This window comes from Sabethes cyaneus, chromosome 2 (assembly GCF_943734655.1).
Source record: "Sabethes cyaneus chromosome 2, idSabCyanKW18_F2, whole genome shotgun sequence".
Taxonomy (NCBI): Eukaryota; Metazoa; Arthropoda; class Insecta; order Diptera; family Culicidae; genus Sabethes; species Sabethes cyaneus.
In genome coordinates, this window is record NC_071354.1 from 212,295,758 (window position 1) to 212,367,846 (window position 72,089).

The window sequence follows — 72,089 nt, forward strand, 5'->3', positions numbered from 1 at the left end:
GGACAATGTATTTTTAATTTCAATAGGGGAAAGTCCGGTATGGCCGGACAGATCTCTATGCCCGGACACTGGCGATTTCTGAAAAACAAAAAATGATAAAAATATGTGGAAAGAATGGAACAATAGTACTTTAAAGGTACTATTGTCCTATTCTTTCCAAATAATTTTATTATTCCTCGTTTTTGAGAAATCGCTAGTGTTCGGGCATAGAGGCCTGTCCGGCCATACAGGATTTCCCCCTAAATCAGATCTTCTTAAAATATCTTTGTCTTTTTTTTTGACAACTTGAGAAATAAATTCAAAAATTTTAGCTGCCACCCGTTCGTCATTTTACTTTTCAAGTTGACGGTTAAATAAGTATTGATTAAGCACAGTTTGCAAACGGTAAGTTGCTGTACAGTACTTTTTCAAGTGACTGGAAAATCCGCCTTCAACGAAAACGAAAGGAGCCGTGAAAATGGGCATCGATTGTGACTTGGTCTGGTGGAGCTTTCGGTGCGATTCGTGCGTAAGTGTTTGGAATTTTGCAAATAAATCACATTTTTTTTGCCATAAGTATCCTTTTTTCTGTTCTTATCGACTCACGGTACGGCAACTGCCGATAGGCGAACGTGGTAAGTGACCTTTGTTTCTTCGAATGTGCGTGCGTGCGTGCGGGCAGATCAATTCCTCCTATAGCTAGCGCGTCCATTTTCTAGGGACTCGTTGGGTTTACGAGAATGGTTGGCTACAGCAATGTGAAGCATAACGAAATGGGAAAGGAAATGTGTGGAAAACTATGATTATTGGCCGTGCAGGAATTGGCAAGCCGGAACGTGCGTTGAATTTTCCACGAATCAGGAAATGTATCTATCGTTAGGTTCTGCGAGAAATGAATCGTTTGATGTTCGACTTTCAGTTCGTTCAGTTCGCTGACGAAATAGTTAAGTTGGCGTAAATAATGATTGCTGTTTCGTTTTCATTTTTTGACACGTAAAATAGACTTCAACCGAGTCTTTTGTTGTTATTTTATTCCAATTAAGGACACCAACGAAAAATCAATTGCTTTTATTTCTGAACCTGCAGAAAGGTGGCCATAGCCGAACACAGACGCCATTTGTTGCGGGTAAATTGGGTCAAAGCTCAGATGGTTGCACTGAAAATGACATTCAATTCGAAACTCGTTACTGCGAGCGGTATTTAATTGCTTCCAAATTGTTCACAATTATTCGCCTGGAATGTGGCCGGGGGGCGTGATTGCGTACAGCACTGTTTGCTCGATGCTAATAGATGCAATTTGCTCGTAATATTGCTGATTACGGCCTGTGAAACGATTTGTTTGGTTTAACCAGCTGCGTCCTATGCAGTTATAAATTATTAAATTTGATTCTGTTTGAATATCATCAAAGCTTTCAAATTTTAACAACTAGTGCTCGTTTCACTAGCAGTTCCGACTCATATGGTTTCAAGATTGGGATTATCAAAGGATAGAACACAAACGGCTAGATGCTGGTAATAGCATGCAAACGTCCGGAGTTGCTCCGTAGCACTAGATTACATAACAAGAGTTTATTCTTTTGTTCCGACTCGTCCCTTTTATGCTAGTAAAAGGTCACACTTTAATGTACATGTAATGCTTTTGAATACACAAACTGAATTATTCATGTGCAAACGGATTCGCATCATGTCCTACCTATGGACTTAACTTTGAATTGTAGCTCTTTAGTAAGCAAGAAATTCAGAACTCGACTGGAAACACACGAATAATTTTACAGATCACATAATCGTCAGCATTTATAATAATAATGCGTGTCTGATGCTTCAAGTCCGACGAATTCATTCACTGAATATTTAGTACGAGCTGTGCGTTCCGAATTTTTCTTACCCTGTCTTCTATGGCTGAAAATTTATTTATTCCCCCGGCTTAGCTCCTAACGAATGGCGCCATTTTTCCGCTCGGTTACCGGTCGCAGTTTTTTTTATCGCTTGCAAGATGACGGGGATGCAGGATGAAACCAGCGGGTCTGTTACAGCGAAGGTGCACAGCGGAAGTACTTTTTTTTCGACCTCCTTCCCTCCCTCCCGAGAGCGGCGAAAGCAAACCACTTTCACTTAGCCGGCGGTTTCCGTGCAGATATTCGTCAGGTATTCCCCAGACCAATTTGAAGAAATGCGTTCGGAATACGTTATGAGCCGTCACCGGTTTGTTGCCACGGTAGGGTGAGTTCGACAGCCCAAAAGTATTTGCACGAATGATTATTATAACGTGAATTAGGAATAATTTAAATTTCCTCTGCGGTTCAGTTACATTTCGTTTTGTTTGTGCGCATCTTCACGGTTCGACTGGCGAAATTTTTACCGGCGAAAGGAAGTTCCTTCTTTGTTTAGCGCACCCCAACCGCGTCTTAAATTGCGGAAAAGGAGCGCGATTTAAATCACAGCGGCGAACGAATTATGCCACGGGAAGATTCATTGTAAAAAATTACTTCCCTAAATCGAGTACTTTTAGAATTGTTCCCTTTCGGATGTGTCAGAAGCATGCGAAATGTGGTTAATTGAAGGAATCGTTTCAATTATCTAAATTTATATTTAACCACACAAATGGGGAAAGCAATCGTCGGGAATATGTAGCTTTAAGCATTCTCGCGACCGCGATATCACCTTTAGTGGGAGAAAAAAGGCTTACTCTTTGCACCTACCCGAAACGTAAGTACAATTTATCATTACCGACTTTCCCAATAATGAACTTTTGTTGCCGTCTCGGCGCATCACCATCACCCCGGCCGGTGGCCGGCGACCGGCGACGCAGAGCGCAAAATATGGGAAAAATGTGTGAATATATTTTCTGAATAATGGCAAAAATTTCACTCGCAACCGGCACGGCGCGCAAGGACAAAAACAGACACGGGAACTTGGGAAGAAGGCTGGTGAAATATTCATTCAAACATTTGCTGGCTGGCGAAACCGTTGTTCCACTGACTGCGATGCTCCCGTCTATGGTTGTTGGTGTGCGGTGATATCAGCAGAGAGAGAAAAGAAATCCTGCATGACCTTTGCTGGCTACAACACTGCCCGTCCGTCCGTCCGCCCGCCCGGCAGGACCGATGAGTGCTTTGCAGGCTTCATCAAATATGAAGCAAACATAATGGTCTTCATAGAATGCAAATCTCTCTGCATGGGCGGATTGGGTTGATTTAGCGTATTACGGGACCGTTCCTTTTGCCAGCGGAACACACAATATTGGATGGGAAATATGGGCGAATTCAATTAGGATTTGAGCGCAGGGCTGAATGATAGACCACTACTGGTACGCTGAAAAATATCAGTCAGAGTTGGTTATGTTTTGCTAGTCCTGTATACTTTGTAAACTAATTGAATGTTTACGGCCGAAGCGGATGGCCGAACAGGTTCTAGCAGAGTAGTAGGTCGTCAGCGATCAGTTCAAGCGATTCTTGCCAGTGCGTAAAATTGAAAACAGGTTCTATTTTTTGCCAGTTAATGTGAGCTTATGAATAAATTCAATAGTACCTCTTTTGATTGATTGATTGATGATTTTTTTTATAAAAAACTATTTCCTATGGCATTTGCTGCGTCATTGAAAAAAATAATGAAAAGGAGAGGGCCAAGCGTGCTACCCAGAGGTACACCTGATGTGTTAGTAAATGTAGGTGATAAATCCGATCCAAGATTAACTTGCAGAACTCTATCACACAAGAATGATAATATTCACGTAACAAATCGCTGTGAGGTTTCCAACTGATAATCCTACGATAGTTTCGTACATATCGACGGACACCACTCTTACAAACCGGGAACATATACAAGTCGGCACCAATTATTCAAAAGGGGCAATATGCAAAACGTAAACAAACCGTGTGAGAGTTATTTTCTGTTGTACTGGCATAGGGAAGGAATCTTCCTACAGATTGTGCTTTTAGAAAAGCTAGTGCCGAAATATTTCCGAACTTCAGCAAATTATCCTTGAGACAATGATTTGTTGAAAATGCAGCAAAGTGGCACAGCCAGAGTTTCCAAGCAATGGCGCAAAAGAAAAGCCGGAATTTCGTCCGGACCAGCAGCATATGGAAAAATCAACATTGCTTTTTTCTATTTTGTTTAGTTAATGAAGGTTTAATATTACGTTTTTGTGGCACCCCCTCCCCCTTCAACAATACTTTGAGACCAGGAAATAAACTTTTTTCAAAGGGTCTAGCCGGTTTTCCACACAAAAAATACCCCCGAACCTAATTAAATTATGCAATGATTCAAACAATGTGCTTGACCTGAAGAGCATTTTGGCAAGTTTTCAGATCATTAGACGCCATCTTGAATCAGTAATGGCGGCTAGAGTGAATTTCATTTTTCGCAGTTTACTCCGAAACCAATTATCATTAAAATTTGAAAAAAATCACAGATGTTATACTCACTGCAGGACACATTTCCATTGTTTTTTTCAATGCGAATACCACAGTAAAAAAATCGAAAAAGTTTTCAAGAGCATTTTTTTCAGTGTTCCAAAGATGGAGCCGCTTATTTTTTTCTACCAAAAAATTGTTCAATCAAATGTATAAATAATAGGTTTTTTTAGATTTTTAGAAAATGTGGATGGCGGTCAAATTTTCTTTTGAAAAGTTCAATATTAAAATTGCTCTTATATGTAGTTCAGGAATGCGTCAATAGGTTACTAAACCAACACACTGCTTACACTACTGGTAATTTATGATGGCTGGCAGTGCTTTTGAAATAAGAATTTTATGTAATTTTTAAAATTTCACAGTAAAAAAATATTGAAAAAATTACAAAAATATTAATAAACATTTCTTTCAGTGTTTTAAACATGGCGCCGCAGATTTTTTCATCAATAGATTACGAAATCGATTGTGAGAATTATATATTTTTCGATTTTTATTGTAAAATAAATAATAACTTGAAAGATTATATATTCTAAGCTTTTAGTGAGCATGCGGGTACTGTAGTATATCAGTGTCCATTTGCAAATTCCAATGTTTCTTAATGCTCAAATAACCATTTGAATGTATAGTGCGAGTGGATTTTTGGTGCAACAGTATTTATGCATTTGATTGAACAATTTTTTGATAGAAAAAAAATAAGCGGCGTCATCTTTGGAACACTGAAAAAAATGCTTTTGAAAACTTTTTCGATTTTTTGACTGTGATATTCGCATCGGAAAATTTCCAAAAACCAATGGAAATGTGTCCTGCAGTGAGTATAACATCTGTGATTTTTTTCAAATTTTTATGATAATTGGTTTGGGAGTAAACTGTGAAAATGAAATTCAATGCGTCTAATGATCTGAAAATTTGCTAAAATGCTCCTCAGGTCAAGTACTTTGTTTGAATCATTGCATAATTTAATTAGGTTCGGGGGCATTTTTTTGTATGGAAAACCGGCTAGACCCTTTGTATAAGCCTAACTGAAGCGTCAAATAGTCGAAAAGCTGGAAAGTAGACCAATCGATGAGTCTACAGCCTACGAAACGAAAATTTAAGAAGTCAAAAAGTCGAACAAACGAAGAGTCGACAAGTCGAAAAGTTAAAAAACCTGAAATGTCAAAAAGTCTAAAAATCAAATGAATCGAAGAAACGAAAAGTCGGAAGTATAAAACTCGAAAAGTCTAAATTCAAAAGTCGTAAAACTGAAAAATCGAAAAGTCGTAAAGTTGAAAATTCAAAACATGGTAGAGTCGAAAATACGGAGTTGAAACGTCAAAAGGTGGAAAAATCTAAAAGTCAAGGAGTCGAAATGTTGAAAAGAGGAAAATTCAAAGAGTTAAAAAATTTAAAGCTTAGCTTAGCTTAAGTGGACTGCCCGTAATTGCACTCTGTGATTGGTCGAACCAGTAAGGTTGCACAAAGAATCAATCGAATGGTGCTTAGGAATAGCATGACATTCACATTGTGTAACTTTTACTGATTCAATACTTTGATAATTGCCCAATAACGACGCCAAGGCTTTACTACATGGGAGAAGGAAGGAATATTAGTCCGATACTTGTTGCTGCTAGAGACCGCGGGTACAACTGCGTTTCCACAAGTATCACGGGATAGGATTTGTGTTAGCAGGGTAAGGTACCGATCAGGGTTCATCTTGGTAGAAGATAAGATCCAATGAAACAATGCACGCGTCAGCGACTACACTTTATCCATTACACAAGCCTTTCGCGATCATTATTACAGATTGTCGTTTAGAAAGCGCGTGCGACATATTTGGGCCTGAATTCGGTTCGAGGTTATGAATATTATGCTTTGGACATTTATTTCCGCAAGTAAAATATAAACCAGTCCCGCGCGAATCCACTGTATGGACGGAAAATATTGCATCTGTCTTGTTAGATAAGTTGACGATTTATCACGAATTTAAAATAAAGATATCGAGAAGGTCATCAATCGTATACGTATCTGGGCGTCCGGCCACCACGACCTGGGACTACTATATTCCGCTCTTCACCTGAGCCAAATATTGTACATTACAATACAAACTACGATTCCATACTCCTGGATTCGAATATAAATCTGCGTCACGGTTTCGGATAAAATTAGTTGTTGCAACGAACGAGACACGAAAGCAAGCGATACTGACCTCTTGCAAAAAATACTCGGAACCGAACATCAGGAACATCAACGAAAACTGAGAAAAATAATGTACTTCATGAATGATTAGAACAAATTTAAAATAAGAACATTGTCCATTGCGAAACAATTTCAAATTCTTGGCGATTTTTAAGAAGCTGTAGATAATCATCACATTGCTAATTGGCTCACAATACCTGACAGCAAAAACCAGGAACAGTGAAACCAATAAAGAATTTCTTAAACCAAATAGTCCTTAGGTTGATAAAAATTTCCTCCTATCAACGCAAATATGTAGAGATATAGCACCCTTTACGCTATTACTTTCAGACATAATCGAAATATCGACAGGTCAAATAGTCGAATGATCGAAGAGTTGAAACGTCGAAAGGTCGAAAAGGCGAAAAGTTGAGTCGTCAGAAAGTCGAAAGGATGAAAAGTCGAAAAGCCGTTAAATTGAAAAATCGAGAAATCGAAAACTCGAAAAGTCGAAAAATAAAAAGTAAAAAGTGAGAAATAAAAAGTGAAAAGCCAAATGTCAAAATCCAAATATTAAAAATCAGAAGTGGAATAATAAAAATCCAAAGTCAAAGATGAACAGCAAGCAAAAAACCATCAACAGTCAAAAGTTAAATGTTCGAAGACCAATAGTCAAAAGTTATAAATCGGGAAATCGTAAATGAAGTGCTGAAAAATTGAAACATCGGAAGGTCGAGAAAGTATAAAAGTCAACAATTAAAATGTCGGAAAAGTACTAAATACTATTTGTGGAAAAATCGAAATCTTTAGTTTAAAAGTAATATTTTCTAAAAGACGAAAAGTAGAAACATATTAAAACCGAATTGATGAAAAATCGAAAAGTAGAAGAGTTGAAAAACCGAAGAGTCGAAAAGTGGGAAAAGTCGAAAACCCTAAAAATTCAAAAGTCATAAAATCAAATGTCAGAAAGATGGAGTGTTTTCCTGTTTTTTTTGGATTTTGCAGTCGTGAACCGAGTCAATTAATGCGCGTCATGCGTGGATTCTTTCTGTTAATTATTAGTTCTGCCTTGCTTATGCTCAGGCACATGCTCTCCCTATGCAATCTATACCTATAAAAATGGATTTCTGTCTGTCTGTCGGTATGTTTCTAATGGAATCGAAAACTACTAAACCCATCGGCGTGAAAATTTGCATGTAGGGGTTTTTGGGGCCGAGGAAGGTTCTCATGATAGTTAGAGACTCCTCACAAATGTCACACAAATGTCTGCAAAACTTGAGAACTAATCAAGCAATTGAACCAAATTTGGCATGTGGGTGTTTTTGGAGGCAAGAATTTTTTCTATGGTAAATTGAGACCCCTCCCCTCTTGAGGAAGGGTATTATGACCCCTCTCCGTTTTAAGAGAGGGGGTTTCCTTACAAATGAAATACAAATTTCCTCTTATCTCGAGAACTAATCAAGCAAATGGAACCAAATTTGGCATGTCGGGGTTTTAGTAGGCAGCAATTATTTCTGTGGTGAACTATGACCCCTCCTCCCTTAAAGAGGGAGGTCTCCCATATAAATGAAATACAAATTTCCTCATTACTCGAGAACTAATCAAACAAAAGGAACAAAATTAAGCATGTGGGGTTTTAGGAGGCAGGTATTTTTCTATAACAAATTATGACAAATCTCCACATCAAGAGGGGCAGGGGACTCCCATACAAATGAAATACAAAGTTCTTCATAACTCGAGAATTAATTAAGCACATGGGAAAAATTTAGTATTTGGGGGATTTTGGAAGCATGAATTTATTTTATGATGGTTTGAGACCCCTCACCCTTGTGGTAGGAGGATAAAAACTCTCACAGAAATAAAACAGAATTTTTTGCGTAACTCAAAAACTAATCGAGCTCGAGAAATTTTGGACTCTTCCTTCTTGGTTTTCCGCAAAATGGTATTCGGCGAAATGTTACACAGTCACGACGAATATTTAAAAGCTTTATTTAATGTGGCTAAGCAATGCACAGTGGGCAAAATCGATCGAAGACGGAACTTTTTGTTGCCACTGCTTTTATGGGGTAAAAAGTGACTTTTCTTATGTAAAATATCATGAGAAATCGATGGGTGATGGTCTTAACGCGCGGAAATGACGAAAAGTAGCACATTTTGCCCCATTTACCCCTATTTTCTAATGGTTTTGAAAGAATCATGCACAAACTCTCTCCAAATTGAGATTCTATGGTAAGGAAAGAAGTAGAACGTTGGGAAATAGGTATATGAACAATTTTATTTTAACTTAACATAATCTAGAAGTCCGTTTTGCCCCATTCCCCTAAAGGTTTTTGTACTACAGGCAAAATATCAATTCGATACTTTCACCAGAGACTTTCAAGAAGACATGCCTGTTGTGCAGATTAAAACAGTCAGAATATCGAATAACGATTGAGTTGTTCACGAAAATGTCGTGTAAGGAAATGTTTTGCCTTGATTTACCCCACAACTTGCAGTGAAATCTGAGAAAGTATTGATCGCAAAACGAGCAACTGTAAAAGTGTTCCGATTTCGTTCAAATTTGGTGTGTTTGTTCCTGGTCGAAAAATTTTAGACTCATATTTTTTATCGGACGCTTAGGGTGCCGCTTTCTGAGTAAGAGTTGTCACAAAAATCGTCTCGCTTTCTGATTTTACTTCATTCAAAACTTCATAACTTTTGAACCACTGAACCGATTTTAATGATTTTTGTTCCAAATAAAAGATATTTCAATCAACTTTTCAGAATATTTGACTGTAGCTCAAAGCGTTCCAGGCAACAAATATATTGAAACTTTGAAAGAAAAAATGACAGACATGATGGTTCAGGAGGCCACCATAATTTAGAAAAGAGCACCCTAAGCGTCCAATAAAAAAATATGAATTTTGATTAAGAACAAGCACACCAAATTTGAACGAAGTCGGAACACTTTTACAGTTGCTCGTTTTCCTATCAATACTTTCTCAGATTTCAGTACAAGTTGTACATTCCCTTACACGACATTTTTGTGAGAAACTTGATCGTCATTCGACTGTTTCAACCTGCGCAACAGGCAGGCCTTCTAGAAAATCTCTGATAAAAGTATCGAATTGTTATTTTGCCTCTAGTTTAAAAACCTTGAGGAAAATGGGGCAAAACGGACTTCTAGATTATGTCATGTTAAAATAAAATTTTTCATATACCTATTTCCCATCGTTCTTCTTCTCTCCTTACCATAGAATCTCAAATTGGAGAGAGTTGGTACATGATTGTTTCAAAACTATTAGAAAATAGGGGTAAATGGGGCAAAATGGGCTACTTTTCGTGACCATCACCGATCGATTTAACGTGATTTTTTATATAAGAAAAGTCACTTTTTACCCCATAAAAACAGCGACAACAAAAAGTTCCGTTTTTTCGGTCGATTCTGCCGGTGGTGCAATGCGGGAGCTGTTTTCTACTTTACTGTGGGAACAAATTAAAAATTTGTATATCAAACTGCCCATGCTTTCATAGTTAAGTACCTGCCAAAATTTATCATCTAAAGTTGAACTCCTCAGAAACCCTCAAAACCCAAGATTGTGACAAAGATCATCCAAGATTCATAATTGATGTACAACACATTTTAATTTGTAGCAAAACGAAATTTGTCAGGTCAACTAGTTTAATTTAAAAATTTCTCATTCCTAATAATGACATTGAGAGGTTTAGTGCTTTTAATTTTAAATTAATTGCACGATATCTGTGCAATTATCTGATTTATTATTTAGTTATGATTTCACACGATAACTGATTTTTCACATGATTTCTAAGTTCTAAGAGTCTAAGTAATTCAGTGAGTATGATTATATGCATAAATTTCTGTTTTCTATTAAATGTAGAACAGATTTACAATCAAAAACCATGTAACAACCCAAAAAAATTGAAAGCAATAAAGTTTTAAACAAATTTAAACAGCTGCAAATTTCAAATATCGTTGTCCAGCTACTGACTCAGTTCGTTGGCATTTATTTTACGACAGCAGACTCACCTTATGCAGCTGGGCAAATTCAATCAAAATGTCACTCAGGTCACCCTGTCTGATCTAGAACAGTAAATTTCCTAAATATAATCAGACTTTTAGACAGATTTCGAACCGTTTTTGTGTGTTATTACGTGCGGAATCGCTCTTTGCCTTTTGCTGTTATCTCCGCTCCTAGCCCCTGCGTAGATGCCACAGCAGGAAAGTGATAATTTTTTGTCCAGTCCCGGTGTCAGTTAAACCTTCTTCTTCGTCTTCTTGTTGTGGCATTCCAGCTTGAGGGCGACAGCCATTGCCGCCCGCTGCTGCTGGTGAAACTGTTGTTGTGACAGCTTCGTAGATTAGTATCAGTGGCAGAGCTGACATCCTCCTTGGTGGTGTTGACCGCACACGGCAGTCTGAGCTGCGCGCGGGGGAAATAATTTCCACCGCTATTTTCTGACGGCTGGAGTTTGTGAATCTTATCGCCCACGAACGAACGGGAAGGGTGTACCCGCTTTCGGTAGATAATACAAGCCAAATAAGGGTTGAAACAGCTCGTTAGTTATATTCTCTATCTAGCATGCACGTTCCATAGAACCAAGACGGATGTGGAAGTGGCAATCGCACACATTATATTTTTTGTTCGATGGAGGCCTTCAAGGGGTTCCACTCGGTTATACAGTGGGTACCGATGGCGGCCGGCAAAAGCCAAAAGGAGACAACTTTGAATGATTTATTGCGTGGTATGTCTGTCTGTCTCGGGAGTCTCTTTTTCCGGTGCGACTTTTCCCGGGCGCAATCCCGTTCCGCTCGAGCGACCATAGGGCCCGAGGAGATCGACGCAGCTGCTTGCTGCTAGCCTGGTGATTGTGTGTGTGTGTGTGTGACTTTCGGGACTATTTTTAACCATCAATCGTACGTACGTAACAGAAAAGCTCTTGACGGTTGCTCTGATTGCAGCTAGTCTTTTGGACGGCCCGCCCGCCCACTTTTCGGTGATCAAAACTAGCGCACTGTTTTGGTTCCGGTCGGTCGCAGTGATCCCACACAGCGGACCCTCGGGCTTCAGGCTGCTATTTGTCACGTTTTCCTACCGGGACCAATTTCGGGTTATATGTCAGGCGGTCAAGCTGGCCCGGCAAGCTGGAATCGCAGCTGGCCGGAAAGGATATTGAAAATAATAAAAAATTGTCGCCACTTTACAAACATGGACGCATTTGTTCGTGGAATTATATTCTTCAATCCGGGGTAGGGATTCGAGGGAGAAAAACCGAAAAGAAATCGCGTTTATTGCTGTGCACATCTTGAAATTTCATCAAGAATGATTTATGGGAATGAATCGAGCTGTTTTGTGATGTTCATAATTCAGAGCCTTCGTTCGTAAAAATGTTTACGATTTTCGAAGTGCTTGCTCCACCATTGTAAATGATTTGAGATTATTAGGATAGCTATTTTTTGTAGTTAAATAAGCATTATTTTCACTTTCAATGAAAGCAATGAAAGTACACTTTAAATCAAAATTAATAACTTCTAAAACCAAGCAACATCAAGTGCCTTTCGAGAAGCTCCGGCAACACAACGGCTCTATTTTCCAGCGAATTTACCTTGAAACGAGATCCTACCACGGACTGAATAGCTCTTGAATAAAACGATGCCGGGTAAACCCCTTGAGAGAGGCAGTTTCTGCATTATAATACAAATTTTCTTGAATAAGAAGATACATCTAATGTCGGATTGGCATTCATTTCTTGTGCCCTAGCTTCTCACTGCCATCAAGCACTATGTACATACACACATACGGTACAGTGCTTCAGTCAGTCAGTCATTCAGTCATTCAGTCATTCAGTCATTCAGTCAATCAGTGATTCCATTTCCCCCTCGAAAGACCAAATATGTTTGTTCAGCACATTTCCGGTTCCTGAACTATTCCTTCCTATCAGAAGCACCTCGTATGTAGGTACATGCAGTGTATGTTTGTTGCAGAAATGAATGTGCATACGGAAAGAGCTGCTTTTACGGCATAGTAAACGGAATGTTGGAAGCGTTTCCAGAACAAGTTTGTGAACTTTTCAAGTAGCTAATCCAGCTGCCAGGAAAATTTGTCGTCACTCACACCCAGCTCCCTGCTACTCTAGGGCGACGATAAATGGCGGCTCACCAGCGCAGCGGTAGGTAATCCGGTCAAATGTTAGGGTCCACTGGCAAGAATCAAGAAACGGGCGTTCTTTCCAGCCTACCGGCCTACTCAAGGAGAGGAAACATTTTTTCAGCGTTTGACGATTCTGACAGTATCCTCGAGCATCGGTCTTCGATGAACGTGACTGATTTGCAAATTGCACTCACTTATAGCGCTCTTTGACGGTGGGGCGAGGCGGAAAAAAGAAAGAAAATGAGTTCTGTTTGATGAGCCGCCTGGGAAAAAAAGAACACTCGATGGTGTACCTATGTCACAAGAGTTTGGTTCAGAATCGGTTGCTACTAGAGTTGAAAGTCGAATTGAATCGCCATAAAACATTATTTTTTAATCAATATCTAACTAAATTGCATTCATGATACAGCAAAAAGCGTGGCCAACGATTATAGTGTGTCTAAGAAAAGACAATCGTAAAATTATGCGAGAATCTGCATAAAAAGTAAGAAATTAAAAATGTTCTAAAGGTTTTCCACTTTTGACTTCTAACTTTTGACATTATGCGTTTTACTTTTCACTTCGATTTTTTATTTCTGAGTTTTTGCTTTCGACTTTTTACTCTTCACGTTTTATTTTCGATTACTGATTGTTAACTTTTAATTCTTCATTTTAGGTTTTTAGGTTTTTTTACTTTCTATCAATAAACTAGCGCTCTACCTTGGATTGTTTGTTTTCGACTTATTACTTTTAACAATTTCTTTCGACTTTCTAATTTTCATTTTCGACCTTTTAGTTTCGATTCTTTATTTTCAACTTTTTTCTTCAGACTATCTACTTTCTAGCTTTTGACTTTTTACTTTGGATAGAAAAAAAAGTGCCAAAATCTCTCCGTCCGAACAGGTCGAAGATTATTTACGACAACCGAAACATATATAAATTTGATATCTGTGCTTGGGAAGTAAGCCAAAACAAGCGACAAAATTTCCTTGTATCAACAAAATTTCTTAACACCACGATTAAATTTAAACCATTTTGATGTCCTTGCTTGGGAAATGCGCCAAAAAGAATGACAAAACCCCTTCGTGCCAACAAATTTCTTACGAACGCGATCAAACCTAGTCCAATTTGATGTCTGTGTTAGGGAAGTGTGCCAGAAAAAATGACAAGTTCGTTGTCCCAACAAATCGCAAATTCTTTACTGCGAGACGATTAAACCTAGGCGAATTTGATATCTGTGTTGGAAAAGTGCGCAACAGCTGTTGTGTTCGGTTATAAAAATACTCTATATATATGGACTAGCTGACCCGACAAACTTCGTATTGCCACAAATTAACCTGTGTTGTACATAAATCATAAATCTCGGATGATCTTTGTCATAATCTCGAGTTTTGCAAGCCCCCCAGTGGGCGGCGCTTCCGACGGCGGGTCACCGGCAACACTCGCGACCGTCTCGTCCTGAATGATCTAGTGTTACTATAGATAGTTTTTGTGGTCTTGTATTGACTAATGTTTTATGGAAGAGTCTCGAATTTCTCGAGTTCGATTAGTTTTTGGGTTTCGCAAAATTTCTGTTTTATTTGTATGAGAGTCCATATCCCCCTACCACAGGGGTGAGAGGTCTCTAACTATCGTAAAATAAATTCAAGACTCCAAAATCTCCCACATGCCAAATTTGGTTCCATTTGCTTGATTAGTTCTCTAGTTATAAGGAAATTTGAATTTCATTTGTATGGGAGCCGCCCCTCTTAAAAGGGGAAGGGGTCGTAATTCACCTTAGAAAAAATTTCTGCCATCTAAAACTCCCACATGCCAAATTTGGTTCCATTTGCTTGATTAGTTCTCGAATTATGATGAAATTTGTATTTCATTTGTGTAGAAGCACCCCCTCTTAAAGTTGGGAGGGGTCCTAATTCACCATAGAAATTTTTTTTGCCTCAAGAAACCTCCACATGCCAAATTTGGTTCTATTTGCTTGATTAGTTCTCGAGTTATGAGGAAATTTGCATCTCATTTGTATAGGAGCCCCCCTTCCTAAAGTGGGGAGGGGTCCCAATTCATCATAGAAAAAAATTTTGTCTCCAAGAACACCCACGTGCCAAATTTTGTTCTATTTGCTTGATTAGTTCTCGAGTTATGAGGAAATTTGTATTTCGTTTGTATAGGAGCCCCCCCTCTTAAAGTGGGGAGGGGTCCTTATTCACCATAGACAATATTCTTGCCCTCGAAAACTTTCACATGCCAAATTTTGTTCCATTTGCTTGATTAGTTCTTCAGTTATGAGGAAATTTGTATTTCATGTGTATAGGATCCCCCCCTCCTAAAACGGGGAGGGGACCTAATTCATCATAGAAAAAATTTTTGTCTCCAAAAACACCCACATGCCAAATTTGGTTCCATTTGCTTAATTACTTCTCGAGTTATGAGGAAAATTGTGTTTCTTCGGTACAGGAGCTCCCCCTCTTAAAGTGGGGAGGGGTCCTAATTTACTATGGAAAATATTCTTGCCCTTGAAAACCTTCACATGCCAAATTTGGTTCCATTTGCTTGATTAGTTCTCGAGTTATGAGGAAATTTGTATGGAAGCCCCCCCTTTTAAAGAGGAGAGAAATTATAATTCCCCTTATAAAGAGGGGAGGGGTCTCAATTTACCATAAATTCTTGTCACCGAAAACACCCACATGCCAAATTTTGTTCTATTTGCTTGATTAGTTGTCGAGTTATGCAGAAATTTGTGTTTCATTTGTATGGGAGCCCCCCCTCTTAGTGGGGGGAGGGGTTTCTAACCATCACTAAAACCTTTCCTGGCCCCAAAAAACCTCTACATGCTTACTTTCATGCCGATTGGTTCAGTTGTTTTCGATTCTATAAGGAACATTCAGACAGACAGACAGACAAACAGAAATCCTTCTTTATAGGTATAGATACGCATGTTTGCCGTTGCATTGGAAGTGTAGTGAAAAGATGTGCTGTTGTAAAATTGGGATTGAATTGGTGAAATCCCTTCAACGTGGGGGAACCACTGGTAATAAACTAATATTTTATTTCTGTAAGATAGCAGGAAAGCAATAGTTTGTGTTCTTGATTTTTGTACCATTTCACAGAAAATCTTTTCGTAGAAAGTACCATTTCTCAAGGGTGACCCAAGTGAAGGAAAGTAATAGAGATCATTAGATCTAGGAAAATAAATAAACCTAGATAGAGGTGATCTCTACGGGGGGCTGCCCTCCGCTGTGGCCGGCGCTTCCGACGGCAGGTTGACGGCAACACTCGCGGCCAGTGGCCGTCTTGCGCTGAATTATCTAATGTTACTATTGATAGTTTTGGGTGGTCTTGTTATTGATTAATGTTTTATGAAAGAGTCTAAAATTTCTCGAGTTCGATTAGTTTTTGAGTTACTCAAAAATTTTTGTTTTATTTGTATGAGAGTCCTTATCCCCTTACCACAGGACATCATTAAAAAATTCCTGCCTGCAAATCCCCCCACATGCCAAATTTGGTTCCATTTGCTTGCTTAGTTCTCGAGTTATGAGGAAATTTGTATTTCATTTGTATGGGAGCCCCCCCCCCTCCTAAAAAGGGAGAGGGGTCCTAAATCATCATAGAAAAAATTCATGCCTCCAAAAACACCCATATGCCAAATATGGTTCCATTTGATTAATTGGTTCTCGAGTTATGCAGAAATATGTGTTTCATTTGTATGGAAGCCCCCCCTCTTAGTGGGGGTAGGGGTTTCTAACCATCATAAGAACCTTCCCTGGCCCCAAAAAGTCCTATAGCAAATTTTCACCTAAAAATAAAAAATAAGAAAACTTATCCAATTTAATTCTACTATGTGTATTTTATTCAATGACAGATACGTATTTCGCCTACGACTTGCAGGCTTCCTCAGTGTCTGTTTTCGAACCACGAAAATTTTCGAAATTTTCACGCCGACGGTTCAGTAGTTTTCGATTCTATAAGGAACATTCGGGCAGACAGACAGAAATCAATTTTCATATGCATAGATTTGTATGGGAGCCCCCCCTCTTAGTGGGGGGAGGAATCTCTAACCATCATAAGAACCTTCCCTGACACCAAAAACCTCTACATGCAAATTTTCACTGCAATCGGTTCAGTAGTTTTCGATTCTATAAGGAACATATGGACAGACAGACAGACAGAAATCCATTTTTATAGGCATAGATATATACATGAAGAATCGAATGATTACATGCATGAATACATGCTACTATCACTATCAAGAGATTTACGTAGTCCTGCGTCACCTATGCGGTCGTGTCTTGTACACAACCCCTCTGATTTTTTAACTTTTTTATTTTTCGTCTTTTCGATTTTTTGGCTTTTTGACTCTTCAACTTCAACTGTTGTCATTTCTACTTTATGTTTTCGATTCTCTGATGTTTCGATTTCACGACTTTTCGCCATTTCAGATTTTCGACGATTTAATTTTCGACTTTTTGACTTTTCGAACTTTTGACTTTTGGTTTTTCCGACTTTTCGACTTTGAAACTTTTCAATGTTCCGATTCTTCGACTTAAGGGATTTTTGACCTTTAGTCGTTTCGATTTATCAATATTTCGAATTTTCGACCTCACGACTTTCAGTTTTTCGACGATTTAGTTTTCGACCTTTTGACGTTTCCACTTTGTGCTTTCGACTGTTCACCATTTTGAACTTTCGACTTTACCTTTTTCTGACATTTAGATTTCTCGACATTTTTAGAATTTTTGACTTTTTCACTTTTCGATCAATTAACGACTCTTCGACGTTTAAAATTAACGATTTTTCGACATTTCGATGTTTCGAATTTTGGACTTTACGATGTACTGAATATTCTATTTTTCGACTTTTTGGCATTTACGATTTTCAATTTTGATTTTTATGAGTTTTGACTGTTGATTGTTGAGTGTTAACTGTTGACTGTTTGACCTTTCGACTTCTGGAGTTTTGGACTTTTTGAATTTGCGTCTTTTCAATTTTTCTACTCCTCGACGTTTTTATTTTTCGATTATTAGAATTTCCGGCTGTTCGACTTTCGACTCTTTGACAACCCATCTTTTTTATCTTTCGACCTGTCGACTTTTCGATCTTTAGACGCTTCAACTCTTCGATCTTTTGATGCTACAACTTTTCGACTTTTCGACTCTTCAACTTTCTGCCCGGTCGATGTTTCGACTCGGTCTTTTCAACTTTGAAATTGTTTAACTTTTCAACTTTTCGAATTTTCGACATTTCAACTTTTTGATGTTGCGATTCTTCGACATTTACACTATTCGCCTTTCAGTTTTTCGGCGATTCAATTTTCGAGTCTTTAACTTTTCGACCTTTTGTCGTTTTTATTTTGTGTTTTCGACTTTTCGATATTTCGAATTATCGATTTTACCTTTTTTACACCTTTCGATTTTTCAACGATTCGACTTTTTCACATTTTGACCTGTTGAGGTTTCGACTCTTCGACTTTTAGAGTCAACGATTTTTCGACTTTACGACTACGGCTTTTCGATATTTTGACTATACAATTTTCCGAATTTTCGACCTTTCGATTTTTTGATTTTTCGAAATTTGGACTTTTTGATTTTTGACTGCAGACTTTTTCCGACATGTTTTGATTTCCGACTTTTAATTTTTCGTTTTTTCGACTTTTTACTATTCTATTTATTTTCTTTCTCGACTTTTTGACTTTTCGATTTTATCATTTTGTGACCTGTCAACTGTTCAAATTTCTGACTCTTCGACATGTAGAGTTTACTATTTTTAAATATTTCTGTTAAACACAATTAACGAGTGTTTACGATTTTCCCACATATAGAAATTTCCACTTTTCCGACATTTTGAAAATTGATTTATTTATTTAGGCCATCTAATATATAAAAATGGATTTCTGTCTGTCTGTCGGGATGTTTCTTATAGAATTAAAAACTACTGAACTGATCGGCGTGAAAATTTGCATGTAGAGGTTTTTGGGGTCAGGGAAGGTTTTAATGACGGTATGAGACCCCTCCCCCCACTAAGTGGGGCGGCTCCCACACAAATTGAACACAAATTTCTGCATAACTTGGGAACGTATCAAGCAAATAGAACAAAATTTGGCATGTGCGTGTTTTTGGTGACAAGAATTTATTCTATGGTAAATTGAGACCCCTCGCAAGAATCGCAAGCGCAAGAATATTTTCTGTTGTGAATTGGGACCCCTCCCCACTTTAAGAGGGGGGCTCGTATACAAACGAAATACAAATTTCCTCATAATTCGAGAACTAATCAAGCAAATGGAACCATATTTGGCATGTGGGTGTTTTTGGAGGCAAGATTATTTTCTATGGTGAATTGAGACCCCTCTCCTCTTTAGAAAGCGAGTTATGGCCCATCTCCCCTTTAAGAGGGTGGGCTTCCATACAAATGAAATGCAAATTTACTCTTATCTCGAGAACTAATCAAGCAAATGGGAGCATGTGGGAGTTTTAGAAGGCAGAAATTTTTTCTATGGTGAATTACGACCCCTCCTTCTTTTAAGAGGAGGGGCTACCATACAAATGAAATATAAATTTCCTTGTAACTTGAAAACTAATCAAGCAAATGGAACCAAATTTGGCGTGTGGGAGATTTTGGAGTCTTGAATTTATTTTATGATAGTTAGAGACCTCTCACCCCTGTGGTAGGGGGATATGGACTCTCATACAAATAAAACAGAAATTTTTGCGAAACTCAAAAACTAATCGAACTCGAGAAATTCGAGACTCTTCCATAAAACATTAGTCAACATTAGCCGCCCACTGGGGCGAGGCAACTCCCCGCAGAAATCACTACTGTCTAGGTTTATTTGTTTTCCTAGGTCTACCTGGGTTTCCTGGAACGAGCGACAGCGAGTAAGGAGAGGATCGCGAAATGGTACTTCCCACGAAAAAGTTTTCCGTGAAATGGTACATTCCGCTTAAGCTTTTTTGCGAAATGATATTCGGCGAAATGTTGTATAATCATGGCGAATATTACTATCCGCTTTCTGGCTATGCAATGAGGGGACAGGGGAGTTGTTTTCTACTTTACGGTGAGGAAAAATTGCAAATTTGTATATTAAACTACCCATTCCTGGTAACTAATAAGCATTAACATAAACAGCAAATCAGCATATCTGGTATTTTATACTGCACGTTGTTGTGTATTAGCTTTTTGACTGCATAGGTGTTGTAAATTGGCAACCGAAATTGTATTCAAATTCTTCGTGTCGGTAATTAGCTGTAAATTAGCATTGTCAGCACTATAAGAAGGTTATCAGTAAAGTAGCTATGTATTTTGCCAAAATAGCATTTAAGTAGCATTTAAGGCGACTTAAATGCTTATTGGCCTGCATTTGAATAGCATTGGTGATGCTTATTGGTTACCTGGGATGCTTTCATAGTTATGTAACTGCCAAAATGAATCATCTAAGGATGAACTCCTCAGAAACTTGCAAAACTCGAGATTGTGACAAAGATCATCCGCGATTCATGATTTATGTACAACACAGTTTAATTTGTGGCAATACGAAGTTTATCGGGTCAGCTAGTTACAAATATTTTATAAAGTTTTTGTCCTTTCGGTGTTGGGCTACTGAAGGCGGGGGCGAAAAAAAACAAAGAGATTTTTTTATGCAAAAAAATATGCATTTTAAGCATTTTTACTTAAGTTTTAATCGTGAAACCCAAATCAATTCATTCTTTTGACATACACATTATTATTTTCCTTGCAAAATTTTACAAAAAGGAAGACAAAAATGATAGAAAAAATTCCTTCCATTGCACAGTGGTTTGATTGCTCTGGAATCGTAAGCTTTTTTAATAACTCTTTTCATAGTATTTTTTGCAATATGGCGTCTTCGGAAGAATTTCTGTATATCAATAGACGCTAGATCAAACGACTGGTGGTTAGTATTAGTTCAGAACTCAAACACAGGTGGCGCTGCAAAATTTAACTTTCTAATTTGATGATATAGAGCTGTAGTATGTTCTAGAAAGTTTTAGATAAGCTTATTATGAAGCTTTTTGCTGAAAACATTATTCCTCTAAGTATCACAGTTTTTGAGATATTAGGCGTCTTTCATGACGGACCCAAAAAATCGGAATTTTCACTGTAGCTTCAAAACCATAAGATTTAGGGAAAAATAATGTTCTGCAAATATTTGCATCTATTAAAATCACACACTTTTGCAGAAGGTAGTGAACACGTGTCTTCTATACAGAGCGAGTTACTGAACGATTTAGGTAAAAATTAGCCATATTTCGTACGGCTATACAATAAAAAGTTGGAAAAACTGGCGACCGAAATATAATTAAAGTACATTCAAAACTGATCTTAAAACATGCCAAGTCATTTGTCTCTTTAAGTATCTTCATCATCTAATTTGCATTTCCAAGAAATGTTACTCAGTCTTTTAGCGACATATATATCATAATGTTTACTATATCCCATCGCCCTGTTAGCAGCAAGGTACGATGCTAATGTAGCAAGCCAGTCATCGTATGTACTAATCTCGGCTGTGTGGTATTGCTAGAGTTTAATTAAAGACGGTTATACCCAAAGCTTTGCAACAAGTATTGGACTAACATTCCTTCCCATCCCACCAGGACCCGCCGGCGTCGGTATTGATCAGCATGCGGGGACTTGATAAGGATGCACAATGATGAATAGCATGCTGTCCCAAGTGTTACTTTTTACTTTTTACATTTTACATTTTACTTTTTACTTTTTACTTTTTACTTTTTACTTTTTACTTTTTACTTTTTACTTTTTACTTTTTACTTTTTACTTTTTACTTTTTACTTTTTACTTTTTACTTTTTACTTTTTACTTTTTACTTTTTACTTTTTACTTTTTACTTTTTACTTTTTACTTTTTACTTTTTACTTTTTACTTTTTACTTTTTACTTTTTACTTTTTACTTTTTACTTTTTACTTTTTACTTTTTACTTTTTACTTTTTACTTTTTACTTTTTACTTTTTACTTTTTACTTTTTACTTTTTACTTTTTACTTTTTACTTTTTACTTTTTACTTTTTACTTTTTACTTTTTACTTTTTACTTTTTACTTTTTACTTTTTACTTTTTACTTTTTACTTTTTACTTTTTACTTTTTACTTTTTACTTTTTACTTTTTACTTTTTACTTTTTACTTTTTACTTTTTACTTTTTACATTTTAACGTTTTACTTTTTACATTTTAACGATTTACTTTTTACTTTATATAATGATACTCAGTTGCTACTGGTTGGTGCTGCAAATTACTTATTCTTAAGAGATTTCGTTGACGTTCTGTGAAATGCAAGGGAACGCTTGATTCTCGACTTTAAAACCCCTCTCTTTCGTATCTTTAATTTTAGTCCGGTAGGGAAAGCCATATTCAACGATGTCATGTAATAAATGTAAACCGTGCTGCACTCCAGTTCGGTCGGGGAGTTCTCTAAGATTAGTACATTATTCACGGTCATAAAGTTTCTTCAGCACAAAACATTTTCAAAGCTTCTCGGCGGAAAATTTTATGATCATATTCTGATGTGGAGCAAGTTTCCCATTCTGTTCGGAATGTATGCACTCTATTAGCCGCTTCAGAGGTTCACCTACAAACGTCATTTCCAGCGCAACAAATTGCCTCAGCTGCAATTTCTTTTGCTCATCTGCACGTTCTGAGTGCAATTTACTTCCAACTCGCCTGTAACCTGACAAGTAAAAATTTTGCTTTGTAGTTTTTTTTTCTCTACTGCACCACGCCTCCTAGCTGCACCGCTTCAGTGTGCGTGGTGAACTCGTTAGAGCAGTGACTAATTACTTCCATATTATTTTTATCAACACTCGTCGACACCGTCGTTTGTGCTATTTCCGACACTTACAGCGGGAAACTAACAACAACGAAGGCAAAACAACGCTACTGGAATGAAAGCAATAATGCGAAGCATTTTAGTATAACCGGCAATGTCATCACGTTGACAGATAATAAATGGACGACTAGAGCTAGGATCCAACAAACGAACGAACGGCTGGATACAAATAGGCTTGCCATCTCTCTGGTTGGCAGCATGTTCGGGCCGACAAAGAGGACCTTTCGGCTGGATTGCGGTGAATATTCTCATAAATAAAAAAGACAAAATAGTAAAACGAAAGGATAATACAGCGGGGCGCTAAAGTTCACTCTGCAGGATAATTTATTTCTGTTCCAATGCTGCTGTAGTGACGCGCTACGGGCACTACTGCAAGATCTGCTTTTTCGCACGTTTTCCTCACTGCACTGGGTGGGATATGATTCCAAATAAAGGGGAAAAGCTGTGGGAAAAAGAACCGTACCTAATAACTGAACGCTTGGCGCCGAGCAAATGCTGAAAGAAATTAACCAAAAGATACGTTTTTGCTTGGTGCCACTGCACTGTCCTGACGTAAGCCAGTTGGCGCTGCTAGGAAATGTACAACCTAGACGGCAGGCAGACGCGCTGTTCTGTTCTCTGTGGAATATTACGGATGATGATTGTCTACTTGTGAAGTTCCGAAGGTTTGACCAGCTGCGACTTTAATTTAAATGTTTAGATTTTTAAATGTTAAATAATAAGGCGTAATCTGTTCACTACGCTTAAAGTTTCGTTCAGCATTCCGATTTGAAAAGGATTCATTTGATCTACAGATCAACTTCAGTGATGATTCTATAATTCAGAACTTATTCGCACTGACGGACACAGCATTTTCCGCCAGAAACTCGAAGTGAATCCGCATAGGTCGAAAATGTGCCGACAACCGTGCCGGGGGTCTCGCAGTTCTGACTCAGCCCAGAAAGTTCTTCCATTCAAACCAAAACTTTGTTCGCTCGGTGGAGTCAGTAAAGTTAGAAGTTCAAATCAGAGCGCCACCGTTGTTGGTTGTTGGTTCGCTCGGCCAGATCGGAAGACGGTGGAAATCAGTTCCGTCCGTGTTGTTTTCGCACTCTAGTTTCGTACTTCAGTAAGCGAAGTTTCGGCAGAGATCAAATGTCGTTAGCAAGGATAGTTCAGTTAATTCAATGCTGAATTTTGTCTCCGAATTCAATTGCATAGCTTTCGGGAGCGGAAATTACCAATTTCGTGCTCGGGAAAGCCAATGGGCTTGAAAGTGAAAGGAAACTCACAATAGAACACAATAGAATGGTAGAAGCAGTTTAGAAGTGGTCATTCTCTTGGTTTGCTATGAAAACCCAATCAAATTGCTGACCTTTTTTGTGTTTTAGGCTTTGTTTCTTTTTTAATAGAGTTGCATCACTTTCAAGTTTTCGACTTGAAAGCAACTTTCACCCCAAAATTTTCTCTTGATACCTCCGGTGTAATTAGCAGAATAAATGTAGAGAGCCAATCTCAATCAACAAAACAGCTTTGCTATGAAAAATGCCATCGTCGATTCAGTACAACACTCGTTCGTTGATATGTCTAGCTGAGATAAGTCCTATAGAAATCCTGCTGAAGGAAAATGCTTTTATATTAATTATCAATTGATTTTTTTTCTTTTGTTGCAAAAAGCATACCACTGCAAACCATTCTTTTGATCTACTGTAGAGTGTTCTCTTTTGATCTGTGCCAGTGTGCCAATTGATAACCGTTATACATTTGAAAAACTACTATCTGGATTGAAGGCATTATCCCTCTCTCCCCTCAACAGGTTTTATGTTGCGAATGAAATGTGCGTCATTCCAAGAAGAACTAGACCAGATTTCTGCAGCCTTTATAAGATGTTTATCAACATAGACGATCTGGGCCATCGGACGAGTGCGAAAATGCCTAGTGGGTTGCTGTTTGATACATCCAGGAAGGAAAAGAAAAACTTTTCCCCATTTCTGCCCCGGCTCATCGGACATTTTCCCAGTTGCCTGCTCGTTCTAATTAAGGCTTTTCGTTGGACAATGACTAGTTACTGAGAAAATTTTATTATTGCCAAAAGTTTGGTGACTTTAGTGTGATTAATAGAAACTAATCAACAATTCAGCTCGGTGATAAGCAGAACTGTGATGTTTTTGAAACTTAACTTTCTTCATAGACGAACTTTATCGTGTACAAGGCCAATATTATTCTACTGATGCGAAGAGTTGTTCCTGATCAGGATCAAGTTACATTTTATTTTGCCGCAAATGTCAAAAAAGTATATTCAAGTAACACCCAGCCCACGAAAAATTAATCACTCTAGTATATGCGAAACAATATCAAAAGGAATACACGAGAAAAAATTGGAAAAATTTCCTGTAATACTACTATATTTTATATATTTTTGTTTTGGATCATCAAAATCACATAAAAGATAAGTGCAAATGTGTATCGTTTCGTGAAATTCACGCTATGTTATTCTATTTAAATTTTTATATTGGGTCTATTGCGGATTTATTCTGATTATTCTGACTGTTTTAGCAATCACTTAATTTTGTTCCAATTACTTCAGATTTGGCTAGATAATACTGGTATTAACTGCCTCCATCTGATGTCAATTATTCCTAAATTTTATTTGAGTACTGCCTTTAAATTGTTATTTATTTAATTTTAATCGAAAGTCCAAAGCAAAAAGTGGAAAGTGAAAGGACTCATGCAAAAAAATCGATAGCAAGTTATCGAACGAATAAAGTCAAAAGTAAATAGTAGAACGAATCGGAAAGAAAAAATCAAAGTTGAAATGTCCAAAGTAAAAAGTCTACAATCTACAAATCGAAATAATAATAAGTAATTAGTCGAACATAAAAAGTCTAACGTAAAAAGAAAAAAGCAAAAACCGAAAATAAAAAGCCAGTAGCGAGAAATATTAAATAAACAGTCGAAAGTAAAAAAAATAAAATAAAACGTCGGATGCTAGAAGCCGAAAGTCAAAAAGTTTTACATAAAAAGTCGAAAGTATAAAGTCGAAAGAAAAATTTAAAAGTAAAAAGTCAATAATAAACAGTTTATGGTGAAAAGTGCAACGTAAAAAGCCGAAAGTAAAAAACTAAAAGTAAAAGCAGTCGAAGTAAAAAGGCTAAGAGAAAAGGTACAAATAAAATGCCGAAAGCAAAGACTGAATATAAAAAGTCGGAAGTAAAAACTCCAAAGTAAAAAATCGAAAATAGAAATTTCAATGTAAAAAGTCTGAAGAAAAAAGTTGAACGTAAACTATTGCTACTAAAAAATCAAAAATGAAAAATAGAAAGTGGAAGGTAACAAGCTAAACGTTGGAAGCATAAAGTCTATGACAAAAAGTTTAAAGTTAAAACCTGAAAAAGGCAAAGTAAAACGCTGAAAAGAATCAGTTGGAAGTAATAATTCCAAAGTAAAAATGTTGAATGAAGTATACAGATAAATATAAACCGAACTCAAACATTCGAAAGTAAAAGTCGAAAGGAAAAAATTAGAAGGTAGCAAAACCATGTTAAAAAGACAGGTGAAAAATTGAAAATAAAACAACCTAAACTAATAAACCGTAAATGAAAAACATAAAATAAAAAGACAACATATGACAGTCGAAAGGAAAACGTTGAGAGTAAAAAGTCTACGGTAAAAATGTCGAAAGCAAAAAGTCGTAGGCAAAATTTAAAAGTAAAAAGTCACTTGTAAAAACCTTGTAGGAAAAAGTCCAAAGTAAAAAATCGAAAATAAAAAATCATAAGTAAGAAAACTCGAATTAAGAAGCCTAAAGAAAAAAAACGAATATAAAGAGTCGAAAACAAAATGTTGAAAATAAAAAGCTAGAAGCAGAAATTCCAAAGCAAAAAATCGCAAAAAAAATTCAAAGCTAGTCGAAAGCAAAGAGTCTGAAGCAGGAAGTCGAAAACAAACAGTTGAAAGTAAAAAGTAGAAAGTGAAAATATAAATTAAAATGTCAATGTTAAAAAGACAACAACAAAATTAAAAACAAAAACAACTAAACCTCAACTAAAAAATCGAAAATAAAAAACCAACTCATCCATCAAAAGTCGAAAGTAAAAAGTTGTAGTGAAAAAAAGTGAAAGTAAAGCAAAAGCTTAGAGTAAAAAGTCGAAGGTATAAAAATAGAAAGAAGTAAAGAATCGCAACTAATAAATTCTAAGTAAAACATAAATCAAAAAGGAAGGAGTCCAAAATCAAAAGTTTAAAATTAAAAGTCTCAAAACCTCAAAAAACTCAAACGTGGAAAAGACATAAGTCACCAGTAACGACTCAAAATTAAAAACCCGAAAGTCAAAACACAGAACTCAAAATTGAGAGAGCAAAATTCAAAAATTAAAAATCAAAATTTAAAATTCAAAATTTTAATTTTCAGAAGTCAAAATTCGTGAGAAGTAGGAAAGTCGAAAAGTCAAAAGATGAAATTTGGAGGTCTAAATTCACAAAATTGAGAAGTAGCAAAACCGAAAATTTCAAAAGTCGGAAGGTTGAACAGTAAACGAACAATCGAAACGTCGAGAAGTCGAAAATTCGAAATGTCAAAAGGCAGAAAAGTCTGGTTTTTTCGACTTTTCGACCTTTCGGCATTTCAAATTTTCGAAAATTAAAAACCAAAACCAAATCACGAATCACAAATTAAAATTTAGAACTCAAAATTTTGATGCTAACGGTCAAAAGTCAAAATCCAGAATAAGTTGAAAACTCCAACAGTGAAATAGGGTACGGGAGGGTATTTCAGCAGGTTTCTAAATTCAGCCTATTTGTCTTTTCTTTCGCCAACAAATATAGTTTGCCGACATACAATTTTAGTATGTTATAACTATTTTTTCAACACTGTAAGTAATCTACTATTTTTTATTCAAAGAACGTCAAAACCATCTGTTCTTCCACTAGAACTAGGCCATAGGCCGAAAAAATGTATGCCATCGCTTAATGGGCTGAAAATACCCTCCCGTACCCTATTAAAGTTTAGAAATCACAAGTTGAAAATTCGAATAATTGAAAAACCTGATTTCTCTAGAGTCCGAAAAGTCCAAAAGTCCAAAAGACGAAAAGTCGAAAATTCGAAAGATCGAGAAGTCAAACGTCGAGAAGTCGAAAAGTTGAAAGTCAAGAAATCAAAGAGTTGAAAACTCCAAAAGCCGAAACGTCCAAGAGTCGAAAAGTAGAAAAATTTAAATGCCGAAAAGTCGAAATGCCGAGAAGTTGAAAATTTAAAATTCGAAGCATCAATGGTTCAATGTAAAATCGAAAAATCGAGAATTTGAAAAGTAGAAAAGTCGAAGGGTCAAAAGGTCGAAAAGTCGAAATTCGAAAAGCTGAAAAAAGTCACATAAACCAGGAAAGTGAAAAAGTGGAAATGACTGAAGGTCGACAAGTGGCAAAAAGGCAGAGTAGAAAAGTCAAAAGGTCAAAAAGTCGAAATGTCAAATTGTCGAAATGCCGAAAAATCGAATACGTGCAGATTCGAAAACACGAAATTCGAATGGACGAAAAGTCAAGAAGCCGAAAAGTCAAAAAGTCCTTAGACAAAAGGTCAAAAAAAATAAAAAGTTGAAAAGTCGAAAAGTTGAAATGTTGAAGTGACCAAAAGCCGAAAAGTCGACAAGTTAAAAAGTGAAAAAGTCGAAGAGCCGAAGAGTCGAAAAATCTACAAGACGAAAATTTCAAATATCGGGAAAGTCGAAAAATCGAACAGTCGAAAAGTTAAATAGTCGAGAAATCAATAAGTTGAAAGATCGAAAAATCAGAGGTCAAAAGTTGGAAAAGGTGAAAAGTCGGAATTTGAAAAGTCGATAAAACGAAGAGTTGAAAAGTAGAAAACATGAGGTAAAGTCGAAAAATCGTTGACTCGAAAAGTCAAAGAGTCGAAACCTTAACAGGTCGATAAGTGAAAAAGTCGAATCGTCGAAAAATCGAAAGGTCTAAAACAGGTGAAGTCGAAAATTCGAAATATCGAAAACACAAAGTAAAACCGTCAAAAGGTCGAAAAGTTAACGACTTGAAAATTAAATCGTCGTAAAACTGAAAGGCGAAAAGTCTAAATGTCGAAGAATCGCAACATCAAAAATTCGAAAAATTGAAAAGTTAAATAGTTGAAAAGTCCGAGTCGAAACATCGACAGGTCAAAAAGTTGAAGAGTCGAAAAGCCGAAAAGTCTACAAGTTAAAAAGTCGAAGAGTCGAAAAATCTACAAGTCGAAAATTTCAATTGTCGGGAAAGTCGAAAAATCGAACAGTCGAAAAGTTAAATAGTCGAGATAATCAATATGTCGAAAACTCGATCAAAAGTTAGAAAAGGTGAAAAGTCGGAATTTGAAAAGTCGAGAAAACGAAGAGTTGAAAAGTTAAAACGTCGAAAATTCGCAAGATCGAAGCCCAAAAATCTTGAAATGTCGAAAAGTCGAAAAATTAAGAAGTCAAAACGTTGAAAAGTCGAAAAAAGAGGAAAGTTGAAGATTCGAATGGCCGAAAAGTTGAGAAGGCTAAAAGCCGAAAAGTCAAAAAGCCAAAAAATCGAAAAGACAGAATGTGAAAAGGTTGAAAAGTGAAAAAGTTTAAAAGTCAAAAGGTCGAAAAGGTCGAAAAGGTTGAAAATTGGAAATTCGAAGAGTCGAGAAATTGAAAGGACGAAAAGTAGAAAAGACGAAGAGAAGAAAAGTCGAACAGTTAAAACCTCGTAGTCGAAAAGTCGAAATGTTAAAATGTCCAAAAACCGAAAAATTGGCAATTCGGCAAGTTGAACCGTAGAAAGTCAAAAAGTCGAGAAGTCGAAAAGTCGAAAAGTCGAAAAGTCGAAAAGTCGAAAAGTCGAAAAGTCGAAAAGTCGAAAAGTCGAAAAGTCGAAAAGTCGAAAAGTCGAAAAGTCGAAAAGTCGAAAAGTCGAAAAGTCGAAAAGTCGAAAAGTCGAAAAGTCGAAAAGTCGAAAAGTCGAAAAGTCGAAAAGTCGAAAAGTCGAAAAGTCGAAAAGTCGAAAAGTCGAAAAGTCGAAAAGTCGAAAAGTCGAAAAGTCGAAAAGTCGAAAAGTCGAAAAGTCGAAAAGTCGAAAAGTCGAAAAGTCGAAAAGTCGAAAAGTCGAAAAGTCGAAAAGTCGAAAAGTCGAAAAGTCGAAAAGTCGAAAAGTCGAAAAGTCGAAAAGTCGAAAAGTCGAAAAGTCGAAAAGTCGAAAAGTCGAAAAGTCGAAAAGTCGAAAAGTCGAAAAGTCGAAAAGTCGAAAAGTCGAAAAGTCGAAAAGTCGAAAAGTCGAAAAGTCGAAAAGTCGAAAAGTCGAAAAGTCGAAAAGTCGAAAAGTCGAAAAGTCGAAAAGTCGAAAAGTCGAAAAGTCGAAAAGTCGAAAAGTCGAAAAGTCGAAAAGTCGAAAAGTCGAAAAGTCGAAAAGTCGAAAAGTCGAAAAGTCGAAAAGTCGAAAAGTCGAAAAGTCGAAAAGTCGAAAAGTCGAAAAGTCGAAAAGTCGAAAAGTCGAAAAGTCGAAAAGTCGAAAAGTCGAAAAGTCGAAAAGTCGAAAAGTCGAAAAGTCGAAAAGTCGAAAAGTCCAAAAGTCCAAAAGCCGAAAAGTCGAAAAGTCGAAAAGTCGAAAAGCCGTAAAGACGATAGGTGGAAAGACGAAAAATCGAAAACTTGAATAGTTGAAAGGTCCAAAAGTCGAGAAAGCAAAATGTCAAAAATACGAAAATTCGGAAAGTCGAAATGGCAAATGACAAATGACAAATGACAAATGCTAATGATAACCGCAAAATGAAAATAACAAAATACTAAAGGTCGAAGAGAAAAATCAGTACACAAGAAGGAACCTATAACAGGTAAAAATCAAAATAAGACGTATAAGATGCGAAACAGAAGGTAAAAATTGAAAATAAGGAAAAGTTAAATTGTAGAAAAACAAAGAAGAAGGTAAATTCTGAGTTTGAAAAGATTTGTTTTACAACAGCTTCAATGATAATGGTTGGAGAGTCGTAAAAAAATCAACATCGAAAACTAGAAAAAAATGAAATCCCAAACAATAGAAAATCGTAGTACATACCATGAAAAGAGTCTGGATTGATGAGCAAAGTCGAATTTCACGTATAATGTGTTTTTATTGGTTAGTTCCGGGACTTTATGACCTATCTATTCGCATCACAATGCAAAGTTGCGTAAACATGAATTGTCTATCAAACAGAAAAATATTATTCCAAAAAATTAAATATTTTAAATTGTCGTTTTCCTACTCCCATAATGTGAATAAATTTATTAACACCAGTAAGGAAACGCAGTACAACAGCTTGAATTGAAATGGAAGGCAAAAATTATGCCATACGAAAATAAATTGTAAACAAAGTGGGAAAGCTATGTTCATTCAACAAACTGTGTTCAGTTGCTTGCTTTGCTTTGTTTTAATTGTTTTCAAGTTCCCCAGTGGTCACATTGCCTGCTCTCGCTAGCAGCATTTATGCAACGAAGAGTTATGTCCACGTTTCACCCCTAGGCCGACCTCTGATCGTCGTGAAGTTCGAGCAAGGCCTGTGCGCAAAAGTAGTTTCCTAGTTTGTTTGAAGTGCCTCTCACTTGAACCCGGCAGCAAGAACCGACATAATTCCTAGCACAGGACAAAAGCAGGGCGCTCTGGTGCAAAGCCAAACGAATTCATACACAAGGAAGCGTCTAGTAAAACTTTGGTGCAAAAGTATCCGCCTCTCGAAAACGCACAAGTGCTGGTAAAAGTTTCGGCGCACAAATTTTGATCTGTCATAAGATACAACACAGTTCGCAGCGATACACCGAGAGGGGGCGTAAGGAAAACAAAACAATAAACATTCACACGATCCTTCCTTGCCGAAGGGGGCTATCCCGGCCGAAAGACCTGAAGCGGGAAAGGAAAAAAGTAACCCTTGCTGCTTAAACGAACTTATAAGGGCAATATTCATATTTTTTGTTATGATACTTTGTGCCGGCTTTTTCCTTCACGGTCCAGCGAGAAGAGCTTCTGCTAAGAATGGTTATCGATTTCAGCACACAAACTTCCCCCAAAAAGCGGCTCTTAATTTATCGGTAAGATCACTTGGCGCAAAGTTCTTCGAAAAGAAAAATATAATTTCTAAGTTACATAGATGGAAATTGGAAACACAAACTTACGGTTACGACTTGGAGAGGCTGCCAGGAACACCCAACAAAAGTTGTCCATTTCGGAACCTTTTAGCCAAAAATCTCTCTCTATTTGGGGCCATCAAATGAAAAAGCTTTCATTTTCCCACCGAAGAGCACCTTTCACCTCATTTCGAGGTTTTGGGGAAAATGAAATGGTTTAACCTTCCCGCTCTCGCAGCAGTTAGGGAATGTTGTGGTCGCTCTGGCTGCGGCCGGGAATTGAGTCATAATCAAAAGTGTTCGCAAATCCCCGGTTGCCAGCCTGGCACTTTTGAGCTTGAGCTTGAGCTTCAACGACGTCAGCTTAGAGCTAATAGGGCCATTAATGTCCCCCGGCTGTGCCGTGCCGGTGGGTAGGGGGAAGGTGAAAGCATTTGATGAAATGTTTCAGTAATTTTAGGTAATTTTCTATAGCAAATTGCTGAAGTTTAGAGCCGATTGAATTATGGTCTGCCCTTTCTAATGGTCGTTATCCTTTTTTTTAATGGCTTATTTTTGCCTGCCAACCTACGATTGTTTGCCATCATCTGAAAAATCATTCAACAATGTGTGCGGTTTGCTCAGTGCCAATCGCATATCACGAGGTAAAGTAATTTCTGCTGTCTGTTGAAACAATCGGAACCACTTGTGTTCGGTTTTCCGTCGAGAGGAACGGAAAAGTTAGTCGTTATGGCTTTGAGCCCACATTTTGGTAGCAGCATGGCTATCTGTAACTATAAGCGATGGATGGTGGAATATGTTAAGCTACTCGAGCGGAGTGGCAGCAGCCACAGCAGCCGCAAGCAATACGACGTGACTAACAAGGAGCTGTGCATGAGTGGTCTAGATAAAATTTGAATTTATCGTACAAACAGGACCGTTCGTCTAGCGAGCAGCCAGGAGCCACGATACAACCAGTGTTTTGTTTCTCCTCTTGCGCGGCGCTCCTGTATCAGCTCACGAAATAGATGGGAAAATTTCTTCTGTCGATGTACACGACAGGAAACCAACCAAAATGAAACAAATGATAGAATCTTAATAATAACTTTTGGATCTTACCATTCAATAACGCGGTCGCGCTCGTTTCCGAACCCAATAACCGGGATAATGCCAAGAAAAGCTCGGGAGCAAAAAGCTGCTACAGTTTTGCTTGTTGGTTATTCCGTAGTGAGTAGTTTTATTGCGTCATACAAACAGCTCTGATTGTGCTCGTCCCCCAAAGCAGGCAGGAAGCTATAAGGAGTAATGGTCTCATCAATAACAACTTCCGTTACCTTATTCTCTGTTTCCGTGGAAAAGATCTACCGAATAATGACATTGAAATGATTTCATTTCCCGAATTGAGTATTTTTGTTTTGAAACCTTGGCATTTAATACAAATGTTGCTACTATTTTAGTTGTGCTGACATTGTAGCCAGTAATTAAACAAACTTTAAGCAATCATGAATTTGCTTTTCAAAAATTGTCTGTTTTGTGTACGTTGAGTTCAGCCATGATCGCCAACCAGATATTGTTCGATTTTAACACTCAAAGCGTTGTTTACTACCAAGCAATAAGAAAAAAAGAGCACCATTTATGTAGGAAGGGACGAAAAACCTATGAAAGGAATAATGATAATAGTTATTGCCATAATTATATGGTTGCGTGATACATATAAAGTCACAGTCTCCCACCCGCTCACAGCGAACGTACAGAACGGATGAATAGTTAGAAAATAATAATAAAAAATTATTGGGAAAATATTTGTGTTGGACGATAGTAAAACAGGAGTTAAAACTCCGGAACACAGGTAGTGTAAATAAAATGTCCGATTCATGTTTTCCGTTTTCAGGTTCGGAAATTTTTCCTCTTTATGAGTAGGGGTACTAAAACATGTTTGTTTATTTTTTTTACTACTGGCATAACACGGATGAATCTGACCTTTATGACAGAACCATGCTGGATTACATAAATGTTTATGGGCGCAACGTTGCGAATGAATTGGAGCAAACAAAAACACCGGCACCCAATATGGTTCAGCATAACTTCGGTATTATTTTTATGCTGTTATGCCATTTTGAAGTAATTCACATACCATTAGTAAAACAGTTTGTATCCTTTTCATTTCTTTTTGTCATTCGTGTCATTTTTGTGCTATTTGTGCAGAGTCATTCAAACAAAATAAGTTTTATTGCATTCTTATTGCGGTTTTCATAAGCAGTTTTGAATACAAAATCCATAATAAGAGTGCAATAAAAATAAATTATTGCTTGGAATTCTATCGTCCTGTGGCCCAAAACAGTCAAAAACTAAAACTTTTTCCAAGCTCTTTTGCTTTCATTTTAACAATATATATAGTGTCTTCTCGATATTTGTTCGTATTAACGCCCCCGTAATCTAAAAGTGCCAAAAACTATCCTTCCTAATTAGCATTTTAAGTTTTATTACGTCCCTCTAGTGGTTTTCATAACCAATTTCATAATACCGTTAATAAAACTATTACCTCCACTGCAACTTTCTGATGACCGCTATAAAAATGCCCTCCGACCAAGTGGCCCACCACTCTTCAGTGGCACCGTAGCGTGCCATTGGCCAGACCGGCCCCCGACAAGAGCGCTAGCTCTAGGGGGTACCAAAACCGGCCTGAACCACAGTAAGGCACTCTCGAGTGTAGCGAAGTACTGGATATGGGGAGTTGTATGAGTCATGTATGACAGGTTAGTTGTAAAAAAAATATATATTACGAAGGAACAATAATTTAAGACACGAGGGTGCGCCAAATCGGGGCATCACTAAGGTCGCCATAATGTCATACTACGACTCTGGAACCAGGCAAAAAATTGGATCCATAATCTGATCTAAAACGTGGTCCAAAACATAGCTCACATCTAGTCCAAATTTGTTCCAAAATCTGGAATAAAATTTGATGAAGAATGTGGTCGACGATGTAGTCCAGGTCCAGAATATGGATCAAAATCTGGTTGCTGGTTTAAAATCTGATTAAAAATGAGATCCAAAATATTCAAAGCCTGGTCCAAATTTAACAACAAAGTGGTTCAAAATCTGTTCAAAAATTTGTTACAAAATCTAGAACAAAATTTGATTTTAAAAAATGTGGTCTGCAATCTACACTCAAAATATCCACACGTCCTTTCCACGTGAAAAATCACGTAAATTTCTCTACAGGGAGTTACGTGATTTTCAGCTCATTTTTAGGCTTATACAAATTTGAAAAAAAATTTATGTCATCCCCCCCTTCAAAAATTTCCGAAATGTGAAGGGGCAAAAAAATAAAGTGTTATATTATTATGTTGCATTCTTTAGTGGAAAGCAAATTTTTTACAGTTCAACGAGTTTACATCTATAAATTATCCAATATGTGCAAAATTAAAGCAACTATCCCGTTAGTGTTGATCGACTTTCTTTGGCCAACTAACTTTTATGGTTCCTATTGCAAATCACAGGCGACTATTTTGCGTTCGTTCATTTGTTCCAATTTAATTCAACTTGTTTTAACAGAACCGAATTAGATTGAGGCAAAAGTCAATCAAACAATATATGAGTGAAATTCTGTATCGCTGCTGATGGAGAAATTCCCAATTGCAGTTGGCGTCATAGGTACTAGATAAGATAGAAACACGACAAATGAGACACTCCGGAATATCAGCTCTTGAGTGCTTGAGGAGCTCCAAATTGGTCGTTTTATTCGGCAAAATGTCCAAGTACGTACCCTAATTTTGGATGTTAGGAACGTAAAACACAGAGATACAGTTCTTTACCATGAATTGGATGCATGCAGGAAGGATGTGACTGAACTGTTCGAAACTTGAAATTTACGAAACAGTTTGCATCCTTAATATTTATTTATTTATTGTCGCCAATCAACATTGTAGGCCACAGAGGTGAACACGTTATTGTTGGAGAACAAGCATCAACAGAGGAATGAATGGCCTGATATTCATGACTAAAAGGTTGACCAAGAAATAAGCGGTTTCAAACGTGAATATCTTCAGAGATTTGTTTTCTTGAAACATGTCGGTAGCACAGTATATGTGTTTCAAGTAAAAAAGTGGTAGGAACCTAAACTGCCATTTTCACACTAGGATCAAACTTGTTCATCTCTACCAGCACCAGGATCCTTACTTTATGTGCTTAAGTCGAAAAATATCGAAGTTTGGTTCGGTTTGAACTAAAATTTAAGTACTGTGCAAAATATTTATATTAAATTTTTAATAATATGGAAAAATATACGCTCGTTTCTTCTCTTTTGTTTAGTTATTGAAGATTTGATGTTATTATTTTTTTCGTGCCCCCCCCCTCCCCCCTTCAACAATATTTTGAGACCAGGACATAAACTTTTTTTCAAATTTGCATAAGCCTTATTGGAAAAAAATAATAACATCTACCAGATTTTCACATTAACGCATTAGTATGTGTGCGAAGTACCTTAAATTCACGTAAATAGTACAGGAAAAGCTGGATGGAAAATATTCACATAACTTTTCCTATAATTTCGACTTGAAATTTATTTTGACTGTTGCCCAGATCCAAAATACGGTCCAGGCCCAGAGTCTGGTTCAAAACTAAATCTAAAATTGGCTGGTGATGGCGGTTTAAAATTGGATGTAAAATGTCCAGAATCTGGTTCGAAATGTTATCAAAAATGTGGTCCGAAATATTATCCAATATCTAGTCCAAGTCTGATAAAAATGTGGCCCAAAATCTGGTCTGGAATCTGATATTGCTCCGAATTCTGGTTCAGGTCCAGAATGTGGTCCAGTTCCAGAATCTGATCGAAAATGAGGCCCAAAATGTGATCAAAAATGTGGTTTAAAGTCATATCCAAAAGCTACCCCAAATCTGAAAAAAATGTGGTTCAGAAACAGTTGCAGGTCAAGAATGTAGTCCAGACCAGGTCAAGAATCCGGGTCCAAAATCTGATCCAAAATATGGTTGTTAAAAATCTGATCAAAAATCTGCTACAAAATTTGGTCCAGAATCTAGTCCAAATCTGTTCCAAAATCTGAAACAAAAGTTGATAAAAAATGTAGTCCACGATGTAGTCCAAATCCAAAATGTGATCCATGTCCGGAATCTCGTTTAAAACCTGATCCGAAATCTGGATGGTGGTTCAAAAACTGATCAAAAAACTGTGGCCCAAAATCTGCTCCTGGTATAAAATCTAGGCCAAAGGAAAAACTGATCAATAACGTGAGCCAAAATCTGGTTTATAACTTGGTTTAGCTCCCAAAGTTTGGTCCAAAGTGTGGTCCAGAATCTGCTCCAGAATCTAAACCAAATTTACCACAAAATTTGAAACGAAATCTTAAATGAGGGGGTGAGAAGGAAAGGGGTGTAAGTGACAAAATTGAAAAAAATCGAGATAATGGTAGGAAACGATACTTTGAGCATGGTTTTATGCATGCTAGAAAATTCACGTCAAAATTTTACCGTTTAATGACTTTTTTTAGAATCATGAAAAAAACAGCAAAATAAAAGTTGGTTTTCACTTGGAAGGAAAGGGGTGTAAGTGCACTATATGAGCCGTCAAAAGCGGTACCAAATTTCACTAATATATTGTTTAATTGATTGTTGCCTCCATCTAATTTTTTTAACAAGGTAGATTAAAATGGAATCAAGCCGAAAGTCTGATTGCAAGCACCCCAATTTTCGACGTCGGGAACTTAAAGATTAGGCGCAATAGTTGCCTGTGACTTGCAGCAGAATCAGAAAGCTTAGTTGGTGAAAGAAAGTTGATCGAGACTAACGAGATAACTAGAACTTTGCACATATTGGATAATTTAGAGATGTAAACTCATTGAACTGTGAAAAAATCCGCTTGTCACGAAAAAATGCAACAGACTAATGTGACACTTTATTTTTCTCTTTATTTTAATAAATTTTCAAAGGGGGGGGGGGGGGGGGGTGACATAAACTTTTTTTCAAATTTGTGTAAGCCTAATTAAATGTAGTTAAAATTTTATAAACTGAAATGTGTGTTATGTTGAGTACTTTCTGTTTCATGTCAGATATGCTCAGATATAGGAAGTACAAGCTAATAAACGGCGAATAAACCTGGTAAAAAATTAGGTCCAAAATTTGATCAAAATGTGGTCCAAAACATGGTCCACAATCTAGTCCAAATTTGTTCCAGAATCTGGAACCAAATTTTATAAAAAAATGTGGCCCACGATGTAGTCCAGGTCCAGAATATGGTTCAAAATCTGAACTAAAATCTGGTTGCTGGTTGGAAATCTGATTAAATATGTGGCCCAAAATCTGCATCAGGTCCAAAATCGGATGAAAAAGGTGGTCCAGAATATCCAAAACCTGGTCCAAATTTGATGAAAATGTGGTCCAAAATCTGATCCATAATTTGTTTCAACATCTTGAACAAAATTTTATAAAAAATGTGGTCTGCGACCCAGTCCAGAATACGGTCCAAGTCCAGAATTCTGGTTCTGGGCCTCATTCTTCCGTACAAGTTCGTGAAGTTAAGGACTTATGTTCTGGAGAGTTGCTGTTTGTTGCAAAAGCATATGTTTTGAGTGCTTCGATAATTGCCAAGAATTATTCATTCTTGCACAATGCAACTAGCAAAAGTTAAGTTTGAAAACTTTATTTCTTTAGGAGCTTCCAAAGAAAATGCTCTATAACGCTGCACCCGACGGGGACATAAATTTCATTACTTTAGCAAAGTTGTCTGTTTTGACATTTTCTATAACGTGGCTGTAGAAACAGCGTTTCTATCTCCTACACACTTAAAAAAAAGTGCCGAAGTCAGCAAAATTTTGCCGAGATTAGGACAGCCGAGCGTTCGGTAAAATTTTATATGATGCCAAACGTTAGTAAAGATCTGTAAACGTCGATTTGCAAAACTGAAATTTTTACCAAACACTCGGCTGTCCAAATCTCGGCAAATTTTGCTGAGTTTTTTTCAGTGTGTAACATGAAAAGTTGATAAAAGTTGTTGACTTTTATCAGAAAGCCCCAACTTATAGGCGGCATTCACACGAAAAAATGTCGAGAAGAACTATATCGCCCTTTTGGACCACCAGTGCGATACAATCGCAAACAACAATAGGACACCGCCTCTAGTTTTTGATATAAATAACAGAAATTGGCACTAGTGTTTCATCATGCCCCATGCGTGAGAGTATGCTTGGTACTATCAATGTTTCCCTGTCGAATACAATAGATGTCGTAACTTTATAACGCATATTGCACATTTCGAAAACAGCCCAATTTTGCGCGACAATAAATTTGACCGGTGGCAACTGAAATTTTGGAATTTTTTTCTCAAGCTGTCAAAAAACGACAAAGATACATGAAGAAGATCTGATTTACCGAAATTAAAGGTACATTATCCATTGTTGAAAAAAAATTAGTGTACATTAGTGTACGGTCCGCAATCGGCTGTTCGGCGAAGCTTTCGTTTGACTTCATGTCAACTTGCGAATGCATCTCTTGATTCTACCAATCAACTGTTTGCAATTCGTCTCTTTCCAGTTATTTTTGTACACCAAGGAACTCAAAATCGCGAAGAAATCTTCGATTGTGTGCACTGAGACAGATTTTTCGAGTCGTGGTTTTTGGGTAAAAATGGGATCGAATGGGGTATTCAGGAACGACTGTGCTTTTTTGCGTAATGCGATGATGCTCTATCCGTCTAAAACAAGTATTGTCCATCTGTTTGATGTTTTTGTAGATTCGGGATCAAAATTTTCTTCAAACATTCATCTGGTGCTTTTTAATTGATAGCCAAACCAGTGAACTTGTTGTTGAAGAAACGAGAAAGAGAACAATGTCCTTCTGCGTCCATAATTTTGGCTGGTCTTCCACTACCTTGCTTGCGAATAGTTTTTGGGTATCTTAGATATATGGTAAACAGTCGAAGCCGCAACATATTTGCTTTTTAAATATTGTACCGTCTACTTTTGCCGAGATTTCTGTTGCAGTTCGTAGAAATGTACAACGCGCTCCCAAAATGCTTCTTGTTTCGACGCCATTTTTAGCAAAACTGGACAAGCATAAACAAAACAAAAAATATTAACAAAAAGAGGAGAGAGAGAGAGAGAGAGAGAGAGAGAGAGAGAGAGAGAGAGAGAGAGAGAGAGAGAGAGAGAGAGAGAGAGAGCTAACACATACATACTCTCATTTCTCTCTGAGCTCGTTTGTTGTTGAGCATAAGAGCCGCGAAAAAATTCCAAAATTTTAGTTGCCACCCGTTACTCAACGCAGCAACATTACTCTCTCATGCATCTTATTTTCTTTTGTGTTTATCGCTAATCGCAATACAGTGGTATTCCGATTATGTCTACACCTGGTTTAATCTACACCCGAATTTAGGTACCCCTGATTTTGTCTACCATTTAGTCCCGGTTTTATCTACCTATTTTTAAATTATCATTTCGGCATGAAAATTTGTTAGATTTCATGAATTTATGCATAACAGGGAATATTTCTCTGTATTTTATAGTTTACTATATGGCATCTGTGGTATGTAATTATAGACAGAATGGGTCAAATACGCAAAGTAACTTCCATTTATTTTGTAACGCATATTTTTAACATTTCATAATGATCCTTTGTGATTTTCTATACTGTAACACTAACGGGCACACCCCGTCTCCGCTAGAAACTATGGTTTCCTTTCTTTCCCTAAAAATTCTAATCTTTTGAACCATTGAACCGATTTTAATAATTTTATTACTAAATTTAAGGGAATTTTAATGAGATTTTCAGAAAAAAAACAATAAACCGACGTTCAAAGTTTTTTATGATTGCAAAAACACTTTTTGTAGGAGCCTTGAACGCATTTCTTTGTCAATAAACCCCTTTTATTACAAGTAAAAACAAAAACCATGCGTCTCCATTGTATTCTCGATACTTTATGAAAACTTAGAATTTCTTTGGTCTACACACCATGGAAACATAAAAAGTAAATGTTTTCAATGTTTTTGCGATAATAAAAAAAGTTTGGGCTTTAGTCCAATATTTTTTTCTGAAAAGCTCATTAGAATACTTTCCATTTGGTATTAAAATCATTGAAATCGGTCCAATGGATCAAAAGTTTTTTTTAAATTTTTTAAAGAAAGAAAGATGGAAACAATAGTAACTTTTGGGACCGCAATGACTCAGAAAAGAGAACCCTAAGTACCAGATAAAAATACGGATCTAAAATTTACTGCAAAGGAATAAATACACAAAATTCGAATTAAATCGGAGCAATTTTGAATTTCGATATGTCTTTTTTCATAAAATTGCTGAGTTGAAATGCATTATGGCTAATGGTTGAAAGGAATAAAATGAGCCCTATGCGTAAAATGACGCTAAAATAATACATAATTGAAGAAAATGATCAATATTAACAATACTTTTTGTTCATTTAAATTATTTTGGAGCAATTTATTTTTCCCCAAATTTGTCTACTTTCCAAATATATCTACCAAAAATTTTGGGATGGGTAGATAAAATCGGTAAACCACTGTATAACGTTTGACACCTGAACGAATAAATAGTTGGTAAACATTATTTTTATTTATTGCGTTCATGTTGCGAAATTTAATTTTTTCGAACTGAAATGTCGCAAACATATTCAGCTCTTGGCCCTCGTACGGTTCATTCTGGGCTCCCGGATGAACGGTAGTAAGATGCTATGGAGAGGTATAGGAAAAGTTTGTTTTTTATCAAAATTAGGCAGAAGCCATGAAAATTAAGTATAACAGAGTAACTGTATCACAAATAAAATGTGATTAGTGATTGTTTTTCAGGTAGGTAAACATAGATAAGTGAAAAATTTTCATTTTACTAGCACTAGAAAAGCTCCATCTCTTGAAAAGCAACGGTTCGTATGGAGTCCTATTAGCTCTTTATTAAAAACTATCTTTTCTTTTGCCAATACTGATCATGAAAACAACAATGAGAGTCCAATAAAACTCATTTTGTTACTTGGGAATAAATTAGAAACAACATAAAAATAACACGGAGGACAAATAAATAGAAAAAGAGTAGACAAATAAGTAGAAAAAGAGTATATAATGACAGGTGGGATTCCACCCCATATTCTTCCGGTTGGTACCCAAATGTTTTTACAATTGAACTACTACCACACCCTGATATTAGAAAGTCCATATCTAATTTTGTTCCTTTCAGTTTTAACCATTCCATACACGCACACATACGCTCCCCCGCCGATGGTAATTTTTTTTGTATTATTGCCCTGTATGTCAACTGTAGTGCGGTAGAAGCGAGCAGTCAGTTGCCGGCCATCAATGCGGCAAGTTCAGTGTATACCGCACCGAGTGTATTTATTTTTTTGCTTTACTTGTCCCTGACCCTGTCGCGGTTCAACTTTTTTTTGTAAAGTGGAAGAGTTTCTGGTGCGAAGAATGATAAACCGGATGGGAACTGGGAAACTTCGATGGCTAAAAATATTGCAAAAACATTTGGGTATCAATCGAAAGAGCGTGGGTTGGAGTCCCACCTGCCTCTGAACGACCCAATATACTTTTGGTCTACATATCGAAATATCACAGTTTATCAACCTTCGCATCAAAAACTTAAAGGAGTTTTGCAAAACAAAAATAAACTAAAAAGTTAGGTTTTTGATTTTTATCCTAGCAAGCCACGACTACCGTTGGACAGTATCAGATTACGGGGGCCATACATACAAACAAATGTTACGAAGACGCTACGCAAGTAACAGTAAAGGCTTTATTGTACTTTAAAGATGGTTTTTGTGACCAAAATTCGTCATACATACTATTACAAGAGTGCAATAAAAGCTCAAACTACTACTTGGGCATGTTAATTAAATGAATTTAAAATGTTTCACTAGGAATTTTTTACTGTTTTGGACTACTCATTGTACCGGTTATACGTCATGTTGTGCGGTTTTTTTTGTATTAATTTGTTGTTTTCTGTGACCTTCATGTCAACTTTGTGAATTTCTTTAATTATCTTTGTAATTTATTTAATTTTTATGTAGTTTTTATATCGTTTTAAGTAATTTTTATATTGAATTGTGCATTTTGTTCAGGATATATTTGTGCTTTTTTACAATTTTTGTACCATTTTTAGAAATTTGGGTTTTATTTGCTTGGAATTATTGCTATTATTTCTGAGTCATTTTCAAGTCATATTTTAAAATATTAATCTTCCAATGAGTTTAGTATATTTCAGTCCTTTTTGTATTTTTTGATTATTTTGTAACATATTAAATCATGTTTATGTTATTTTTGAGATGTTTTCTTGTCATGTTTGTGTCATTTTGGAATTATTTTGGTGTTATTCATCAGTTTAAACTCGTTTCTGTGTCATTTTTGTCTTGCAATTGTGATGTTTTATTTTTCATTTTTATGGCTATTTCTATTCTTGATATTTTTGTGCTTTTTGGAAGTCATTTCTATACATTTTGTTTTATTTTTGTACCATTTTTACCTTATCACTGAAGTCGTTTTTTACGCGTTTTAATCGGTTTTTAACGCGACTATTTTAACGCGAATTTCGGCATTTACGCGGTTTATTTTTCAAACAAAACAAAGCTTAAACGTCCTTTCTAACACTTGACCCTTCTTTATTTACAGACTTCAGCGCCGGCTATTAGAGTGCATGACAGTTACGGGGCTAGTGCAACAACCCTACTGATTCTATCTAACAACATCGCCTAGTCGAGATTCGAACATACGACGACTGGCTTGTTAGACCAGCATCGTACCTCAAAACCAACTAAGCGGTATGAAAAGCGTAAAAAGCGACTTGAGTGTATTATTAATTGTATCATTTTGTGTTTTTTTCTTCCAATATTTTTTTATTTAGATGTCATATAAGTATCCTTGTTTTACAGTTTATATGCCAATTTTATTTCATTATTAGCTGAACGCCCGATCAGAGTCAGGGCCTCTTTGACTCTCAGTCATTTTACATCTGTTATTGTAACGAAAATTCTCATGATTGTTGCATTATACAATCCCTCTTTCGTCGTTTGAAAGTCTCTACTCCCTGTCTCAGTCCCCCCTTCCCACTGTTGTCCCCCAGCCACTTATAAATCTGTTTTCTTCTCGGTAATCGTAAGAAAGCGAGATGAACCGTTTTTTGCTTTTTTCAACCTCCCGTTTGTCAATAGCCAACCTATCACCTTCTTTTAGAAACCGTCTTGTCATCCAGCCACTTGTACAACGCTAACCGTCCAAATGCAAGAAAATCGTACCCCTCTCCCTATTTAAACCTTCCTCCCCATTGCAAGCAGAGTTGCCATTTTGAAATCTGTGTTTGCAGTTTAAAAATCTGTGAAAATCTGTAAAACTATCGAAAAAAATCTGTTACTAAATCTGTGATACATAATTATGCTTCCATGAAGAAAAATTAGCATTTTAATGTTTTTGAACAATATGGTTCATTCTATATCATCCATACGCTTCGTGAATTTTGTTTTAGATGCGCAGTAATTTCGGTTTTGCAACTTTACCTCCCGATTTTTTGTGCCATTTCGCTTCCAGTGATAAAATTGATAAACTTTTCTTCAACATGTAGCATATCTGTGAAAATCTGTGATTTTCAAAAATATCTGTCATCTGTGATCACAGATTCTGTGCTTTAAAATGACGAAAAAATCTGTGATTTTACAGAAAAACCTGTGAAAATGGTAACCCTGATTGCAAGAGATCACCCACTTGTATGCCTATACCCCCGATGTGCTGATTTTTATGCCAAAGAACGTGTGTTACAGGATTGGTGAAAAACCGTACAGGCGTTCCGAAGTTATGGTGGAACATACATTCATTCTCACGTTCTTCCCCTCTTCTTCACTCCTTCTCAGTCAGCACCCCATTTTGTCACATAGTCTATAAAGCATCTGTTTGTTCTCCAAAAATCCTTGTAACGGAAGAGAAACAGAGTTTTTTTCCTAAATCCCCCCTCTGTGAAACCCCGTTCCCTTCATAACCTTCCACTTCTTATCCTCCAGTCACTTACACAACTGTAATTCATTTAAATGCAAGCGAAATACAACTCTTTTTATTTATTTGGATCTCCCCTCAGTATAGGAATCACTGTCTCAGGTCCATAGAGGACTACATAAATCAAAAGAACTCGAGAGTGTCCACAAAACGCGCACGTAGCACATCACTCGCTCCAGGGTAGAGTCGATCAGCCGCGTCAGTTTTCCCGTAAAACCGTACTAGTGCAATCTCTGCCATAGCTGTTTGCGCTCGACTGTATCGTATGCTGCCCTGAAATCCACGAAAATATGATACGTGTACTCCCGATATTTCTGCAGAATTTGTCGGTGAGCAAACATTTGATCCATAGTAGCGTGGGCCTCCAGAAAGCCTAAATGATACTGTTCGACGAATTCTCTTGCTGTTGAGAATAGACGTTGTAACAAAATCTGGGAGAGCACCTTGTAGGAGGTGTTGTCCAACATCATGCCGCGGTAATAAAAGCAATCTAGCCGATCGCCCTTTTTGTAGATGGAACAAACCACACTTTTCATCCACTCCTCCTGTTGTTTTTCCTTTTCACAAATCCTTGAAATTATCTAGTGAAGTGCCGTTGCTAGCGGTTCTTGACTTTTTTGTAGAGTTCAGCTAGAAGTCGGTCTTTTTCGGCCGAACTATCATTTTTCAGCTGACCGATTTCTCGCCGAATCTCTTCGAGATCAGGATCCGGCACGCTGTTATCGTTTGCAGGCAAACCTAGGTTAAGTTCACTACACTTATCAGGTTTCAGTGTGTAGCCCTATCGAGTTTGGCTTACCTTCTCGAAAAAGTTACGCGTTCATGATCTCTGTCCTCCTCCTGGCGCTTTTTCCTCCTCAGAACCGTGGCCAACTCGATCTGCGCTCGTCAATATTTTATCAAATTCTCCCTCGTGGCACCACTCAGACAGTTTTCCAAGCTCTTTTTTCCATCTCCACCGCAATTGATTGAGCAAGATGACACTTGTTTTTAAATCTACTATTTCTTCATTACTAGCTGAGTACCCAATCTTACCTGGCACCCTGTACATTTGTTTTGCTGAAACGAGAATTCCCAGAATGCACGGCAATGATACGATTTTCTGATTAAGTATGACACCGAGATCGGTAATATAATCAAGTATTTTCAATATCTGACCGTCAAATCTATAGTCAAATACGATCGGTGGTTTTACCTCACATTTAGCAATGCTAACAGTCAAGTAGTTCAGTTTATACCAATTCACAAATGTGTTCAAAAAAGTCTAAATTCGACGATAATCCTTGATGCAACGAATTGTTAAGTAGATTTTAAGATTGTCAGCATATACTAGCGGTCTGTAACCCGAGTCCCAAGAACAGAGGCAACGTCGTTGAAAAATAAAATAAACAAAAGTAGTCCCAATCTTACGGTATCCCATATTTATGACCCAATTATTTCATTGACGTATTTCGTCTTCGACTTGCCTTATCAAGTTCGAACGAATTTTTTCAGTCATTCAGAAATTAATATTAATATTTTTCTAAATTGCAGAAAAACAATTTCTTTGTTCATTTTCATAAAAAAAATGTTTGCTCTACGACAATTGATTCTTGGATGTGGAATTTGAGGATTGGAGGAAATGGAGAAACCGAATCCGGATTACCCGAATGAGCGAAATGTATTAGTTTGTTTTGCACAAACTAAATGGCATCCCCGTATTTACGGTATTTTGATGCTGCTTCGGAACGTAGGGTAAAGAACTAGTTTTAAGCAGTCTAAGCGGGTCACTGATTGTTTTACCTTATTACAAGCGATGGGTTGACTAAGATATCAGCATACCAATCTTCTTGCTATCTTTAGTTCTTCAAGTTGTTACCATTGGAAGACACTATTGTTGAGCTAAATTTTTGATTTTTCGCTTTAAAAGTTGGAGCGGCGGAACTAATTTTGAACAGACCCATTTTGAACAGAACCCATTTTCACCCGGAAGGTGCTTTTTTAAGCAATCCTGAAATCTGAATTTTTTTACGTCCCCTTAAAAAATCCCTCGAACTTTTCCCCCTATTCAGTAAGTTCGCGTTCCTATCCGCGACCTACTAATCGGCATCTGATGCGTAATCGGCATAGCGTATCGGTATAGATGCGTAAAATGCCGTCTGTCTAAATTGTTTATCGGGGCATACACTCACCGTTCGGCAAACGGTATTCGTCGTCTCTTTTATTCTCTAGTGTTCTTATGGGAAACTGCGAGTTTGACGTCTCACTCGCTGTTCATAAGGATGGTGGGAGAACAAAAGAGGTAAACATTTAGCAGTACAAACGATCCGACTCAGAACAGTGTTGTCAAAGCAAATAACATCGAAACACATCGTTGCTTTATTAAATCACTGAGAAAATCTTCGAAAATTATTGAAAAAGCTGTCTTTTGTGTTGTATTTAATAAAGAAAAATTAATTATGAACATACATTTCTCTTGAAAGTATTGAACCACGTTTTCACTACAGGAGGTTTCAGTTAATTTCAAACTTGAAATTCTTATTTCCAGAACCAAAACAGTGTCTTGGCAACACGATAGTTCATCAGTTGTGCTGCAGCTGCTGCTAGTGGTGAACAGGTTCCGTCAATTCAGAATTTGTTTTCAGTTTTGTTAGAAAATAATAAACTTTTGGCTAGTGACAAAGCCTTAGATAATAGAAAAAAAGAGACTGAATAATATGGTATGTGACAATTGAGTGCTTGACTTTCAGAGTGGTTGTAATCAGTGCTGAAAATTTGATGAATTCGTTAGTAGCGAGGTGGCGATTGCTGAAGAGCAGCTGAAAAATGTACGTTTTTGGACAACAATTTTTAATTCATCATATTTCTTGTCGGAAACCCAGTAAATTGTGTTTGTGTGAATCAAATGTATGGTTAAGTGATTTGTGAAGATGATCCTATCAAAAGATTTTGAAAATATGAATAAAAAAGTGCATTTTCGGATCATTTATGTTCAACTGATTAAAATAGGTAACACTGCTTAACTCGTTCCTTACCCTACTACCTAATGCAGGGATTTATGCTGTCGAATAAAAATTACACTTTCTGCGATGTTGCTGAAGTTGCGGAGAACGGTTTCAGTTTCATGCTTGGATATAAATCTAGATTTTTCAAAGCTTAGGGTTTTATTTGAAAACGTTCAAAGCAAAAATGAGCGCGTAACGAACCTATGTTGTCAGTATCATAGCCGTCGTTCACATTTTATCCACGACGGCGGCAGAATATCCACTTAAAAAAACGAAAACAATGATCAAAAATATTAAATTTTACTAAATAAGATTATATTGAGATTCATGTTTAATTTAAAACTAATTATTAACTAAATCTGGTATGTAATCGAATAGATTTGTTTTAGGACTTACACGCAAACTTGCAATAAAGTCAAAACAATATTTCTTTTCAAGGTAGATTTTTGTATTGCTCTAAAGAATTACAGTAAGCAATTGAAATAAGTTCATGGCTATTCTAGTGTAACTTTGAAACTATATGACAATAATTTGTCATCATTCATACTTGATGAGCTTGTTCAATCAATATGTTTCATTTTGTCTAAACCGAATAAATCACTCTTGAATAGAGTACATATCAATTTATCAAAAAACCATTGCCACATAATATAACCTACAAACCAAATTAATTTAAATGCTCAGCAAACCAATATGCCAAGTTCCTTTGAAATCGACAAGAGCCTATCATAAAAACTGTTCATCAAATTACTCTGAAGGATTTTAATCACCGGACAGCATGATTCAGTTCACCCACACCACGATACTGCAACAGGATAGAATCGATTCGAACATGAACAGGGCGATTGTCGATTATGGCTTTCAGTGCTCGGAAACGTGATTATCGCTGTCTTTGTTCTATTGATTTAATTTATTATCATATATAATGCTAGTACGATACTATAACGATCAATAGGTACTAGTATCTAATTACCGACCGATATTGCACCTAGCTCAGTGTAGGTACTTCACGTTCGTTGATTAAATCCTGAACCTTTGACACCGTCATCATAATGTAAATTAAATTTTCAATTTACGCGAGCAAATTTTGATGCGTCATAATATGTAACACCACAGTGAACCGTTCGGATCAGCACAATTCGTGCCTCTGTTGACGTTTTGCGTAGCAAAATATAACCTTTTGCTTTGTGTCAGTCAACGTTCACTTCAATTAAATAGAAAAGAATAGAAAAGAGTTTGTGTAATTTTTGGAAAGCCTATCAATTTAATAGAGCAATTTTCCGGTTAATTATCGGTTAAACATACAGATTTATCATCACTAGATTCATCGACTAAAACAAAAAAAGAAAAGAACTGAAACAAATTTAATCCCATTTTCTAGTTTCCCATCTGGCCATCAATAGTTTAGCCTAGCGACCAGCTTGAGGTGAAAAGTTTATCTCAAACCGAGTTTTTGTTGGTTCGAAATGTTTTCTTTGTCTAACTGCACAATCTCGTCACAATTTAGAAATGAAGTCCAAGTGAGAGGACACTTGTTATTTCTTTGTCCGAGAGTAATCGCTTTTCGTGACAATGTCGCTCGCTATATAGGATTTTCGAACGAACTAAAAAGCTGGCAGGATAACCAAGAAAGATGCCAAACTTTCCTCAAGGTTTTGCTAACAATGCAATGGGGAAAGACTAAGAAGCTGAACGACGTGAAGCAATGTTGCACAAATTTTCGGCTGAAGAAGCATTTCACTTGTTTTCCACTGTAGCACATATTTCAATGCAATGAAGTTTTCACTTCGCTGAAGGTGAATGAGGATTGAATTGTGCACTTGTTCATCAATTTCCTTTACCCTTACGTGCTCAATATTTCTTTTGGAAAGTGTGTTTTTTTTTCATTTCAAACTTAGCATTTGTACAAGGTAAGTCCGAGAGAGGTGTAGCGTAATTCTGTCTGATATATCTGCAGGCCACTATTGATTTCAACTTCTAATTTCATAATCACAGTACACTGAGAATAGGATTTCGTATGTTTTTAGAAACTATATTCGCAGCGGATTAAAAAATTCATACCATTTAGAAACATTTTGAGCATAATTTGCTATCGTAAATGTTGTTATTACGAATGGTTCGTATTTGGTACGAGAGCACATTCGTTACACATTTTGCACCTGAACGCATTTGATGCACGGATATTGTCTGGCATCGTTATCGATGAGAATGGCGGCGTGCTGGTTGGTGTAAAATAATCACCTGAGAAGCCGCTGTGTGCCGTTGGCTGTGTGTGCGAAAGCCCGCATAAGGTTATGCATATATCCCTAAACTTGTTCTCTGAAATGCGGCATATAAAGCAGAGTTAAGACAACTGACAGGGAATTGTGCCTTGACAAACTCCAGGCTATCTGTAAGAAACTTGCTTAAGGGTCTGTGTTATCACGCTTTTTTGAACATTTCACTACTTTTCGATCAATCACGTTCTCTAGAGCATGGAAGGCCAGAGAATAAACCCATGTTGAAGTCACTTAACCTCGAAAGATTCGAACCCACGAGCACTCGCTTATCAAGACAGTATCGGTAACATTGTGGCTACAGGGCCCGCCTTAGAAAATAATAAACGCATATCATTTATACTAAATGAGTTGGTTAGTCGGTGTGTTCAATCTATTTTCAAAGAGCAAAATAAGACGCTATGGCCTTTGCCAATTGCAGTTTAGTTAAATCACTTAAGTTTAGACCCTCGCGGTCCAAAATATATCATTTAACCCTTATTGGGAACGATACTCCCAACTAGAGGTGTGCGCCGGTCAGATTATCGGCGGCGGCGGCGCAGGAATAATTTTTATTCGGCGGCGGCGGCGTCGCCGGCGTGACGCCGTTCGTTACTATCGGCGGTGGCGGCGGCGGCGTGCATCGGCGTGCGAGTATTTCACACCGTTAAAATACTGCATTTCGTATTAGTTTAAACAAAATCTTTTTAAAAACCGAACTAAAGTTGACAAGTAAAACAAATCGTAATAATGCTTATTTTGTGAATGATTTTTAATGACATTTAATCTATGATTTATTTTTTATTTGTATGTTTGTGAATACGCAATATGGTAGGTACGGGTACATAAAGGGCAGGAAAGGTTTGGATACGCACCCCATCTTTCAATTTTATGCCATACATATTAACGTCCGATTGCTATAGATCGAATTTAAATTTCTGCTTTCTGTCTATGTGTTTTTTTAATTAAGGGATATTACATGCATTGCGTAAAATAGACGACACCTAAAACTTTGCGGGTGAAATCGGCAATGTTGCAAATCGAGCGAGAATTAAAGTATGCGCAGTCTCATGCGAGCGAGTATAAGTAGCATCCAACGTTTACGCAACAACGCAAGCGCACGATACACAACCGTCGATGCTGCGTGCATGCATCCTACTACCTACTTACTAGCGAGCGCATAGCTTCAAAGTATCTTTCTGCACAGCCCACTCACAAAGCCAACAACTCGTGAGAAGTCAACAACCTGTGCGGGCTAGCGGCATACTAGGATATATGGATACATATTTTGCGTTTTTTTTCCTTTTTGTTCACCTTACGCCCTCACTTACACACGCGGATAAGACTGCGAGCCCTCGCGAGTGATCGATGTCAGCTGCTCGGATTGCACTTACGAGTGAAGGCGGCAACCGTGGCCGATAGTTGAATACACACTCGCAAAAACGCAGGGCATGAAAAAATAAGAGCGAGAGTCCCAAGGAGATGCTCATGCCGGCGTGTTCGTTAGAACAAAAACGCGCGTGTAAGAAAATTAGACCCCACGAGTGCGGGCTTGCAACACTGGAAATCAGTATCAGAGTAAGACCGGCACCTAAGTTTGTCAGTCAGTTTACAGACACGACAAAAGTCAAATAATGTACTTGAGTCTCAATGACCGAGTAAGTTCCGTATCCACCGAGAAAGTGACCAGTCCTTTGACTTCAAAACGCATGGTGGGTTATGCGACCTCAAGTCACACCAAGATGCAACAATTGGTTCAATAGAAGTTTATCTAGAATAAAACTGGGATAACATTGGCTAGATCTAAACATGTCCCGGATACTTTTGAAGAAATGGCTTGGTGACCGGACAATCTGTACCTATAAAAATGGATTTCTGTCCGTCTGTCAGTATGTTCCTTATAGAATCGAAAACTACTGAACCGATCGGCATGAAAATTTGCATGTAGGAATTTTTGGGGTCGGGGAAAGTTCTTATGATGGTAAGAGACCCCTCCCCCACTAAGAATGGGGGCTCCCATACAAATGAAACACACATTTCTGCTCAACTAGAGAACTAATCGAGCAAATCTAACTCCTCCCCTTTTTAGGAGGGGAAAAAAAAATTATGATCTCTCCCACCTATAAGAGAAGGGCTCCCATACACATGAAATACAAATTTCCTCATAATTCGAGAACTAATCAAGCAAATGGAACCAAATTTGGCATGTGGGGGATTTTAGAGGTATGAATTTATTTTATGAAGGTTTGAGACCCCTCACCCCTGTGGTAGTGGGGGCGGACTCTCATACAAATGAAACAGAAATTTTTGCGTAACTTAAAAACTAATCGAATTCGAGAAATTTTAGGCTCTTCCTTAAAACCACAGAAAAACAGACATAACACTCGTTTTCCATTCTTCGTACCGATTAAACCGTTATTTCAAAATTGGGCTTAGTTGGGAATGTCTCCGTTTTGGTCAAAGTGGCGCTTTTTGACAACAGAAGGGGAATTCCCCATAAAAAAATACTTGTGGCTACTTCGAGGGATACCCATGTTGCTATTTGATATTTGGGAATGTCGACCATAGTGTACTAGTGTTCAGGCTAAATGTGAGGTACGATAATTTTTGTCGATTTTTCTTCCAAGAGTTATATCTGTTTGTCTGTGATAAAACATTAGTCAATAACAAGACCACCAGAAACTACCTATAGTAACACTAGATGATTCAGGGCGAGACGGCCGCGAGTGTTGTCAGCGACCTGCCGTCGAAAGCGCCGTCCACTGCGGAGGGTAGCTCCCAGGATTTATGTACAGCACAGTTTAATTTTTGGCAATACGAAGTTTGTCGGGTCAGCTGGTAGTTGTATATACGGTATATAAGTGGTAGCCATAACAGCCGTAACATTGAATAACATCTGTTTTCTCTGCAAAAGACTGTAAACGAGTTGCAGATCATTCAAGAATTAGAGGTGAAAACGTACTCGCGAGTCCATTCAGTCGGGTCCATTTCGCGTACATCCAGTCGGCGGCACTCGCAATATTTTGGTTTATATTTCGATATTTGACGATTCATATCGGTCATGACGTCTTAAAATATCTAAAGTAATGAATACTAACAATTTCAGTGTATAAAAACACAATTGATGCTATTCTAGTAAAAGTAAGAGTTGCCGTTCTTACCCTCACTGCCAAGGAAAGTAATCATACCTCCCAGACGAAAAGCAATTTTTAAAAAGAAATTACCACCGGGAAGCAAGACAGAAGTTTGACGGAAAACGTCATACTGAAGTTTATTTAAGTTAGGTATTTTCGATTCGCTCTCAGTTGGATGCACGGCAATACTCAGGGTACATCTACGCGGCAGTTAAATTGAATCTAAATTGAAGGTACAATATAAGAATGAATTCACAAAACGGGTACACTATGTGCTGTCAACATTTTGACCCGCATTTTTGTCAATGTTGGGTTATATCGTCGGCGTGGGAAAATGGCCTCGGCGGCGTGGGAAAAAGGACCTAGGCGGCGCGCCGGTTCTAAATCATCGGCGGCGGCGGCGCATGCAAAAGTGTCGGCGGCGGCGGCGCGGCGCGGCGGCGCACATGTCTACTCCCAACGACTGAAACCAGACCCCTAGCAGGACGCCAAATTTTCGTGGTAGGATTCGCAATTCATCAAAGAGAACTGTGAGCTGCAGAAAAGAAGTTATTATTAATTGGGTTTCTTGTCACAGGAAGCAACTAGAATGATTTTGCTAGAAACTAAGGTTGACTGATCGAATATATCATTTTGTTTACACAAAGTTTAAGCTACTGGTTTTCAAAAATTGCGCAATTTTGATGGCGCGTTAATTTTAGCCACTTATTATTCCAATATGCTGGATTAAATTTAATGCGTAGATGCTGCACAACCATGGAAATTGCTGAAAATTTATTATTTATTCTTTTGGATATTTTATTATGGTCACTATAAATGAATTTTTTTTTTCTTCATGTGTGGACTCTTCACTGCGACCAGTATAGTTAATCTATTGTAATATCGCCCGGGTGTCTGCTGTATGACCTGTACTGCATATCCTTTTGCTAGGGTGATTTATCTATTTTGGACAAGCGTTACGTCCACTCTATTTTGGACGTTTTCCAATTGATTTTGCCGTAAAAGTCCAAAATATAGTACGCGTAACACCAGTCCAAAATATATAAATCACCCTATAATCGATATTGAATGAGCGATATGCTTATTAAATTTTATGCGTGCTTGTGTGTATTGGGGTTTACCCTTCCTTCAAAGCTTGATCTCCTTTACCCACTTATTCCTCGCTGCCAGTACTATCCTATATTATAGCCGTCCCTGCCGAGGATTCATTCGTATCTCTGACTAGTACACTTAACTATAGGAGGGATATTTGCACTGTCAAGAGGCGTCAGAGGGTAATTATAAAATTCAGCAAAAAGGAAGGGTAAATGGAGGGGCCTGAGAAAAAACCATTGTTAAATTCATTTGACATCGAATGGTTTGATTGTACTAAGATTCGAACCCACAACCACTCGCTTGTACTCTATCATCCGAAGCGGGATTTACCGTTGGCCCGAAAGACAATTTTAAATAAATTGGGATCCCTCCCCTCTTTAGAAGGGGAATTATGACTCCTCTCCCCTTTAAGAGGGAGGCTTCCATACAAATGAAATACAAATTTCCTCATAACTCGAGAACTAATCAAGCAAATGGAACAAAATTTGGCATGTGGGTGTTTTCGAGGGTAAGAATATTTTCTATGGTGAATTAGGACCCCTCCCCACTATAAGAGGGGGGGCTCCTATACAAACGAAATACAAATTTCCTCATAACTCGAGAAATAATCAAGCAAATGGAACCAAATTTAGCATGTGGGTGTTTTTTTAGAGACAAAAATTTTTCCTATGATGAATTGGAACCCCTCCCCACTTTAGGAGGGGGGATCCTATACGAATGAAATACAAATTTCCTCATAACTCGAGAACTAATCAAGCAAATGGAACAAAATTTGACATGTGAAAGTTTTCGAGGGCAAAAATATTTTCTACGGTGAATTAGGACCCCTCCCCACTTTAAGAGAGGGGCTTCTACACAAATGAAATACAAATTTCCTAATAATTCGAGAGCAAATCAAGCAAATGGAACCAAATTTGGCATGTGTGAGATTTTGGAGTCTCACCCCTGTGGTAGAGGGATATGGACTCTCATACAAATAAAACAGATTTTTTTTGCGAAACTCAAAAACTAATCGAACTCGAGAAATTCGAGACTCATCCATAAAACATTAGTCAATGACAAGACCACAAAAACTATCTATAGTAACACTAGATCATTCAGGACGAGACGGCCGCGAGTGTTGCCGGCGACCCGCCGTTGGAAGCGCCGCCCACTGGGGGCAGGCAACTCCCCGCAGAAATCACTACTGTCTAGGCTTATTTGTTTTCCTAGGTCTACCTGGGTTTCCTGGAACAAGCGACAGCGAGTAAGGAGAGGATCGCGAAATGGTACTTTCCACAAAAAAGTTTTCCGTGAAATGGTACATTCCGCTAAAGGTTTTTCGGAAAATGATATTCGGCGAAATGTTGTACAATCATGGCGAATATTATTATCCGCTTTCTGGCTATGCAATGAGAGGACAGGGGAGTTGTTTTCTACTTTACTGTGAGGAAAAATTGCAAATTTGTATATTAAACTAGCCATTACTGGTAACTAATAAGCATTGACATAAGCAGCAAATCAGCGTATCTGGCATTTTATACTGCACGTTGTTGTATATTAGCTTTTTGATTGCATAGGTATTGTAAATTGGCATCTAAAATTGTATTCAAATTCTTCGTGTCGGTAATTAGCTGTAAATTAGCATTGTCAGCACTATATCATTATTAGTAAAGTAGCTGTATATTTTGCCAAAATAGCATTTAAGTAGCATTTAAGGCGACTCAAAGGCGACAGGCTTAACTGGTATATAAATATAAGCGAAGAATCAAACAAATTATGCCAAAATGCATCCAAGACTAGCATCAATAACATAGTTCCATCTCCTAGACATACATAGCGTCAGAGGCGTTTTGGTCATACAATCCGGTTATCTCCGTCTTGGTGGATCTAGATTATAACATCAAAAATGTGTTTTTTCTCCAAAACTGTAGAAAATTAGGTCGTAAGGCGATGAACGCGGGGTACAGGTAGTCTAATATAGGACACGTTGGTACGGGAGGTCCACGCTTTCTTTCTTTCCCTTATCATTTCTGGTTCCTTTTAATTCCTTGGAATTCTCTTTGCGATACACGCTGCGCAACTGGCCTGACCATTGACAAGAAATATGATATGCGCATGGGAATCGTCATTTACCAGAAAGCTTTCAAGAATTGACTGCGTTAGCCTATGAGGAAATGAAGATGAAGAAATGAAAAAGTTCGTCCCTCAGGCTCTGTTTTAGGATGGAAACTCACTTTTGCAAAAAAAAATTAAAGGACAAAATATGTTTTGTTTTAATTAAGAAACAAAAATATGAATAAAATCGTATGTTTTTGGAAGAAACCTGGAACGTTAGATCATCCAATGAGTCACTTATCAGCTTACAGAAAAAAACAAATCGGTTGAATTGTAGAGAGTGGGTCTAAACTACGCTGGACCCATAACAACAATGTACAGCACAGTTTCAATAGTGGGGAATAAATGTGTATCAGTCCTGCTGAATTGTAGCATTTTGTACATCTTCGACGCATTCTTGAGGTATTCTATGTCAGTATGATAAACTTTATTGGGGTAAAATCTGAATTATATAAACTGTTGCTAATGTTTCAGCAAGAAGGTGCTACACGAAATGTTTTTAAATACTGTGACGCGAAAGATATTGAGTGGAGAATAATTCTACCCAATGCACCACATTCTGGTGGGATTTGGGAGGATGGCGTTAAAAATGTAAAGTCAGTTCAAGTCAGTCAATCAGTCAGTCAAAAATAAAATACCAATAAGTTTTTTTTGACAATTATCATTGTGGCTGATTACATTCTTGCCCACTAAATATAAATTTTACAAATTAAATCCAGTGATCCATATTACATGCAGGACATTTAATAAATTTCATACCAAAACCTCCTTCCCAAATGTTACCGCTATTGTGGTAAAAAGTCGCATCGTAATGGTCCTTCAAAGCCAGTGCCACTATTCACACAAATAGTTATTGTTTGTCCTATATCAGAGATAACGGGTTATTGTCTCATGCAGATGTATAGAGGACAACGAATAGAGAAACCAGTCGTTCAATGACTTGTAGCCATCTCTGTTAGCATACTGGAAAAGCAGTAATACTACAAACAAAACAAACATAAATGAAATTCAAATGATTATTGTTTTAATTTCGTTTATGTGTGCGTTGTCTCCTCAACAAGGCTTATTGAACATTTTTTCGGATTAATTCTACCAAGATCCGTACTCGCTGTTTCATGTTTGCCAAGCGGACCCTAAATCATAGTAGCTTCAGATCCCTCTGTTTGTTTGCACGTACTCATCGTTAAAGGAAGGCGCTATTCGGCGTTAGATGGCAATGCTATAAAATCGACGTTAAACGAGTCTAAGCTGCATTATTGGATGGCCAACAAACAACATTAGGTATCAGCAACAAGTAGGGAAGCAATAAACTGCGACGTAGTTAGAAGAGCTTTTTGCGTTACGGCATGTACGGGCTGTGTACTCAGGCATCATGACCTTTCTGGATGTTATTATGTTATTACTCAAGAAAAGGGGGAACATCCCACTTAGAGCCCTAGCATATTTAGCTTACTATTCATAACCGCAAGGTTGACACATCAACAAGAGTGTAACGGCTATTACAAGTTAATCACTAGCAACGAGGATGACGCAAAAGGTGCCAACAAAAGCGAAGGATGGGAATGAATAACACATATTTGAACCCGTAGAAACTCTTATGTCTCTAGGAAAAATAAAAAAATCACAGAGAAATATTAACTTTCCAGCGATGCAGGTAATATTTGAGCAATTTTTCAATTCTTTAGAATCGATACAACGAGCGTTAAGGAAACTTTTTAAATCACTTTCATCGACAACTTACTGGATAAAGCTTACTGGAACAAACAGGAAAAAAAACAAAATTCTACAAAACACCCCGAGTTGGCCCCCACGCTCATGCAAAGCGATTAATGAAAATTTGTAAACTTCCACGCAATGCTCGAGCCGCGCCGCTCTCACCAGCCGCCGTGCCATTGAACACCAGCCATTCAATTCACATCGTCAAAGTTAATTAAACCTTCTGCAGCATCGTAATTACCATAACTTTGTACCCCTCTTCTTCTTCTTCATCTGACAGGAACGAACCCTTCCTTCCGAAAACATCCCCGGAGCAGCGCGGAACGGATTTAAATTTCTCTTTAGTTGCTTCCTTTTCAGTCTTGACACTCCTGCCGCCGCCGCCGGCCGCCGCTTTTACCGTCGCCACCGGAAACGACTGCAGATTCTTCAATCATTTAGCGAAAGTGGTTTGTATTGACTTTTATTACTTTGAACCAAACGCTGGCAGGCCTGACTGAGCAGCAGGCAGTAGGTACCTTCTACCTACTAGACTGCCGCAAGCTTTGTCATTTCGTTGCTTGCGCTTTGGGTGGGCGATCTGCCTGAGTTCTGACTGACTATGGTGTGACAGCCTGTGCCAGCGGGGATAATTAACAAATTTCTGGATGGAATATTTTGTTTGGTTAACCCTTCCGCTGCTGTTTCGTGTCCTCCGAACCGGAACCCGCCAGTCGGTTCAATCAAATTTAAAATCAATTTAAAGCGACGTTTGAACCTTGTCAAGTTTGGGTCAATGATTGGCGCAAAAAAGTTGAATACGGTCTGGAATGTTCAGCACGAAACGGTTGCGCTGCAAAAAGGCACTCTCATTAATTATGATTAATTGCACAACAATGTGCAGTATTTTACTGTTTAGATTAAATTAAAAGATCATTCCTAAAAAAGGAAATTCTTTTCTTAGACTCTTTAATAAACCTTACAGAAAAACTAATCAAACAAATAGATAATCAATCAGAGCAAAAGAACACGTTTCCATCTAATCGGTCAGAGTACAAAAGACTTTCCGGTTTGTTTTATCAAAATTGTTCTACGTCTAGTTTCCGGGATGCTTCGTAATTGAAGAGCAAAACGACCAGCTTAACTTCAGCATAATCACGTTCGCTCGTTATTCAAACTTTCCTAATCTGCTAGACACGCATTGCTAGAGACGCTAGATGATTTTTTCCATTTCATTTTGTTCTCCAGGTTAGATTTTCTTTCGCTCCTTGCTTGCCTTGCGAGGAGATTTGATCCAGCCAGTTTTTGTTGCAATTCTGCGCTAGGGCGTTCCTGCGAATTGCTAAGCTAAGGAAAACTCTTGGTCGACGGGAATTTCACCTTTGCTCTGCCATGTGTTTTTATTGCAAGCCACCTTTCCGGAAACAAATCGCGCCGTTTTACCCTACCAGGAAAAAAAAGAATCAAAAATGCCTCCTACAGCAAAACTAAGCAACATGATCCTGCTTAAGGAATTGTTACCACCGCACCGCACCGGAATGGTTGACCGCAAATAGCTGAAGGCGGTCGATACAAAGAAAGAAGAATTCCGCTTCGAAATTGAATAGGGAATTTGTCGGGCTCCGTTATGTCTCTATATTTTTTATTTGAAAATTTATTCTTCCTCCGCTCAATGCGCAAAGTATGATGGAAACTTTACCTGGAAAAATATGTGAATCAGATACGTAACAGGGAAGGGAAAATTCAGTCAGATGGAGAACCACAATCACAATAATACTTAAAACGCTAACCGGATTAATTTTTAACGCAATTTCCTGGCTTTAGGAAGACTTGTCTTCATGAACAATAGCGACGGAAGAGTTTCTCTAATGATGATGTACTTACCAGTATGCTGTGCCTTGGATGATTCTGAAAACAAAAAAAAAATTATGTTAAATGTTGTCTATAGTTTTTGAATAGCAAGACAGCTCGGTTTTTCGCGATTCATTTAAATAATAGAAAAAATTGAAATAATCCAAAGACATTTTCAATTACTGTCTGACTAGGTCTGATATTCGCATTGTGATGAGTCCTTTTCAACCAGTAATTCAATCACTTTAGACTACCACTCAGTAGTACAATTATTTATGTTTACTTATTATCATGAAATATTCCAACCGAATGGTTTTCCCGACCGAACACCATGCGCCTCCATTCCAGGAGCAATTCTTCCAGGTGGTAAGATTTTCCCATTTCGAAATAATCGTCCTTCTGGAAAATAAACAGACCAATGTTTATGCACCCGGCCTTGCTGACTCTGAACTGAGTGCAGTAGCTCAGCAGAATACAACAACAACAGCAACAACAACAACAACAGCAGCAAATAATTCACAATCGTTATCGCTCCACACTGCTCGGCAAAACCCAATTAGGGAAAAGTTTTAATGTGGCCGTAATTTTATTTGCACTTTACTCACTGCTTCCATATCTCGGCGCGCTTTGCACTTTGCTCATCCCGTACTAATCCCTTTATATCCGGACCAATTTAAGTTGATAATGACTATTTGTTTGCACCATTGCATTGCACCACCAGCAAAGCTAAGCCAAGCCAAGCAGCCTGACTTCGGGCGGAGCAACTCCGTCGGATCCGGGGGCACCCGGAGAGTTATTTATTGGACAACTGCTCGGTAGCGCGGTACATTAGGAGGTTTTCCTAAGCGGCTCGGGGAACAGTTATGGCAGAGTTTATGTTTATGACAGTTTATTCAAACGGAACTTACCGCAGCCAGGAACAAGGTGCCGGCGGAGAACGAATGTTTCACGGTCAGATTTAACACGCTGTTAACCCGATAAGCGAAGGAAGTTGTTGGAAGTAGGTGTACGACTGGTTTGTTTTCGGTCGGCCAAGAGGAGTCATCTAACGGCCAATTTTCAACCAGTATTCTCGGAAGGACTATAAATGATTATATTATGACACTTTTGCGATTAGCGTTCCTTTATAATCCAGTATGTTAAATTAAAGCGTAATGATTATAACTTATTCCATGTGTCTGACGTACTCTAAGCTAATCAAGAGAAAGTATAAAAACAGCTCCCGATAGGTTATCTTGAAACAGAAACCAGAATAGGCCAACTTCATGTTTTGTTGCCTTGACTTTTAGAATGGTGTCAGGCAACGCAAATCACCATATTCTCTTTTTACACGGTTTCTCGAAATAACACGATTTATTTTTGTATGGTTTCTTTTTACACGGCACGCATGCCCCGAGTAAAAAAAAATTTTTTTGAGGTAGTCTTTCCAATAGACGGAGGAAACAATAGGGGAAAGTAATGAAAACAGAGGTTTTTATAGTATCCAACAGAGTGGGACAAGATGTGAAGGGGAAGGAGCGAAAAAAATAAGATAAGGTAATCGAAGCAACGATTCTTAGGTTTGTAGTTCGTTCCCTTTTATCACGTTAATTTTCCTTCTTTCCCCGTCACGTCTTGTCCTACGCTTTTGAATATTAGGAACACCTTTGATTTCATTACTTTAATTAGACCACTGCAAATTATTTTTAAAGTTTTCACAATCCAAAATCCGCGATGTGTAATCCGAAATCAGATATCCAAACTCCGAAATCTAAACCTCAACCTCAAAAATCAAAATCAAAAAATCTGCATCCAGTAGTAGTAGTAGAAATAGTAGGACTTGCCAATGTATGTAGGTAGAATTACAGTAGATCGAAATTTGATTATCAAATGAAATTCACACTAATGCTGTTACAGAAGGGTCAAAAGGGATTGAGCGGACCCGCAAGCAGAGGCACTTGTGCACATTCCGGGTTTATAAGAGTCGCTTTCTAGCATTAGGAGCCTTCCATGAAATAATCAATTTCGCTGTACCAACTTAAACCAACGTGATGATTTGTTTGTGAGAATTGTAAACTGTCATATTTGCTTCAGACATTAAGGATTCAGGTTGGCAATCCACTCCATCATCCAGCCTTCCACATATATGATATCAATAATAATACTGTTAATAATATGATATTAAGATGAAATGTTGTTTATTGTTTATTTATGTTTATTTATGAAATGTTGTATATATGGGCAAAATTAGAACAATCTCATCAGCAGTCCTTCAAATGGAATAGTGTTGCGTCCTTTGAGTTTCCAAAAGTGCTTCTAATAATTAATTTAATTTTTTCTTCTGGTATCCATGTGCAGTATTAAAACTCGTTTTAGGCAAAGTTTTCACTATATAGCAGGACTATATCACTATATGCTTCATAAGCTAAGAAGAAAAAATAATTAAAACAACTTATATTCGACTTACCTATCAGCAAGGCCGTTTGGCTCCGCCGTTTTGAGATCAGGCAGCCGGGAACCACCCGGCAACGCACCTCCTAACTCGGCTACTCAATAGAGCATTACCGGGTATGGCCACGTGGAGGCGCTAGGTAGGGGCTTGTGATGGCCAGAGCTATGTTGGACGCTCATCATTTGCCTTTCCCCATTTCATACACAAAATCAAAAAATCTACATCCAGAACGAAAAATCCAAAGTACAAAATCCATATTCCAAAATCCAGAATCAAAAATCAAAAATACTAATTTCAAAGTCCAAAATCTCAAATTCAACCTCAATCAATGAAAATCCAACATTCGAAACATACAAACCAAAATCCAAAACCAAAAATCCGAAATCAAAAAGCACGAAACGAAATCTAAAATTTACAATATTAAGTCAGAAATTAGAAATCAGAAAACAGAAAACAGAAAAACAGAAAAAAAGAAAAACAAAAAAAAAACAGAAATCAGAAAATAGATGATAGAAGAGAGGACACAGATTACAGGAAACAAGACAGAATACAGAAAACAGATGACAGAAGACAAAACACGGAAGACGGAAGGCGGAAGACGGAAGACGAAAGACAGAAGACAGAAGACAAAAGACAAAAGACAAAAGACAAAAGACAAAAGACAAAAGACAAAAGACAAAAGACAAAAGACAAAAGACAAAAGACAAAAGACAAAAGACAAAAGACAAAAGACAAAAGACAAAAGACAAAAGACAAAAGACAAAAGACGGAAGACGGAAGACGGAAGACGGAAGACGGAAGACGGAAGACGGAAGACGGAAGACGGAAGACGGAAGACGGAAGACGGAAGACGGAAGACGGAAGACGGAAGACGGAAGACGGAAGACGGAAGACGGAAGACGGAAGACGGAAGACGGAAGACGGAAGACGGAAGACGGAAGACGGAAGACGGAAGACGGAAGACGGAAGACGGAAGACGGAAGACGGAAGACGGAAGACGGAAGACGGAAGACGGAAGACGGAAGACGGAAGACGGAAGACGGAAGACGGAAGACGGAAGACGGAAGACGGAAGACGGAAGACGGAAGACGGAAGACGGAAGACGGAAGACGGAAGACGGAAGACGGAAGACGGAAGACGGAAGACGGAAGACGGAAGACGGAAGACGGAAGACGGAAGACGGAAGACGGAAGACGGAAGACGGAAGACGGAAGACGGAAGACGGAAGACGGAAGACGGAAGACGGAAGACGGAAGACGGAAGACGGAAGACGGAAGACGGAAGACGGAAGACGGAAGACGGAAGACGGAAGACGGAAGACGGAAGACGGAAGACGGAAGACGGAAGACGGAAGACGGAAGACGGAAGACGGAAGACGGAAGACAGAAGACAGAAAACAGAAAGCAGACAACAGAAAACAGAAAACAGCAAACAGAAAACAGAAAACAGAAAACAGAAAACAGAAAACAGAAAACAGAAAACAGAAAACAGAAAACAGAAAACAGAAAACAGAAAACAGAAAACAGAAAACAGAAAACAGAAAACAGAAAACAGAAAACAGAAAACAGAAAACAGAAAACAGAAAACAGAAAACAGAAAACAGAAAACAGAAAACAGAAAACAGAAAACAGAAAACAGAAAACAGAAAACAGAAAACAGAAAACAGAAAACAGAAAACAGAAAACAGAAAACAGAAAACAGAAAACAGAAAACAGAAAACAGAAAACAGAAAACAGAAAACAGAAAACAGAAAACAGAAAACAGAAAACAGAAAACAGAAAACAGAAAACAGAAAACAGAAAACAGAAAACAGAAAACAGAAAACAGAAAACAGAAAACAGAAAACAGAAAACAGAAAACAGAAAACAGAAAACAGAAAACAGAAAACAGAAAACAGAAAACAGAAAACAGAAAACAGAAAACAGAAAACAGAAAACAGAAAACAGAAAACAGAAAACAGAAAACAGAAAACAGAAAACAGAAAACAGAAAACAGAAAACAGAAAACAGAAAACAGAAAACAGAAAACAGAAAACAGAAAACAGAAAACAGAAAACAGAAAACAGAAAACAGAAAACAGAAAACAGAAAACAGAAAACAGAAAACAGAAAACAGAAAACAGAAAACAGAAAACAGAAAACAGAAAACAGAAAACAGAAAACAGAAAACAGAAAACAGAAAACAGAAAACAGAAAACAGAAAACAGAAAACAGAAGACAGAACCTAGAAGACAAAACACAAAAGACAGAAGACGGAAGGCAGAAGCCAGAAGACAGAAGGCAGAGGCCAGAAGCCAGAAGACAGAAGACAGATTAGAAGATAGAAGATAGAAGACAGATTAGAAGATAGAAGATAGAAGATAGAAGATAGAAGATAGAAGATAGAAGATAGAAGATAGAAGATAGAAGATAGAAGATAGAAGATAGAAGATAGAAGATAGAAGATAGAAGATAGAAGATAGAAGATAGAAGATAGAAGATAGAAGATAGAAGATAGAAGATAGAAGATAGAAGATAGAAGATAGAAGATAGAAGATAGAAGATAGAAGATAGAAGATAGAAGATAGAAGATAGAAGATAGAAGATAGAAGATAGAAGATAGAAGATAGAAGATAGAAGATAGAAGATAGAAGATAGAAGATAGAAGATAGAAGATAGAAGATAGAAGATAGAAGATAGAAGATAGAAGATAGAAGATAGAAGATAGAAGATAGAAGATAGAAGATAGAAGATAGAAGATAGAAGATAGAAGATAGAAGATAGAAGATAGAAGATAGAAGATAGAAGATAGAAGATAGAAGATAGAAGATAGAAGATAGAAGATAGAAGATAGAAGATAGAAGATAGAAGATAGAAGATAGAAGATAGAAGATAGAAGACATTGTTTTTTCAAACATGTAAGGGTCCAAAAAGGGCAAAAAAAATGTTAAAAGTCGGGGAAAACGAGCAAAATGGTGCACTATTGCCAAATAGAAGTTGGGGATGAGTTGAAAGCTGACTCGAGGTGAGACAGGGATGAACAGCTGGTAGAACAAAATGGCCGCTCTGGTTAGCCAAGAGTGTGTACATAATATGGTGAGTGGGATTCGAAGAAAATTTTCCATAATGTGCCCAACTACCTCGCACTATGGGCCAGAAATTAAAATTTCGGGACAAAAATATTTGCGGTTAAACGGCATGTCCCAGCTCAATGTGGTCTTCGGCAACTTTTTGAATAAAAAATTGATGCATATTTCGAAGGGGTCGCCCAATATTTAAGAGTTACTTAAACAACAATTTAAGTAATAACTTTTTGAGTAAACTTTTTTTCAGCTTTTTGATTTCAAAATATTAAAGATAAACCGATTTCAAGTAATTTTTCTGAAGGCATGAAACTTCTACCTTTTACTTATTTTCAGCAATAGACCTTTGTTTATAAACGACCCCTCAAATCACATTTCTTCTTGTAACATGTTTATTTCAAAAGACAGCTCAATGTGTTGTTCTATAAAATAATTTGCACATAAAAGACGAATATTTTTGCTGGAAACTGTTTTGCTTTATATGCATTAATTAGTAAGATATAACTGATTTTAGGTTAAAAATCGTCTAATGAAAAATCCGAATATCTTAACCATCTGCAGGTATCTGCAATTAGTTTGCATACCAAATTGTAGGGAATTGTTGAAGTTATCTGCCCAAATGTGTATTTCGGAGAATACCTGGGAATACCATGGCTGGGAATACCTGGGAATAGTGCGGATTTTTTTTTCAAATATTTTATAACTCCATAAATATGCGTCCTAGCGTCAAACAGTCTTCACAAAAAATATGTATTTCAACAAACTGAATAAGTTTATAGAACATGTGAGAGCAATAAAATCAATATGTGCAAAGGTATTGAGTGTAAGTGATTTTTAGGTGCTCTTTTTTAACACGTCATTATATTTCGCAACCGGTAAGAGATAGATAGTTACTTTTTCAGCAAAATTGCTTATTTTAGTATGTTCTACAACTTTTGGAGAAAAAAATTTTCTTTTTGAAATTATTTAAGAAAACAAAAGTTTGTATCACCCTAATAGATGAATTCATGGTCACCCTAATAGTGCAGGAAGATGCGCTATATTTTATTATTTTACTTCTTCGAAGACACCATCCTTGAAAAAATACACATTTTTCATCAGACGGGTTTTAACCTAAAATCAGTTATATTTTATTAAGGCCATTGCAAATCATTTTCAAAGTTTTGAAACATCGCAGGGCAAAAAAATAATTTGCAGGATATGAATTTAATTTTTTTTGTAAAATCAATTGTCTGTGGGCTCTACAGCCTGAAAAACTCGAAAACTGAGCGAACGAGTTGAGTTAACGCTTCTAGCACGAAATAGAAATGGAAGTTCAAACAGTGGAATTTCCGAAACTCGGCCAAAAACATTTTCTTTCGTTTTTGTCTTTTTGTTCGTGGATTTTTGCATGAAAAATAACAATGTATTTATTAAAAGCAAGAATAGATTTAGTTTTCTCGTTTAAACTTGAAGTAAAAATGCCTGAAATCCATTTTTTTGCTCGATTAAAAAATTCTCTTTATTTTTTTTCGTCCCCCCACCTTCTGTGGGCCAACACCGGAGGGACAAAAACTTTTTTAAATATTTGTAATGACCTAATTAATGCAGAAAAAGCAAAACAGTCTTCAGTAAAAATAGTCCTCTTTTATGTGTAAAATGTTGTCTAGAACAACACTTTGAGCTGTCTGTTGAAATAAACATGTTACAAGAAGAATTGCTGAAAATGGGTAAAAGGTAGAAGTTCATATCTTCAGAAAAAATACTTGAAATTGGTTTATCTTTAATATTTTGAAAACAAAAAGGCGAAAAAGAATTAACTCAAAAAGTTATTACTCAAATTGTTATTTAAGTAACACATAAATATTGGACGACCCCATCAAAAGATGCATCATTTTTTCATTCAAAAAGTTGCCCAAGACCACATTGAGCTGAGACATGCCCTTTAACCGCAAATATATTTGTCTCGAAATTTTAATTTCAGGCCCATAGTGCCTCGGTACTCTCGCTACTGGGCATCGCTGACCGTACTCGAAAAGTCTTATATGCATGTTTTGACTATTTTGGTTCAGTAAAGTAAAAAACAAATCTCTCCTTTAGTACGCCACTGAAGTAGAGAGCATTTGGTAGCACAGAAACACTCCCAGTACCCGAAACCCCTAAATAAAAAATTTTAATGCGTGGTTCAGCAGCGTTTGAGTCCATAAATGATAGACAGATGAAAAGGCAGACAGACAGGCTTTCTTTTTCATGTATTAGGATGTAATTTCAATACACTGGGTCAGAGAGGAAGTTAAAATATTCAGAGACAAATTATTGTCTAGATATTTTGTTTGCCTATATAGATAAACAGCAATACCATGAAAATAAGCTGCCATCGAAATTAAAAAGTGCTCTGCTTTTGTTGAAAATATTTATCCCAGAAGTGATTTTAATTTTATTGACACTGCATTTAAGATATTCCTTAATTAGTTTTTCAGAACAAATATTGGACTGATCTTCATAATTCTACAATTCTAAAAACATTGAAATCATTTTTTTTATATTTTCCTGGTGGGCAGACGAACAAGACAAATCAAAAACGCAGTGGAGAATGTACCCAACTAGAAAAAATCCAAAAACTCAGAAATGTATAATGTTTTTCTTTCCGAGATACATACATATAACTTTTTAAAGCAGTAAAGCCTAGGTAGTTCAATGGAGGCGCATGGTGTACTACTTTCAACTGTGAAAAACCTGTGAAAACATTCCTAATCTTTGTTTTTAAGTGAGCTTCAGAACAATAGTCGGCGGTTATTTCCCGCAAAGCCTATGATATTGCACTCAAATAGCTAAATGGTTTGTATATTCAAACCTCTATTTTCCCTAAGTTCCCGATCAACAAATGTCATTTCCACAAGTGGTCATAATTCAGCGCCCCAGTCAATCATCGTCATACATTTCGGCCATGAGTGTGCTGCTAAAAATCGCTTAGCTCTATTCGATTCGAATAAATCAACAATTGCAAATCGACTAGTCAACGCCCTCATTTATCGTTGTTTTCGATCTCTGTAGCTCTAGTCTGCAGCAGATCCCCCCACCCCCAACCACGACCACACGTGGCAAACCAAACATTCAATAATGGACGCTTGACCGTATGTTATTGGGCAAAACGATGGGAAGAGCGAAAAAAAAGTGGCGAGTAGCTCTTTGTGTAATCCTATTAAAATTGGAATTATTTATTTATCTAACAACACTGTATGGATGCTGATCGGTTGCGGCAAATGATGGAAGTTAATCTGCAGCATATTATACGCCGGCTGGGCGGTTTTAGCCACTCTCGGTCGTCGGTCGGTGAGAGAAAAAGGAGAAAAATAAATAACGAGAAGTAGCACGCCCGCCGTTCCATATTGATCCTTTGGAATGGCACCTCCACTCTCGGTCGTCCGTCTGTTCGTCCGTCCATTAGCGCTTAAATGGTTGCTCACCGCGTTTTTTTTTGGTTTCAGCGAATGTTAGGAAGAAAAAGTTGCAAAACAAATAAAAGGGCAGCGCCGAAGAACGGCTTCGGTAATTGGAAAATGATTTACACCATGGTTTGGCAGCATGAAACTGTACGCGATACAAAGTAACACACGTTTCATATTAAGCCATCTGAGGATGAATTGGCAATAATGAGCTCACAGGTTTTTTTTTTGTTATATTGCTAAGCGTGAACAACATACAAACAATAAACATTTTAAAAATTATAAACCTCTGTTTTCGCCGCGAAGCCAGCGAAGCATCAAGCGAGAAACCGAAAGGGTTCGCCACACGTTGGCCGGTGTTTAGTAGCGGTAGTAGTAACGAAGCTTTTAACTTTTATTTCCCGACTGAGCGCCCTGCGCTGGGCAGGGCTGCTCGGTGGTGGAAATTTTTGATTAAAAGTTGTTCCGAGCATGTTTATGGTGCCAGAAAATCGTAATCTCGGCGTTTCGTAAGAGCACCCGGGACGGGCGGCTGATTCCAGTTTCAATTTAATTTTTATGCTTCGGTTTAGTGGCACTATAGTTGAAGCACGAAAATCCTATTTTCGGTGATAATAATGATTTATGGGTTGGGGTTTTCTTGCGGCACAGCCCGCCAACTGTTGATTTATTTTTTAAGCCTTTTTCCGGGCACCAGGCAACGGGAACAATTCGGTCATATCAAGATTGTCGTTTTGATTTTATATCGTGATTTATTGCAACCGTACGGGAAAGTGACATCAGACAGTCAACCATACAGGATCGATTCTTCTAGTGCTGATAATCAACTTAATTGGGAATAAATTTTATTACAACAGCGAACAAAGAAAGTTCACAACACATCTTTCTCTTTGTTTCCTCCGAAATTCTTTCGAGTTTTAGAAATAAAATTAGAATATATGTGTAATAAAAATATTAATGTTTCATTGGATTTTATATGGCAACCGGTCTAAGAAATAAAAATGAATCGTCGAAGCTTTGCCTCGGTTCTGACGGTAGGCTTATCGTATCAGATGCTTTTTCGTTAGCTAAAAATTAAACTTTACGAGTCGAGAAATGGCAGCTTCCAGCTGCCATAAGGGTAAAATTTCCCACTGAATGTTTTCACCGAAGCAAAGTTTTCCTGATATCATAAGCGAACAAACTCAGAGGAAAATTATTGCTGCAAAGAGGATTGGCAGTGGTTTCCGCTGATACGTACATGCAAAAATCCTTCCACTGCCTTTTAGTATTCTTAGCAGTGAAGTAAAGCTGTCTCTGAACAGAAGCAATTATAGCAGAACTTTCGTATCCCGCCTGACCACGCTAATGAGTGTTATTGTGATGATTCGAATGAAGTCATGTCGTGCTCTCAGCCACAATCAACTCGAACTAACGCTACGAGCGAGGAGGACGTGACAGAAACCGGATGGCAGGAGAGTAAGTAGGTACGACCAAATTAGCTCGATGAAATTTCCCCAGATGCATCAGACTCGACATTTACGCCAGCGGGTGGTGTTTCGATTTTTCACTGCCACGGGGAAATTCATCGTTATCAAAATAAACCGTTTTGTGGCTTATTTATCTGTTCGATTAGTACCTACGGGTTCGGGCGAAACCTGAAGTGAAACACGGCACATGCGGTTTCGCACATGCGACAACTGTGCCGTCAATAAGGTGAAATTGTGTCCGGGACTTTTCACACTCGCAGTCATGTACCAGTCAGCGCGCGCCTTCAACCCATGCATAAGTCAATCCGCCGCATACCGATTCCGCGCACAGCATATTGAGTGAATATTTATTCGACTGTGGAAAATGGATTTTCTGACAATCACATAAAATTATTCAATTTCAATTCAAATAATGTGGAAATCCTATCTGTATTTGTGACGCATATTCAAATCATTCCGCGGAAAATCTTTCGTCACGTTTTCCATCACGTAGTGATGTGGCAGTCGGTGGTAATGAAAAATCTGAATCTGGAGAACTATGCCACTAGTATTCCAAAGATTTGAATTTTGCATTTTCAGATACTGTTCGGTGTTTAACGTAAAGGAATTTTTCGTGAAATTGCAAAATGTAGACAGTCAAACCAATATTGTGTGTTTTTTTTGTGTAAGTAACAGTCGTAGGAGTAGGAACGTCATTGCCAGTTATTTATTCGACGAAAAGCAGATACGATTGATACAACATGACAGCTTTTGCGTTAAAATGGAAGAAAATTATTTCTCACCAACCAATTCGTCGTCCGCACGGTGACGCGTGTTACAACGTGTCAACATGCTCTGTGCGAATTCTATTCCTCCCGTGGGAAGATCTAATTTGACAGCATGACATACAGTTGTTTCTAAATCAATAAACATTTTCAACGAAAATACTAGTTGACACATCCAGGCGGAAGTGGGGAAAACGTATCGCTGTTTCCCGGCGAGTGAAAGGGAACCAGAAAAGGGCTGCTACTGGCATGTAGCTTTTTCTTACTGCTACATGTTGTTGTGTAGCTTCAGACTGTTGTTACTGCTACAATATCAAGTAAATATTTATTTACGTGACTTTTACCGTTAACTATGCTGTTGAATTTCAGTATCAATTTGCAAAAGTTTTTTTTTCGTTTAATTTAAAGTTATGGTTCCCTGTTTTAATTCGGAAAATCCACAACTCTACGTAGGATGACGTCGTGCGGATTCGAGAATAAATCGTACTAATGAACAGTGCAATGCACGAAAACACAGTGAACCGATAAAGACTGCAGCTACTTTCGCAATATAATTAAGTTGGCAGCTGGCCTTCGCTACAATGGATGAGTGGCAAATTTTGAAAATCAGTTGGAAATCTAACAGAATGTCTAGATCCTCGATTTGTTCGACACAATTCAAAACAGGCCCGTAGATGGAGTAATCTGATTGAACAGAAATTCCACAGCACTAATCACAAGATAATTAAGTCGGCTCCACCTGTAAAAGCAATCAAGCATATCCTGCAGGGGATAACAATTATCAAACTTGCAGATTACAAATTTACCTTGTCATATCAACTCCATATATCAGCCCGCACCCATTTGGTAGTTTTAAGAAAATATCTTTGAAGAAGAGAGCGAATAAAAGTGGTCCTCAATTACTTCCTTGAGTAGCGCTCTACTGAGGAATGAATGTTGTCGATTAAACCGATCCTATATTTAAGTATAATCGGCGATTTGTCAACTAACATTACAGCCAACCGCAGAATCTATCCGAGAAGCCGAGACGTCGAAATCGGAATGGTGCACAATCATGATCCACTCTGTTAAAAGCTGCTTTAATGTCCGTGTACTTCACATCAATTTGTATAGAGCTGCTAGTCGCCACCTTTCAATGTGGTTTGTCCCATCCCAAAAAAAGAGTAATCGATTCGAGTGCCGCAATTACCGCAGCATTGCATTTGATGGCAGAAGGCTATTGTACAATAATCCGTTCATGGCTTAATGAAAA

The 72,089-nt window shown here is 37.5% G+C and overlaps 1 pseudogene; it reads left to right on the forward strand.

Annotated features, from left to right (window-relative positions):
- The first annotated feature begins 11,239 nt into the window (after positions 1 to 11,239).
- On the forward strand, positions 11,240 to 29,700 carry LOC128736614 (uncharacterized; annotated as a pseudogene).
- The last annotated feature ends 42,389 nt before the right edge of the window (positions 29,701 to 72,089 follow it).